Source organism: Macrotis lagotis, chromosome 1, assembly GCF_037893015.1.
Source record: "Macrotis lagotis isolate mMagLag1 chromosome 1, bilby.v1.9.chrom.fasta, whole genome shotgun sequence".
NCBI lineage: Eukaryota > Metazoa > Chordata > Mammalia > Peramelemorphia > Peramelidae > Macrotis > Macrotis lagotis.
The window spans coordinates 884,341,192-884,413,280 of record NC_133658.1 but is presented as its reverse complement, the minus strand read 5'-3'; the positions used below and the strand labels follow the sequence as shown (position 1 = coordinate 884,413,280).

General features: G+C 43.7%; 1 protein-coding gene and 1 pseudogene across 2 annotated transcripts; both read left to right on the top strand.

Moving 5' to 3' along the window:
- Window positions 1–19,394: 19,394 nt before the first annotated feature.
- On the top strand, window positions 19,395–45,058 carry SPSB1 (splA/ryanodine receptor domain and SOCS box containing 1). Of its 2 annotated transcripts, XM_074218516.1 has the most exons (3): window positions 19,395–20,024; window positions 26,034–26,875; window positions 42,885–45,058. In XM_074218516.1, the coding sequence occupies exons 2-3, from the start codon at window positions 26,182–26,184 to the stop codon at window positions 43,010–43,012; spliced, it is 822 nt and encodes a 273-aa protein (XP_074074617.1). In that variant the 5' UTR covers window positions 19,395–20,024; window positions 26,034–26,181; the 3' UTR covers window positions 43,013–45,058. The 2 variants fall into 2 exon arrangements, with proteins under 2 accessions (XP_074074617.1, XP_074074618.1); XM_074218517.1 differs by lacking the exon at window positions 19,395–20,024 and having other exon boundaries at window positions 20,037–26,875.
- A 23,912-nt stretch (window positions 45,059–68,970) lies between these two features.
- LOC141508381 (proline-rich protein PRCC pseudogene) lies at window positions 68,971–70,477 on the top strand (annotated as a pseudogene).
- The last annotated feature ends 1,612 nt before the right edge of the window (window positions 70,478–72,089 follow it).

The window sequence follows — 72,089 nt, the reverse complement described above, 5'->3', positions numbered from 1 at the left end:
AAAACACCACTCTGCTAGGGAAAACTTAAGTCATCATGTAAAGTCCTCAAGACCAGAAGCATCCCATGATACAAATAACCACAGATCCATGGGAGATAAGAAGGTGACGTTTGTTTTCCCTGCCTCCCTTTTAGATTGCAAACCCTCTGAGGCTGGAATTGGTCAGCTGCCTTTTGTCTACATAGTTAAACCTTTTTCCCCTTTTCAAAGAAAAATAGTCAAGCAACAAAATCCATATAAACAGTGAAGTCTGACAGTGTACACACCATTCCTCACCAGTAGTCCACCCATTTTTCTCCAGAACCAAAGAAAATATGCTTCCTCCTTTCTTCCCATGAATAGACATTACAGCTTCTCAGCAACTGGCTGCCCATCAGGGTCATTTTCATGAACACTCTTGTGTCTATATGTTCAGTCTTCTCCTGGGTCTGTCCTCTTATTTTTTTTTTTGCAAGGCAATAGGGTTAAGTGACTTGCCCAAAGTCACACAGCTAGGTAATTAAGTGCCTGAGGTCACATTTGAACTCAGGTCCTCCTGACTCCAGGGCCCATGCTCTATCCACGGGGCCGCCTAGCTGCCCCATGAGTCTGACCTCTTAAATCAGTCCCCATCTGTGTCTCCTCATCGTCCCACAATCCTTAATATTCTTTATTTCAAAAACCTTCATAAGATTGTTTCATTGTTACCCAGGGTTGTTGAAGATTAGATGAATTATTTATAAGGCATTTTGTGAACTTTTATAAAGTGCTCTATAAATTATAGTTGCTTTATTATTATTATTTTGTTTGCTTGTTTGTTTTTGCTACCAGAAGAAATGTTGTCATCCACATTTTAGTCTGACAGGAGCTACCCATTTTTGCCTCCTTTGGGATAAATGCTGGGTCTTGAGATTGTGGATCAAAGAGAACAAATGGTTTGTTTATCCACTTTTCTTTGGCATTTGCACATTTGTTGATTTCTTTTGACACTGTCTAACTCAAGGTCATTTATGATTATATGGAAAATTGAGGGGGGCTCTGCTTAGAAAAGGAGACATCATATAGGGGTGTTTAATACTACTCAGTTTCTCTCCTCTTCCTCCATGCCAAGGATTTGCCATCCTCCCATAGAGCAAGATGGTGGAAAGGGACTAATCCTGTTCATAGGCCTTGTCCTAATATACTCCGTAGTAGGTGGTGCAGTGGGTAGAGTGCTAGGACTAGAGTCAGAAGACCTTGAGTCCAAATTTGGCCTCAAACACTTAACTAGCTGTGTGACCCTGGGCAAGTCACTTCACCCTGTTGGCCTTAGTTTCCTTATCTTTAAAAATGGCAAGGCACTCCAGTATCTTTGCCAAGAAAACCCCCAGATGGGATTATACAGAGTCAGATACAACTCAACAACAGCAAAGACAGAATGACCTTGAACATTCTGTCATCTTTAAATCCTTAGTCCTGTGTTTGCTGGATTGCTGATGGAGGTTATCTGATCTGTACTTGAAGAAGCTATGATTTTACTAGACTGGTACTCCTATTAGGATAGAAAGCCACAAACTGGTCTTTGTTTTATTCTGAATGCCCTCCAAAGGAATTATATTATATTATATTATATTATATTATATTATATTATATTATATTATATTGTATTAGCTGAAAAAATGATAGCTATAGGTAGAATATGCCTTTAATATTTCCTCTGGATGTTCCCCATTCCTGGAATGCTCTCTTTCTTCATCTGGGCCATCCTTGACTTCCTTTATTGTTCACTTGTGTCTCTTTATGACCCCATTGGAGTTTTCTAGGCAAAGATACTGGAGTGGTTTGCCATTTCCTTCTCCAGCCCATTTTACAGATGAGAAAACAGGCAAACAGAGTTAAATAACTTGCCCAGGATCACACAGCTCATAAGTGTTTGAGGCTAGATTTGAACTCAGGTCTTCCTGACTCCAGGCCCAGCCCACAATCCATTGTGCTACCCTAGCTGTCCCCTTTAAGTCTCAATTAAAAACCCTTCTACAGGAAGCCTTCTTCTATCCCTTTGAATTCTAGTGTTTTTCTCTCTATTAATTATTTCCTATGACTCCTAAATAAGGCTTGCTTTATTTGAATGTTGTAGAGTCTATCTTTTTTTTCCCTTTTTCTGTATCCCTACCACTTAATATACATTATAGGTGCTAAATTAATATTTATTTATTGGCTGACTGTCTTAAAAACTACATAAATGGCAGGTAGATGGGGACCTATGGATATGAAATGCCACAGATATCATCAGATGTTAGTGACACAGTTGATGTGCTGAGATTCTTTTTTCCTTTTCACTTTACATCTTTCTTATAGGGGATGGCCTAGGGGAGGAGTTAATGTTTAGAAAATAGTGAAATCGTGTAATATATAATCACAATAAAAACAAAAGCTAGTAACAAAAATAAAACTAGGGAAAAAAAAAGAAGAAGAAATTGATGGAGGAGTGGGGGAGAATGGAATGAGGTTCTTAGTTCAGAAGTTTCTTTTATATCCCCCTGGAACCCCTTCCACTCCAGGGCCAACTTGCCCTAGTAGCCCAGTGAGTGACCCAGCCTGCTGACAATAACACAGGTGGGGTTCCCACCAGATCCTTCTTAATCAAAAGAGAAATCCTGGGGCATGTGGGGTATTGTCTCCTCCCAAGCCCCCAGAGCTTGGGATGGATGTCAAAGCTCCATCTTTGCAGCGTTAGGATTAAGAAGCATCATCGGACCAGAACTGAGGGTCATGAGGTTTTTTCCTTCTATCCCTTCTTCCCACCTTCATCTCCTGTCCTTTAGCATCACCCATAACCAGCTGCAACTGTCTTTTGTGGCCCTTCCCTTCTCTTTTTCTAAGCAACTACTATTTTTATTTATTTATTTTTAAAAAGACCACTCCAATACCTAATCTTCCTGGATCCCCTTATCTTCAGAAGAGAAGAGGGAGGGAAAGGCTGCTCCCCCTGGCTTGACCTGGAGGAACTTTTGCCCTTTGAGTCTTAATTCTGCCCCTCTCTGATAGACTGGAACATCTCATCCCTCTCCAGCCTGCTGAGTTCTTAGCGGGGAGGGAGTGGATGCTCTTTGGGGACCGTGACTCATGCCTTAGATCAGAAGAACACTTTCTAGGACACTTTCTAGGCTGCTTTGTCTTCTCCCACAGGTGCCTGCTAGGGGGACTGGGGCTCCCCCCAAAGCAGCCATCTGGAGCTTCCTGGGTATGAGGGGGTTAGAAGTGTTTCTCCCCCTCTTCATCTTTTCATCTACTTGGGGCTTGTTTAGGTAGAGATGGAGAGGAGGGGGGATAGGGTTAGGAAAGAGGAGGGAGGGTAATTTGAGACATTTCTGCTGGATAGCAAATTTATGGGAAGTCAAATGGACAGCTCAAGGTAAGAGGAAATTAGGTGGGCGGGCAGCTCTGGCCCCTGTAGCAGAGAGCTGAAGAGATTGACCTCCAAATAAATGAATAAATGAGAAACTAATTGAGTGGGTGACCCAGAAAAGATGGTAGGTACCAAACCTTCCTGTAGCAGGATGACTAGACCTCATTTAACCTCTTCATTCTCAGGAGATGTGTTTCCCTATCATCATTCCTTTTGTAAAAATTATTTTGGGGGGTGGGGAGCTGCTGATTGTCAGTTCAGATGTCAAAGGGAAGGAATGAATTCTTCCTCTGATCTTCTCTTCCCATTCTTGTCTATTGGGACCCAGTTGGATTTCAAGAAAACATGATGAAATAAGGCAATGGGTCTAGGTGGAATCATGATTCATCCACAAGTGACATGGGAGGCACCATCTTTCTCTGGCCATGTAGAGAGAGACCTTTGGGCCCTTGATGAATATAAGATTGTCCTTGGTGTATGTACCTCAGGAGTTGGGGTCCCCAAGATTTAAGCATGCAGCATGTCTCCTAGTGAGAAGTAGGGAGGGACTGATGAATCCATTGATGCTTGGATTTTGCAGGGAGAAGGGATAGCAATGGGAGAATTTAATAAACCCAACTTAGAGAATTAGTCTATTAGACTGTGAGCTCCTCAGGAGAGCTTTGGCTGCATTTGGCTCTCTTTGGATCCTCAGATGACTTACCTAGTGTCTGGTTTTCAGTAGATGTTTAATAAATGCTTATTGACTGATTGACTAACACAGAGTACTGTTTGCTGACTTCTTTTCTTTCCTTCTTGGCCTAGAGTTGTTCTGTAGTTTACAGGACTTGGCAACAGAAGGGGATTGAGGAACTCAGCTCTAGGTTCTCCCTACTGGCAACCAACCAGGCTGGTCATCCCAAAAATGTTTCATAATCGAAGTGACTTAATGAGTTTCCCTATGCTAATTTGCTTCCTGGGTAAGCTCCTGTTCCTTTCACAAAAATGAGAATTGCTGGGGGGAGAATCCCCTACTTCTGCAGGTGCCAAGGAAACTGAGGTTCCAGTTGAAAAAGTTAAGTCTTTCAGGAGTCAGAAATGTGCCCATCTGGACTGACCAGAAAGAAAGACTTCATGGTGTGCCACCCACCAGCATTCTTGTAAAGGAAGGAACATTTCTACTTTACTATTGATTCAGCGGCTAACAAACTTTATTAAAATGTCAATACTCCAATGTCTATTTGCTCTGGCTTCTTTTGGGGATTCTGAGACCGGCCTTTGAGTCTTATTTTAATGGGGTTGGAGTGTGGTTTCCCAAATACTGGGAGAGGAGGGGCATGGAAATAGGGGCCAGGACAGGCTGGGAAGGGTGGGATTTATAGAATGGGCTGCTCCTAGCAGGACATCAGTTCTGCAATCTCGACAATGTCGTAAGGCTTTATTTAAAAAAAAAAAAAGAAAAAAGAAAATTACCTTGTAATTGTTACCAGCAGCTAAGAGATGGCTGCACTCAGAGCTGGGACTTGTGTGTGTGTCTGTTTGTTTTTCTTTCTGTGGTAACTAAGGCCCCTTTTGCCTCGGTGACTGCAGGGTGCTTCAGGCAGAGGCCAGGGCTGATCCAAGGACAGAGCAGGCCCTTTCCGGGTCCAGTCCCCTTCCTGAGGAATTGAATTTCCTTGGGAAAATCCTTTTTCTTCCAGACCCCTATTCCCCCAATCTTTCTAGGCTGCCCTCTTTTTTTTCTTTTTCTTTTTAAATGTTAAAAAAAAGAAGCCCAAAGAGGTATTTGGTTAATCAACATTTTATTAAGTGACTACTTTGTACCAGGGACTGTCTAAGCAAATGCTTTTCTGGATCACACGGGGAAGATTTGCACCCAGCTCCTCTGACTCCGACTCTGATTGAAGCACTCTCTCTGCCATGACAGATTTGTTCTTCCTAGGGATTTACTTTGAGATTGGCACTACCTCCACAGTTCATCTAGTCAGCCCCCCACCCTCAATGAACAGATGACAAAACTGAATCACAGAGAGAGGAGGAGGTTGTCTTTGATATACTTCAAAGGGCACTCCCTCCAATAGTGCAGACTCTTCCAGCATCTCAGAGTTGGAATGGTTTTCAAAGACCATTGTAATGGAGCTGGGACTTTATTCAGGACAAGTTAAAAGTTGAGGGGTGGGGGGCAGGGCTTGGAGAGAATGAGATGGCTGGACTGAGAAGAGAGGAGGTTATGGTGAAGAGATACAGAGGTTTGGAGTTGAACTCTAGATAGGAAATGGGGACTCATTGAAGGTTCTCAAATAGTGACAAGGTGAAAAATGGTACTGGAGAAAGATGCTGAGGGATAATGGAGGTAGAGAGATGGCTGGCTGATGGATGGATGAATGGATAGGTGCATGGAGATATGAATAGAGATGATAATGATGATGGTGATGTTTGTCCTTCATTCTTGAAGAAGACCTTGAATTGAATCTCAGTAAGGGGTTTCTGCACTAAGTCACCAGTCTCACTTTCTTCTCCATCTGGGTCCAATGGCCAGACATGAAGCAGGGTGTCTGGAGATGGCCCTGGATATAAAACCATCAGGATTAAGTGACTTGCCCATATAGCTAGTAAGTAACAAGTGTCTGAGGCTAAATTTGAGCTATGAATAGAGAGATGGGTATAGATAGATGATGAAGGGATAGAGAATGAATGATGGATGGATGGTATAGTGGATGAGAGTATTGGACCTAGAGTCAGAAAGTTGTTCATGACCTTATTTGGAGTTTGCTTGCAGAGATGTTGGAGCGGTTTGCGATTTCCTTCTCCAGATCATTTTACAGATGAGGAAACTGAGGAAAACTGGGTGAAGTGACTTGCCCAGAGTCAAGAAAATAGTCTTGGAAATAAGGTCAGAGACTATAAATTCAAATCCTCATCGACCTAATAACTCTGGGACCTTTATCAATTGACTTCTCTGGTATCAGTTGCTTCATCAATGAAATGAAGTATTTGTACAAAGTATTGTCCCTTTTGACTCTCTATGATCCTGTCTCTTAACTTCTTTGGAAGCTGAGCTTCAAATCTGATTCTGTTTCAATACTTGATAATAATTATTTGTAATTAATAATCATCTACTCTCTCTTGAGTAGAAGCTTCCCCTCTCTCCTTGCTTCTTTTCTTCTTTCCTTCCTTCCTTCTAACTTTCTCCTTCTTTCTTCCTTTCTCCTTCCTTCTTCCTTCCTTCCTCCTTCTTCCCTCATTCTTCTTTCCTCCTTTCTTCTTTTATTCTTCCCTCTCTCCCTCCTTTCCTTCCTCCCTCCCTCCCTCTCTCCTTCCTTCCTTCCTTCCTTCCTCATCCCTCTATCCCCATCATTCCTCCAAGACTGGGTTGGGTTGGATGGAGAAAGAAGAGAGGGAAGACCGGGCCTGTGAAAGTCTTTCTCATAGGAGCCTTCCACCATCCACAGCTGCTGCTCCCATTAAACTCCAGTGAATCATTGTTATTAGCACATTTGGAGGGGAAAGGGTTTTCATTACTCCAAGCCTCAGTCCCCATGGTTTGGTTTGTTGGCAGATCTCTCTGCCTCAGCAGAAAAGTCACTTTTGATATGGGAACGGAAACTCTGGGCAGCCTCAGAAATACCCAGTGTACTCACTGATTGGAGAAATTCAGGGGAAGGGGTGAAGGGCCAGCTGGTGCCTTCCTTCAGCACATGGGTCTACCTTTGTTCTGGTCACTCGAGAGGCCCCCAGAAATGAAATCCACCTCTAGAGCTGCTTACAAAAATGTGGAAAGGGGAGGGGGTAACTGTTGAGAGCTTTCAACTGGGCTATATCTTTGTAGTCTGGGAGTGATCTAGGACCTGGGGCCAGGGCTTAGGGGACTAAGCTTGCCAGGGAATGGGCTATGGATTCAAATAGCCTGCGCTGCCTTTTTTTTTTTTTTTTTTTGACTGCAAAGGTAAACATTTGACTGTTTTTAATTTTATGGAAAGTTAAACTTGTGGAGGAAATACCTTTCTAAATGTGGCCCGTGTGATGTCACATACCAGCTATGCAGAGGCGTGTGCTGGATGGATGGAGATCACTAACCCTGATTTGTATCCGTGACCAGCATGACCCAGGTTGGCCCAAGATTTGGGTGCCTGCAGTGCTAGATACCAAGACACCATCCCTGTATCTCCTCCCATTTTTCCTTCCCGGTTACTTATCTTCCCTTTGGTCCCTCAGCTTGGACCTTGCTGAGATAAGTCCAGTTCTTCTTTGGACACAAGTTGGTCTAGATGGACCTTGGGCTCTCCTCTAACTTGAAGATCCTAAGAATTTTATTCCTAGGGACATGTCTCTAGATGTTGGGCCTGGTTTGGGGTGGTGGAGTCCACTCAATCTTAGAGGTACACTGGCTCTGTGCCTCTCATGGTCACAACTTGTGTGACCATGGGCCTCAGCTGATATCCTGTTCAACCCTAAATCTATAGTCTTAAGACGCTTAGCTCCTATAGGCCTCAGTTTTCTCACCTGTAAAATGGGAGGGGATGTGATTGTATGGCTGACTTGATGACCCTGTGACCTTCAACCTTGTAGCAGATTTGTGCAGCCCATGCCTCCTCCTTGTCCATCTCTAAGTCCAGAAAAACCATCACCAATAGCTGTCTGATTTGACCCGCTGGTATGACAGAGCCAGCCAAATAGAGATGATTATTCCCAGATGTAGCAGCCCCCTGCCCTCTCTGCCTCCTGGCTCAGTTCCCAGGGTCCATAAAAGTGAACAGCAGAGTGGGGACAGATTGTTGGGAAGGGGTTTTGGTCAGGAGGTCTGTCCTCTCCCTTGAGGTTAGCAAGCATTTATGTGCTCCGGGCTATATTAAATATACAAAGCATCCCTGCCTTCCTGGAGCTGATGCTGGCAGTGATGGAAGTCTCCCATTTTCCAAAGTACATGATATTTTCCAAAGCACTTGAGTTTCTTAGTGCACAGATTCATCAGAAGCCAATATTTCCATCACTTTGTCTCTTCCCTGTAAGTGCAGCCCATCCCACCTACCTTTCCTCAGCTACTCCAAGTCCATGTGCTCCCCTTGGGGTCATCCAAAAGGAGAATGCCCCTAATAAAAAAAATAAAATAGCTGCCACTTTTAGGACGGCAAAGTGACTTTTCTTATCCCCATATGTCTCATGGTATCTGCACAGTGGCCATGGAAGGGAGAATTATTATCATGTTCATTTTGCAGATGAGGAGACTGAGGTTTGGCAACATTAAGTTACTTTCCCAGGGCATGGGTCTGCAGTGGAATCAGGGCTTCTGGTTCCCAAGTCCAACATCATCTCTTCTGCTTTTGTCTCCTTTTCCTCCAAACACTACCTTCTTTCCAAAACCTTCCTACTCCCCACCTCTGTATTCACTAGTGAACCCCAACCTAAACCACCTTGGGTAGAGTTATCTTTCCTTAGTTCGAGTTTATTCTATGTCTGTTTATTCTATACATGTGGGTAAGAGCAGGAAGTGTCTCTTCCTTTTTGTTTCCCCAACATAGTGCCCAGATAGTGGACACTTCATAAAGTAACTTTTGGTTGATTAATTGATCATGGATTTCAGTCAAATGATCAACTATCCCTTATTTATTGTCAACTGAATGCCAGATAGACACCTTGCTGGGGATATCAAGAAAGGTGGGGTGGAGGAAACTATCTGGTGCCACTGGGTCATAGATCCCCTTTGGCAGTACGGAGAAACTGATGGGACCCCTTTTTACTAAAATTCCATCTTCTATAAGCTCAGGGGTGGGAGGTTCCTTTCTGCCAAGGACCATTTGGATAGTTATCATATCATTTTCATATCATATTAAATTATCAACTTAAAAATTAGCCTGCTATATTTAGTCAAACTTTAATTAATTCACCTTTAAAAAGCTCCTAGATTTATTGAATTTTGAGTCCTGCTTGCAGTTGCCATTGTGGGCATCATATAACCCTCATTCAACCCGCAGGCTGAACATTCCCCTGACCCTGTCCTATGGGAAGTCTTTCTCAATCCCTCTTAATTCTAGGGCCTTCCTTCTGCTGTTTTTCAGTGGTGTCCAACTTTTCATGACCCCATTTAGGGTTTTCTTGGCAAAGATCCTGGAATGGTTTGCCATATCCTTTTCCAGTTCATTTTACCGAGGAGGGAAGCTGAGGCAAACAGGGTGAAGTGACTTGCTTGGGGTCACACATCTGCCTGAGGCCAGAATTGATCTCAGGAAGATAACTGTCCACTGAGCCACCTAGCTACCCCTTGCCTCTGTTAATCATTCCTTAATTATCCTTTTTATATGTCCTGTAATTATCCTTAGCTATAATTATCTTATTTGTAAATATTTGTTTGTTGTCTCTTATATTAGACAAGTAAGCTCCTCTAGGACAGGGACTAGCCTTTATCTTCCTTTATATTTTCAAATTAATCCCTCTCATTTAGCTCAGTGGTACATAGTAGGTTCTTAATAAAAGTTTATTCATTGATGTTTCTAAATTCACAAAATAGAGCAGGTCAATTAGATTGAAAACCAGTAATCAAAATATATGTGTATATATATGAATATAGAAATATATAAAAATATGCATGCATATACATATAAGCACACATGTGTATTGTATAATACACATGTATTTCTATGTGCCACATACATATTTATATATATATATATATATATATGTATATGTGTGTGTGTGTGTGTGTATAAAGACAAACCTCTGTTCCCACTTTGGTTTTTTTCCCAGAGAAATGCATTGCTCTGCCCTTATTCACATCCTGGACAGGCTAAGCCTTAACCCTTTGTCTTCACCTCCTGGCTCCTTCCACACTGGCTTCCGGCATTGGAAGGACAGGCCACCCCAACTCCCTCAATTAGAAAGCTATACAGAATGGACTTTTGAAATGGCTTTTCCAAGGGAAGGGGCTAGGATGGGGAGGGGGGAGTGGGCCTGGTTAGTTGGGGGAGGCTTTTCCATTTCTTCAGCCCACCCTGCTGGGACACTAATCTCCCCTCCCGGAGAGCAGGTGACAGCTCTGAAGGTCTGAATGGATCTTTTGTGAGCTCTTTTGTGGCCTATCAAGCTGGGCACTGTCAGCGTCTTGCGCTGCCCGGCACAGCTGAACAGCTATTGTCCCCCTTGTGAGGGCTTCCCCAGGGGACTATGTTCTGTGTGTTTTCAGAGAAGTCGGCTCTAGCATAGTAAGGGACAGGGAGGTGACTTGGCTATGGTCACCCAGCTAGTAAATGCTGCTGAAGGCCACCGGATGGTGGTCACGTTGGGATTTTCCTAGAAAACCAATGGATGGTTTTCATCTAGGGATATTTTTGTCAAACTGTGTGTGAAACTATACAGTGAGTTCTTTTTCCTATTCACCTGTTTGTGGGGCTGTGAGTCATAGGATTGTAGACATAGAGACAAAAAAGATAACTATCATTTTACCAAGAGGGAGACCGAAGCCTAGGAAAGTCATAGTATCCTAGATCTAGCACTGGAAAGGACCCGAGAGGCCATCTAATCCAACCCTGTCATTTTACAAAGAAGGAAACTGAGGCTTAAGGGATGTCGAGTGACTTGCCAAAGGTAGTCTGTATCAAGAGGCAGGATTTGAACTCATGTCCTCTGACATGATTTTTTTTTTGCCATGATGGATATATTGAGGCAAGAAGTCAGAGTGTTCACATTTGCAATCTGTCCTCCCCAGCTGCCCTGTGGAAAAGAGAACCCTGCCATTTGGAATTGCTTTGGAATGTTGATTTTTTTTTTTAGTAGTGAGCCAGAGAATTGAGAAAGCGGTGAATGTCTCTGCTAATCCGGTCGCAGTTCCACAAGGATGGCATTCATGGGGATCAATCAAGGGTCCATTGTCCCACTGGCTCTTGCCATCTCCCCAATCTCTGGTCCTTGCTATTGGACTTTTGGCTTATTTCCTCCCCAGGTCCCTGGCAAGGGAATGGTAAGGGCTGTACCCCAGAGAAATTAGGGATCATTTAGTAGCTTATAGGTATTCTGGAGGTGGTTCTTCCTGCCAAACCCACAACACTGGACTTTTTTCTTCTCTTTTCTTTTGCTTGTGAATCTGACTCTAGAACACATCTAGAGCTCTAGGCTTTTAGGTTACCACATGGAAATGCCATTGACTAAGTACCTGTGTCATAACCAGGACTTCAAGGATGAGGGTGACGCCTGCAAGCTGCCTGCAGTCCTAATCCCACCCCTCTTCCATCCCTATGCCCTCGGGATCCCAACTCTGCTGGGCTAGGTTGTACTGCTGGTGGGCACTCATCCTGTTCCGACATGTGACACACTCCCCCCTCCAGCACCATGAAATTGAGACGCCTGGCCCTTGGGCATTCTTGGATGGAGAGCCGGGCTCCCCTTGTACTCGACTCTCAAGTTTGCAAGGGTTGACCTGAAATATGAGAGGTCTTGTGAAGTTCTTGGGCTGGGTTTACTCTTCAGCTTCCTTGGGAGGCATCTTAACCAGTGTCCAAGGGGAGGGCCCTCTGGGAAAACTATGGGCTGGTGTGACTTCTGAAGGCCATCAGAATCCACTTCATACTTGCTAAGGTATCAACCCCCAAACACTTGTTCCAATGGGCATCTTCTTATGCCCGAGCTTAGGCAGCAGTGCTTGGAAGTCAGAGGACCTGAATTCTAATTCTGACTCATACTTTCCTAACTGGCTTATTCTGGCCAACCCTCTTAATCTCTCATTGCCTCATCCATAATTTTCCCATCCATAAACAGGAGATAATATCGCCTACTTCATAGGATTGTTTTGCTTTGATTTTTAGAGCACTAGACAGACTATTGTTTATGGCCCCTTCCCCCACCTGTAGTACCTTCTTATTCCCTTTGGTGCCAGATGATCAGATTTATTTATTTTTTTTTGCAAGGCAATGGGGTTAAGTGACTTGCCCAAGGTCACACAGCTAAGTAAACATTAAGTGTCTGAGGCTGGAGTTGAGCTCGGGTCCTTCTGACTCCAGAAGGTCTGCAGTCCCAGATCTCTAATTAATGAATCACCTAGCTGGCAAAGTATCTTGGGGGGAACACCAACCACCATCAGCGGCAGCAGAAGGGCAGGAAAGACTAAGACTTAGGCAAGATCTCTAGCAGAGCTTTGGAGGCTGGCAGAGGGGAGGGGAAGAGGAGTGCCAGCGCATTCAGGAGACATATACTTATGACACCCAAAAAACAAATCTGGCTTTTGTATTCATTTAAGTTCCATGATAGCAAAGGTGAAAGCTCTTATCACACTGGGAGTGATGGTGCTTTAGAATGTGGAGTCTGGAGTCAGGAAGACTCATCTTCTTGAGTTCAGATCTGGTTGGTCGAAGACATTTCTTAGTTGGGTGACCCTGTTTGCCTCAGTTTCCTCATATGTAAAATGACCTAGAGCAAAAAATGGCAAACCACTCTAGAATCTTTGCCCCCCCCCAAAAAAAAACCCAAATAGGGTCATGAAGAGTTAGGCCCTACTGAAAGACAACAGCACAAGTTTTCAGATTAGGAAGGCTCTTGACCTTGGAAATCATGGGATCCAGTCCTCTTTCCTGACAGTTAAAGAATCCTGGTCTCCAGCAATGAAAAATGACCAGCCCAAGGTCATACTTCCTTAGACTGCAGAACCCAGATATGATGGGGGGGATGGCCTTTCCCATTGAACTATCAAAATTTATTTAAGTCCTCATGATTCAATAAAAGGATTTTGTGACCTCTTGTTTTCTTTTTAAAGAGGCACTGCTTTTCAGTTGGTATCCTTCTGAATGGCCATTACAGGGAAATTGTGGACCTTCATCCCCCTTCCCCCCCCCCCCCCACAAAAACATGCTCTAGATTGAGTTATCTCTAATCTTAAAATTCATTTGTCCACTGCCTTTCAGTCTGAGGAACAATGCTCTTGTGTGTGAATCTGCCTTTTCTGGGGGTGCCTGCCAGTTAGAAAATCCCCAATTAGAAAAGCTAAGTACTTAAGGAACTTGGGGGCAGGGTTGATGAAGCCCAATAGTAATCTGAGTTTAGTGGTGTTTGTGGGGACAGATGTGAGTCACCTGCACTTGAGCTTTGGGGCACTTCCAGGTGAAGTGGTAAATAGAAATGAGGAAGGACTTGATGGGTCATGGGGCCAAGATTGCATAGATAGTAAGGACCAAGCTAAGACTTATCTATCTATCAATGATCAGTGAGCATTAATTAACCAACTAACTAATTAAGGACCAGCTATGGACTAGGCCCTGAGAATACAAGTACAAAGAATGATACCTTTTCTGCCTGGGTACAAGTAACATTCTAATACGGGGAGATAGTAAGTACATCTGAAAAGACATACAGCATAAATCTAAAGTGAATATAGACCAAGTCATTAAACACATGGTATTTGGGGGAGGGTGGTCAAGGGGAGAGAAGTGGGCAAGATATCAGCGGTTGATTGGAGAATTGAAAGGGAGTCGGGATCACAAAAGGCCTTAAGCTGAAGATAATGCCTGAGATGCATGTTAAGGGTAGGGAAGGATTCAGTGAAGTATAGGCAAAGACAGAGTACAATCAAGGCTACTTGTATGAGAAACAGAAGGCCAGTTTTGTTGAATTGCAAGGTTTTGGTTAGAGGCTGGAAAGATAGACTGGGACCAGTTCATGAAGGGCTTACATTTTATTCTATAGGCAAATTGATTATGTAGGGAAGTGATTTGGTCAGGTCTGCATTTAAGGAAGTCACTTTGGTGTCATTGTGTGAAGGCTAAACTAGTATTAGACCAGTTAGGAAATTTTTACAATAATTGCCCTTGAACCCAGATGAACCCAGATGGCTAATCTAGTGCCTTCCTTTTCCTTTTTTTTTTTTTTTAAGGCAGTCAGGATTAAGTGACTTGCCCAGGGCCATATGGCTAATAAGTTTGTGAGGCCCAATTTGAACTCAGGTCCTCCTGATTTCAGGGTCAGTGCTCTATCCATTGATACCAGTAGCTACCCTAAGTTGAAAGTAGTGGCCTCTATATCTAATAGCTAGAAATACTTGTTGCTCAAAGGGCTGGTGCCATTGGGTGCTTTTCCTAGGCAAAGGTATAGTATTTCTGCTCTGGGGCTTTCAGGAAGGAAGAAGCAGGAAGCAGGACTGGGAGTGGACCCTGTGCCAGAGGCAGAATTTTGAGAGCTCCGTTATACTCTGAAAACACTCAGCCCAGCAGGTAAGGCTCATTGAAGAAGTCCTAGATTGAAAGCTGGAAAGGACCTTAGCCATCACCCAATTGAATCTCTTCATTTTCCTGAGGAGGAAGTTGAGGACCAGAGGGGTCACATAGCTCTCTCATCTTAACCAAAGGAAAACTGATATGGAGAGGTCAAATGACCTCATGGGATTTCAGGTAGAAGGACTGCAGGGGTTCTTCTGGTCCAAGGACCTCATTTTATGAATGAGAAAAACTGATACGGATAAAGTTGAAATTATTTGCACAAGGTTACACATAGGGTCAGAGGGAGAGCTAGGATTTGAACCCAGTACTTTTCCCATGATCTTCTGAAGTAGAACCCCATAGTGATATTCACTGGCTGACCAAGGTATTTAATCTTGTTTGTGAGATTATCAAGTTAATATCTGAGGATCTTTGAGATCTCTATCAACTCCCTATCCAGCATTTAGCATCATGTCTGGCACATAGTAGGTGCTTAATAAATTTTTATTGACCAACTGTCTACCCTCCTTAGACCTACTGTTTGAGAACTGGGCTTTCTCAAGGAGAGGAACATCTGGCAGCAAAGTCAGATTGATGTACCTGTAACCTTGATGATTGGTTCAGCCAGTAACTTTTTTATTTTTTCACTTTTAATTTTTTGTATCTAAATGAATACAGGCCTGATTTCCCAGGGGACAACAGCTTTAACTGATTGTGTGGTTTTCTGAGTGCTGTTGATGAGTCATTTGGGGCCTTCTGGAGGTGGGAGGCAGGTGTGTTTATACCCTTTAAGGTCAAAGGGGACAGTTTAGGAACTGTTGGTGCTTTTTCTCCCACCCACCCCCCAAACAAGCTTTCCAAATTTATTTCAGTAGATGATTAATTGAATTGAACTTCCTAAAGATCAGAGCAGAAAGAGCATTCTGTTGATTCATGAGTAGAAGGCATTCCCAAAGAACTGACCCATCTAAATGCAAAGGAACTTTATTAGATGGCTAAGACCTAGGAGGGTATCCATCTCTCCTTGGCATTTTTCATTTGAACACACATGTGTCTCCTATGTTCCAGGGACCAAAGATGCAAAGACAAAAGGAAAAACAACCCCTGCTCTTAAGGAGCTAAAATTGTACATATGACATTGTGGGGTGGAGGAGTTAAGAAACAGCCTACCTAGGGGTGGTTAGGAATGGCTTTTTGTAAAATGCAGCAAATGACTGTGCTAGGTGTCAGAGCCAAAAACCCAAAACTTATGGCTCTTTTAAGATTTGCAAAACACATTATTTCATTTGATTCAACAACCCTGGGAAGTTGTTGCTATTATCAGAGGTAAAGGGACTTGCCCAGGTCCTACAGTTGTAAATAATCTGAGGCTGGATTTGAATTCAGATCTTTCTGGCTGTAAACTCAGCCACCTGGCTGCTAGGATTCTAAGAGGCAGAAGTGAGGAAAAGGGGAGAGCTATAAGATATGGGGGAGAGACAGCTGTGTAATGCAGAGGCACAGAGGGAAGAGGTCTGGTAGCTAAGGGATTTAGAAAAAGGCTGGGAAGATAGGAGCCAGATTGAGGGGGCCACTTAAAATGCCAGACTTAGAAATTTGTATCTGTCTTTGTTGTTGTTGTATCTTAACCTAGAGGTGATAAAGAGCAGGAAAGGACCTGGTCACATGCCCAGCTTTGCCATTTTTACTGCCTGCCTGGATCTGGGGACAAGTCACCTTTATGGACCTCAGTTCCCTTTTGAGGGGATTGAACTGTGGAAATTTCCAGTTCTGAAACCCCTATTATGATACTTTAGGAAGCTTATTTTGACAGGCACATGGTTCAGAAGAGAGACAGAGAAAAAGATTTGGGGCAGGGGGAGAGAGGGGGGGAGAGAGAGAGAGAGAGAGAGAGAGAGAGAGAGAGACAGACAAGTGAATGCTTAGCCAGTTCCTGATCAGAAGTATTCTATCCTCAGTACCAATCCTAGCTAGCCCTGATTCTTCTCCTGTGTGACCCTGAGCAAGTTACCTCTCAGCCTCAGTTTCTTCATTTGTAAAAATAGAGGCAATAACATCTATTTCCCAGGGTTGTAGTAAAACTCCAGTAAGATAATATTTGTAACGCATTTCTTGTTGCTCAATATAAATGCGAACATTATGATTACTACTGTTATTCTGGGCATTCCTTTGGAAGAAAAGGTTTAACCAAAGGACTTGCAAGAGAGATCCCTCTAAACACTCCAATTTATCATTCTGTTGTTCTTGGGCAAATGTTCTCACCCAGGGTCTGTGAACCTATTTTTCAAAATGATTTTGGTAACTACTTCCACCTAATTGATTTCCTTTGTAATCTGCTACCTTTTACTTTATGAGTAAATCCAGATTCTGACAAGACTGCCAAAAGGGGTCCAGGGCATAACAAGGTTAAGAAGCCTCTCCCTGCTTTAGGAACTTGTATTTACCATCCATTTATCTCCAGGGTTTGAGAGCACCCTGATTCCTTGGGAGTAAGCAGAGACTGACCGGCTTCCTACCTCCCCCTCCTCCTTTAGGGGAGGGGGGAGCTGTAGTAATCAGAGAATGATACTGCCAAACTTCCCTTGGAAAATCCTGGGCGGCATCAGCCTACTTGGGGTGAGGGAGGAGCTCTGGGGCTAGGGGCTGAAAGCAGAGGAGGGGTGGGGGTGGGAGGATGTTATTTGATCTTCAGGTGAAAGGAGGTTTTATAAATAGGTCACCTTGTTCCTCATCTTGAATTTTATCCTTTCCCAGCCTTTGTGGGGCAAACAATAGCTTGACTGTTCTAGGGTCATTGCAAGTCCCTGGGAGGGGAGCTGGCGTGCAAGGTTGACTGGTCCTACCCCGAGTACCCCTGTGTGTGGGCACCACCCCTTCAGAGCACCTCCTTCCCTACCTTCCACCATTTACCAATAGTTACTTGGGAACCTGGGGGGGGGCGGAGAAGGGGGAGGAACATTAGGAGAATGCCTTGCCTATTTTTAATTATTTCAGCCCAAGGATAAGTGAGGTTTTTGTTTTGGTTTGGTTTATGGGTTTGTTTGTTTTTTTTTTTTAATTGCACTCTGGAAGTAGAAGTCTCTGAAGGTCACAGGTCTACGTGGTAGAATGAATGCTGCCTTTGGAGAAAAAAGGATCTGGGTTCAAATTTCACTTTCAGATGCTTACTAGCTGGGTGACCCCTGGGCAAATCAGGTCATCTCTGAGTCTGTGGCCTTGTCGGTGAAACCAGAGGTTTGGACTCAAAAGTCCCTTGTGACTTTGATCCTATGCATTCCAGAATTTCATCAGGTCTCATTGCCCTCTGTAAAATAAGGGTTGGTTGAGGCAACCTTCTGATTGAGTCAGTCCCCTGGTGAAGATATGATGTGGGATAAGCATCAAGCAAAGGTTTGATAATGAGGAACATGGTCGAATGGATAGAGAATTGGCCATGGAGTTGAAAAGATCCTGACACCCAATACACTTCCAGGCTGGGCAAAGTCCCTTCGCCTAAGAATGAGGATTTAGTGACTGAATTAGAGGTGGTTTCTGGGGAGCTCCCTGCCCTGAGAAGATTATAGTGATTATAGTCACATTCAAAACAGATGGTTCAAGGCCCTGCACAGAACTCTCTAGTCATTGGCCAGATCTCAGATTCAACCTTCGCAACCTCTTCTTTGTGCTCTTCTGATACTCAGGTAGCCACCCCCTTGGTTCAGGCCTATATCACCTTTGCTCAGACTAGTGCAGTGACCTGTCCTTGGTCTCCCTGCTCCATTCTGATGGCTCAGATGCCAGAGTGATCACGGTCTGGTCATTCCATTCCAGGGCTTCCCTTTCACCTTTAGGATCACTGATAAGACAACTTTCTAAAGCCTTTAACAACCTGATCCCTTCTTCCCTTTTCAGTCCCAGAAGGTATTCCCTTCTCACCTTGCTGTGTAGTAGGCCTTATTCATGATAATAAATAGCCCACAATATTATATATGATAATATAAAATTGTTTACATAGTGCTTACATGTAAATAATATAATCATATAAATCATATAAAATCATTAGCATTTACATAGTACTTTCTATGGAAATTATAATAATAAAAGTAATATAAAATTGTTACAGTTTACATAGTACTTCCATGTAAATAATAATAATTGGTAACATGTAAATAATAATGTAATATCAAATAATAATATACAAGAATATAAATCTGGTAACATATACATAGTTCTTACATGTAAATATAAATAAGAATATACAATAATATAAAATTGTTAACATTTACATAGTACTATGTAAATTATAGTAATATGCATTAATATAACATTGTTAACATTTACAAAGTAAATATAAAGAATAATGTAATAATGTAAATAATAACATACAATAATGTAAAATTGTAACATTTTACACAGTGATTACATGTAAATTATGTTAATAATATGCAAGCATACAAAATCATTAACATTTACATAGTACTTGCATGTAACTAATACTATAATAATATAAATAATATGCAAGACTATAAAATCATCAACATTTATATAGTGCTTACATGCAAATCATACCATAATAAAATTAATAATAGCATACAACAACAAAAAATTGGTGACATTACATAATCCTTGCTTGTAGAAAATAATGTAATATTATAATAAATAAAATGGAATAATATAAATAATAAAATAAAATAAATAACATAAAATTGTTAACATTTCCATAGTGATTACATGTATATAATATAATGGTATTAATAATATTATAAAATTGTCTATATATATAAATTATAATAAACAACAATATAAAATCCTTAACATTACATAGTGATTACTATGTAAATTATAATATATATATATACATATATATATATATATTACTATAAAATCATTAACATTTACATAGTGCTTACTATGGGCCTGACTCTAGATCCAGGGCCAAGCTGAAGTTTTCCTTTGAATAGAGAGGACAAAGCATTGGGGGAGGTAGTTCTTCTGACCTGGAGAGCCACCAGAATGGGTATGGAGTCAAGGTGCAGTGGACTCGTACACACTCTTCCAGGAGGAGCCAGGGCTCACAGAGATGACAGGATATTGGGGTCGATGGTTGTATTTGTTTGAGGAAGTATATATATATATTATATATCTATAGTTGGAATAGATTTTTGAAGTCCTTCCCAGGTTCTAAGAATGACTTCTTTCATTTGACCTTGATTCCCCAATGCCACTATGGTACTGCCATTTTATGGATAAAGAAATTGAGGCTGAGAGAGGTCAACATGATGTGCCAGGGTCACAGAACTGTCATATGTGAGGTCTCTCATAAAAGGGAAGCCTAGGGTTTTGAGGACAGGACTGCTATTTGGTGATCTACCTGGGCTTTAGTCAGTGATGCTTCAATCATCCCATGGAGCCCAATCTCATATTTGGCTTTTTCTTCATTCCCTCAAGGTTGTCCACATCTTGGTCAGAGCCTGCGACTGAGGGAACTGGTGCTGGATCCTGGAGTAGCCTGGGCTGGTGTTAGAACGGTAAGCTACTGGCCTTTCATTTCTGTTTCTTTTGAAGAGGGTGGGGGACCTTGCCCAGGGATGGGGGTAGTGGAAAACTTAAGACACAATTCAGGTATTCTTGGTATTCCTCAGTCTCCAGTGCCCCATTGTTATTGGGCAAATGAAAAATATCAATTGGAAATTTTAGAATTGGAATTGTGAAAAGGAAAAAAATTAAGAAAAGCAGTCAAACTCTTGAATCATTCCTGCAGTTTCTCCTGTCAAGAAATTCTGTTGAGGGGTAGCTAGGTAGCTTAATGGAAGGAGAACTGAGCCTGGAGTCAGGAGGACCTGAGTTCAAATCCAGACACCTAATAATTACCTAGCTGTGTGACTTTGAACAAATCACCAAAAAAAAAAAAAAAGTCTGCATAGCACAGCAGAAACAGTGCTTGGTGTGGCAGGTAGGATGGGTCTGGGTTCAAATCCTACCTTGGAAATTGACTAGCTTGCAAGATTCTGGGCAGGTCACTTAAATTCCCTTCCCATCATTTGGCTCATCTGCAAAGTGGGGATGATAGCAGCGCATCACTTCCCTGGTTCAGTTAGTCATTAAGCATTTCTGAAGCACCTACTGTGTGCCAATGTGTAAAGGCTTGGGATACCTAGGAAGATGAAAGATTGCCCTGGCTTTCTGTGGCACCATATGTCAAAGACTTTGCGTGAGCCATAGAAACAACAGCTGTTTGGAGTAAGGAGTTTTTGGGGGGCAGGGGGTACAGAGGAAGAGGTTAGAGCCAGGTTTACCTATATCAGAGAATGTCCCTAATGCCTGAGAATAAGAAACAAAAGAGAGCTGTTGTCCCTTTGAAGGGGGGAAGGGGTTTCAATATCTAGGCAGATGCTCAACGACCATCTACTGGCATCCCTTTGTTTTCAGATGAGAAAGGGAAGGCCCAGGTCGTCACTTGCCTAGGGTCTTTTGGTCTATAAGTATCAGAGGTCAGTCAATAAGCAGTTCTTTCATCATTTTACTGATAACTATGAATATACAAAGAAAAACAAAGAATGCTGGGATTTGAACTCAGACCTTCCTGATTGCAACTCTTGAAGCCAATCTGCTTAGCAGGGGACACTACTGACATCTGTCTCTGTTCTATGTCAGATGAGAAGGGCCGCGTGACAGTCCTGGGCAAGTTGACCCAGGCTGCTGAGGCCAAGCCCACAGTGGGTGATGTCTGGATTCCCCTTCCTTCCAGGGCACCCTGGGTCCAGGAAACCAAGGAGAATCAATATTCCAACTCCCCAGATTTCTCTTCTTCCTGCTATTGATGGGCAGTTTGGCCGACCTGGCTCTTCTGACCTCCTGGCAGGCACACTGTGTCCTGAATAATGTAGCCAGAGATGATTTCAAGGTGGAAAATCAGTAAACCAAATAAAGGAGGAAACACAGGCAAATGACTCTCCTCCACTCCTCTGCCCAACCCCCCCCCCCCCCATCTGCCTCCTGGAGTGAGGAGCAATCTCAGAGAGAAGCCCAGCCTCCTCATTTTACAGATGAGGAAACCAAGACAGAAAGAAACAAAACCACTTGTCCAAAGACATGCAAATAATATCTTCTTTTGTGGGGTAAGAGGCTGTCTAACCCAATTTACAGATGAAGAAACTGAGATCCAAAGAGTCAAATCCAGATCTTTGGCCTCCAGTTGGACCCACTGTACCAGCAACTGCCTTTTTCCTATCTCTTGTCAGATAAGCAGATTGAATTTGATTAAACTTTTATTAAGTGACAGCTAAGTCACAGACCTTATGCTAGGTTCAAAGAAATAGAAGGGGGAGGGAGGAAGGAGTCCCTACCTTTATGAAGCTCACCTTCTCCCTGGTGGGAGTGAGGATGTAATGTGGAGCAATTTAGGAAAGAGAAATTGCTAAGCACTTGGGGGAGATTGAGATAGGTCTCACCTGGGAGGTGGCAGCTGACTCAGGTTTTGAAGGGAGCCAGATACTCGACAAGGCCTAGGGGGTACCTGAGACTCCAGAGGGCCTTATTCATTTGGGACTGGCAATTTACTTTTTAAATAAGACCTGTTGCAGTGGATAGAGCACTGGCCCTGTAGTCAGGAAGACCTGAGTTCAAATGTGCCTCAGACACTTAATAATTACCTAGCTGGGTGACCTTGGGCAAGTCACTTAGCCTCATTGCCTTAAATAAAATTTTTAAAAAGTATATTATATTAAATAAGGTCTGTGATTTCATTGGATTTTTGGAACATTCCTGATGACCAACTCTCTTAGTTGACTAACAGAGAGGCAACTCTTAAATATGGTGTCTCAGGATCCCTCCCTCAAAGAGACTTTGTTTATATGGGTCCTAGTGTCAATATTTACCACCTTAGAAGTGAAAAAAGGTCTTAGTATTATTATGAAAATAGTTTTGATTTCGTGGTCATTCCAAGGGTGCCTGGATCTTACTCTGAGAACTAATCACTGTCTTAGAAGAGCTGGAAGCTAGTGCATTGTGTGGGGTAGAGTAGGTTCTTTACTTTTTTTAAATTTTATTTATTTAAAGCAATGGGGTTAAGTGACTTGCCCAAGGCCACACAGCTAGGTAACGTTTAAGTGTCTGAGGTCAAATTTGAACTCAGGTTCTCCTGACTCCAGGGTCAGTGCTCTATACACTGCATAGCCTAGCTGCCCCAACATAGTAGGTTCTTAATAAATGTTGATTGATCCATCAATTAATTGATTGAGGAAATGTTGATTAATTGATCAATCTATATTAAGAAATTATGCCTTGCTCAGGGACACTAGGCAGGACTCAAACCCATGCCTTTCTTGAGATCATCTCTCTACTTTTCCTAGATGCCTGGCCCCATCTCTGATCTTGGGCTTGGCACCCCACTCCCTCATCGAGAGCATCCCTGGCTCCATCTGTTAGCATTTTTCTCTTTCTGTCCCTAGAGTCTTGCACATATTAGCAGCTCCATAAATGTTTGTTGATGAATTGTCCCAAGGGATCAGAATAACTCATTATGCATGGATAATTCTGGAGGAGGAGGAGAAGAAATGGCTCCAATATTCAGTTCATTCTACTGTTTTTAGTGGTTCCAGCTTTCCTTCTCATCCCCACCTCCTCAACAGCCTTTGTGGTCTTTCCCTTTTCCTCATGAGTTAGATGGGGCTTCATTGACCACCAAGTTCAACCTTGTGACTGAAGAATCCCATTTACAATGTACCTAACAAGGGGGTCTTGTCAACCTTTGCTTAAAGATCTCTAATGAGGACTCCAGGATGACACAGAGGGTAGAATATCCAAGGCAGGATTTGAACTTGTGTCCAGGTTCAGTTCTATTCTGAAACTAGAAGCCTCCTAAATGTTGCTGGAACCAGACAGAACAAATGTTATCCCTCTTTTCCAGGAGATGCCTGGCAGGTACTTGTAGCACCTCTAGCTAAGCATCCCCAGTTCCTTCAACCACTTCCCCCCCAAAAAAAACATGAACTTGAGACTTCAAAGTGACACTAGTCATAGAACCGAATTTGAATGCATTTTGTCTCATCTGTAGACTTTCTGAGGATTCTGATGAGAAGCATGGTACTTGAAAGAGGTCTCAGGAGATGTTCAGATGACTCCTAAACAAAGGAGATGCTTGGATCTTAGCTCTCCAGCTGACCTCAGAGACCATCTGGTCCAACCCCCTCCATTTTCCAAATGAAGAAACTGAAAACTAAAGATGTGAGATGTAAATGTGATGTTAATGCATTGATTGGAAACCAAGATGATCCATTAGGGATCCGTCAGATAGAGTTAAAAAGAGCTGGCCTCAACAAAGATGTGGGTTCTAGGTCCCATAAGCAATAAGCCTCTAACAATGGAATTTCAACCCAGGGCCACTGACTTGTGAAAGGGGTGTTCCCTTAGTAAATTTGCCCAACTTCATAGAGATGGTGTCAGTGGCAATACAGGACTCAGAAAAGAAAGGGCAATGCCATAGCAAGCTTGCCAAATAATAAATATAAAGAAGAGGGAAAGAGCATTCAGGATTTGAACCTAGGGCCATTGATTTTAGAGCCAGTGATTGAAAGCTGTATGGTCAGTGGTTCCTCTGTGTTCTCTGTGAACTTGGGTAGCAAGCATTGGGGGATGACTAACTTGGGTGTTACTCCAACAGGAAGTATCATGACTGAGGAAGAGGAGGTGGTGGTGACACCCCCATGGGTGGGCAACCGATTGGAACATGTTGGCAACAATGCATGCATTGAGTTCCTCTCCTGCTTCCCGCTTCCTCTTCACAGCCAAGGAATCTATCTAAAGTATGGTTCTGGCCTCAACTATTCAGGCCAGCAAAGGGAACATTATTCACTTGGGGATAAAATTGTAATTCATATCTCCACTCACTGTGATGACTTACAGAGTGGTGACCATCTCTCTCCAAAGGCCCTGTTGGACTTGCTCTGTGGGAGGTGGAAAGAGACTATTCAGTGACTTTTTCAGTTTCAAAATCAATTAATTCATCATTTAACAGGTAATTATTAAGCCAAGACCTTAAAGACAAAAAAAAAAAAAAATAGAGAACTAAGCAGTCCCTACTCAAAAAAGCAAAGTCTGCCAACCATTTGTATAGTGCTTTTACTTAACCTGATATATTACTACTATTATTATCATTCTCATCACCGATTAGAGGAAGAGGTAAAGCTGGGATTATTAGACTAACATAACTACTGCCATTAAACTGATTTAAAAATTTGTACCAGCTTATCAGTCTGTGCGGAGGAGAAAAGGCCCTGGTAGGATGACCAGAGAGGGCCAGCTTTGCAGATAAGGAGGACAATAATACTAACTGACATGTATTCAGTGCTTTACAAATAAATTCGCATTTGATCCTCACAAAGCATTGGGAGGTAGGTGCTCTCATCATCCCTACTTTACAGATGAGGAAACAGACTGACAGAAGGGAAGTGACTTATCCAAGCTCACATTGTATGAGTCTGAATTTGAATTCAAATCATCCTGTCTCTAGGCCCAGTCTTTATGTACTGTGCCACTTAGGTAACCTAAGGACAAGTAGATCTGGTCCTTGGTCTGATTTCTGATACATATAGCTCTGTGGCCCTAGGCAAGTGGATCTCCCACCTACCCCTGAGCATCAAATATGCGTAAAGTGCTTAGTCTATACCTGTCTATATAGGATTTGACCTGTAGAAGGCATTATAAGAATACTAGCCAAGCTGAGAAGCAGCCTAGCTCAGTGTCTAGAACACTGGAGTTGGGAGTCAGGAAGACTTGAGTTTGACTCCTGACTCAGACCCTGTGGGACCTTGAGTAAGTCACTTAACTGCAGTCTGTCTCAGTGGCCTTGATTGTAAAATGAGGATAAGTGATAGCACCAACCTCCCAGGTTTGTTGAACCGTTTAAATGAGATAATACATGCAAATCACTTAGCACAGGGTCTGGCACACAATCAGTGCCTAATAAATACATATTTCCCTCCTTTCAATGGGACTCTGGGCCAGTCCCTTAACATTTGGGTCCCTTAAGCTCAATTAATTTATCAGTAAAATGGAATAATAAAATGTGAGGCTCAAATAAGACATGCAAATCTCTTTGCTTATCTATGTAAATACCTCACCTTCCCCACTGGGCTCTAAGCTTTCTGTCTCATTCATCTTCCCCTTTTCCTCCGCTAGCACTAGGCCCCTTAGACAGAAAGAATAGACCTTGAAAGCCTGGCATTCTGGCCTCCAGGAGTGCAGTCAGGCCCTTGGCCAGTAAGAGGGACACCTGCTGTTTCCTTGAACAAAGACCCATGACTGGGGTTTGGGGAGCAAGGGGGGGGGCACATATTTGGCTCCAGTCTGTGACCCAGCAGTTGTACTCCAAGACTTTTCTTCTGTGTTCTGCTAACAGGTGTGACATGAGCTTTGGTTTCTAAAAACAGCAGATGGGATGTGTTGTTCATTTATCCAGTTTCTATGACCCCTGTAGTAATATTTAACTTTCCCCCCTCCTCTTCCCCCCTTCATCTGTTTTTCTTTCCATCCTTTAGGCAATCTCGAATGCTGCACAAGTTGACTGGGTCTCCCAGCAACCTTCTTTAGGAATCTTGCCGGTATTTGATTGGAAAACAGGACAGAAGGCCTGCAATTGATGAGTTTGCCTTGGGAGGACGTAGGAAGGTGAAGTCAGACGTTAGCATGGGTCAGAAGGTCACTGGGGGGATAAAGACTGTGGACATGAGGGACCCGACATATAGGCCCCTGAAACAAGAGCTCCAGGGCCTGGATTACTGTAAGCCCACAAGATTGGACTTGCTGCTGGACATGCCCCCCGTGTCCTACGATGTCCAGCTGCTCCACTCCTGGAATAACGATGATCGCTCGCTCAACGTGTTCGTGAAGGAGGACGACAAACTTATCTTTCACCGGCATCCGGTGGCCCAGAGCACAGACGCCATCAGGGGGAAAGTGGGGTACACGCGTGGGCTCCACGTGTGGCAGATCACATGGGCCATGCGCCAGCGTGGCACACATGCAGTCGTGGGGGTGGCCACAGCAGATGCCCCCTTGCACTCGGTCGGGTACACAACCCTCGTGGGGAACAACCATGAGTCCTGGGGCTGGGACCTGGGGCGGAATAGACTCTATCATGATGGGAAGAACCAGCCAAGTAAAACTTACCCTGCCTTTCTCGAACCAGATGAGACTTTCATTGTGCCAGATTCTTTCCTGGTGGCCCTAGACATGGACGATGGGACACTGAGCTTCATTGTCGATGGGCAGTACATGGGCGTGGCCTTTCGAGGACTCAAGGGCAAAAAACTTTACCCAGTAGTAAGCGCTGTCTGGGGCCACTGTGAAATACGAATGCGTTACTTGAATGGACTTGATCGTAAGTATTGACTTGGCCCTTGGAGATCTGTCTGCCATCTTTCTGCTTGTGGGGGGAACTCTTATCATGGGGGGACTCTTCTCTTTGGGAGGGCTAAATCCATGGAAGCTGGTACTCAAGAGCCCAGCAGAAAACAATTCCATATTTCGCTAATGACCGCTTACTATGACCACTTGTGTGTCCAGTGAGAGTCACTTCACTGGGCCTCTATTTGTTATCAGGCCTCTCTAAAATAAGGTGACTGGGCTGACTGACTTCTGAAGTCCCTTTGGGCTCCAGACCTCGATTTTTAATCAGTAACTTGTAAAATGAGGGGATTGACTAGGTGGCTTCTGGCATCCCTTTCGACTTAGTGAGATTTATGAACCTATACATAGAGAAGCCAGATCATAGTGAGTATGTGTGAAGGGAGGGAGGAACTCTTCCTTTGTTTTCCTTGAAACTAGAAACACCCACTGGAGCCCCCTAGACTATTTTGCAAGTAGATAGTGATGAATCAAATTTTTATTAGCTGGCTGATCCCAAGAAAGTCGCTTGATTTCTATGCCTCAGTTTCCTTATCTGTAAAATGATGAAGTTAAACAGGATGGTCTCAAGTCTGTGATTGATAGTTCCTCTGTATCCCTCTTCTCCCCAGAATTCTAGAAATTCCAAAATAAAATGACGGGTATAAAAAACATGAGTAAAAGGAGAAACAAAATTAGCCATATCTACAAATGGATATGGTGGTTTAACTTTAAAAACTCCAGAGAATTGGCAGAAAACTAAGACCATTTTTATCTTCAGCAAAAGAAGCAGGATACAAAAAGAATGCACAAAATCATCGGCTTTTCTCTACATTGCTAACAAAAAAGGCAAGGAAACCAAGAAATTCCATGAGGAATAATTACAAAATGCACAAAATATCTGGGAGTCAACCTACCAAGGCACACGTGGGATTTATTTCCATGTAACTACAAAACTTTCTTTAACAAAATAAAAGGAGGGGCAATAGTGAGTCAGAGGGCCAATTTAGAGACAAGAAGACCTGTGTTCATGTCATTTTATGAACCTGGGCAAACAACTTACTACCTCAGGTAACTTTCTTTAATGTTTGATCAATCAATTAATGATCATTTATTAAGTGTCTGCTATGTGTCAGGGACTTAGGTTGCAGAAAAGAGGGTTCCGCAACTAGTAGGCATCTGTGCTGGCGATGATGGAATTTCTTCCCTGCTCCCACTGAAGTGTTCCCTGTATCAAAAAAAAAATTGCAGAAAAGAAAGATTTAAGTAACTGTGGAGAACACAATATTGTTCATGGTTGGGCAGAGCTGTTATTTTCAACCCATGGGTCAATTTTTTCCTTGTCCTTTGTAGCTCCAGACTGTCAGAAGATAAGGTTGCATCTGTGTCTCACCTAATAACCCAGTGTTGATTGGCATCCCTTTTATGATGCATGTCCCTTACAGTTCCTCCTTAACTCATAGCTTGTGTGGTTCTCACTGAGGTGTAGACAAGTTAGTCATTAGGGTGGAACCATCTGAGAGGTTTTCCTCCTCCTTGCTAAGCATCTTCCATCCATGTTGGATAGAGAAGTAGACAAGAGAGACCGCATGGGCTAGAAATTGACAGCAGACGCTCTGTGAAGCGAAGAGAACTCTCTCGGGAAAGATGTGTGGCTATTTGTAGTCTACTTGTCTTTGAAAGGCTCTCTGCCCCATGGGAGAGGGACTAGGTTAGCTTCTAATTCCCCTCATTTAAATTATGAAATATCTTTGGGCAAATAATCTTTTTAAAATGGACAAACACTTCCTACCTTAAATAGCCCCGATACAGGCAAGAGTACCAGGAAATCATTTCTTCCCATACAAGTAACTATTTTCTCTGCATCCTATATGGAGCTGCCTAGACCTTTGAGAGGTCAAGTGACTCCCCGTGGGTCATGCAGCCACTAATGTGGCCCTGGCGGGACTGCCCTTAGATCTTCCTAACTTCAGAGCCAATTCAAGCTTCCCTCATGTTGATGTGACATTGGGAAAGTGCTTTATCTACATTATCTCATTTGTGGAGGTAAGCAACTCTTTGTAAGACATCATGGCAGCCCTGCATGTCATAGTTTAGGTGAGAGCCTTGGATTCAGGAGGACAGGAGTTCGAATCCTTCCTCAGACACTTGCCACTTATTAGCTGTGTGACCCTGGGCAAGTCACTTCACCCTGATTGCCCCTCATCCAGGGCCATCTCCAGTTGTCCTAATTCATATCTGGCCACTGGACCCAGATGGCTCTGGAAGAGAAAGTGAAGCTTGCCAATTTGCACGTTTATCATGGCATCACCTCCTTGATGTTTTGGTCTTCTTCAAAAGTGAAGGACAAAAACCATTATAAAAAAAACAAGTTTAGGTGATAGTCTAAACTGCCTGCTGCCTTTCTAAAGACAGAGACATAGGTTTGATGAATTGATGGGCATCTTCGCTGCTTCCCTTCTGGCTAGATGGTGGTAAATGAGGGCTATTTTGATCACCTCCCCCTCCCTCAGCCTCATGCTCGTCCCACCGAAGTATGGATGATGGCCAGCAGCTTAGACCTTCCTATGCCTCTGACCTTGGTGGGCCATGAAGCAGGTCTGGGCTGGCGCCTCAGAGTTCTAGCCTTGCTCTTCAGGGCAGACACGGCGGTGCATGCGGTCTCCCCAAGCCCGGTCAGAGTTTGGGAAGCTGAATGCAAATATTTGCCCTTGTCTTGGGTGTCTCAGCTCCCTTATCATCATGTTCCGCTCCTTCCCTCCCCTCCCATCCCCAAACTACAGCCTTGGAGAGGCGACGAGGGGGGGAAACAACCACATGACTGGACGTGGGTTAAACGTGTTGTTGTTGTTGTTGTTTTAATTTTACTGTGGAACCTTCTCTCTGCCCCGTCACCCCCACCCTGCCTTAGCTTTGGCTGGGGTAATGAAAACAAGTTCAACGGCCGTGTCTGCGGCTTCCAGAGCAGCTCAGTCTTGACCTGAAACAGCCCCAATACCCCCAAGTCATGAGACTCTCTTCTGGGCAGAGGCGGCCGGTTGGGTTTCCAACAACCACCCGCTGGGGAACCAACCTGGCTTAGGGAAACCAGGGAGGCAAGTCCTGGGAGTCTGTCTCCAGATGCCAAATCAATGGGCTGGAGCTAGGGCATATTTCACACCCCAGGCCCTGCTGTTCTTGGGAGGAAGGGGGGGGGTGTAAGAGAGGCGAGGAGATGTGTTCAAATCTCAGCAACTTGCCTTGTATGATGAAACTGTACTAGGTGACCTCAGTGGACCCTTTTGGCCCTGAATCTCTGCTCCTCTGACCTATGGAGGACGGTGACGGTACAAGGGGTGCTAGATATGAAGCTGGGAAGAATGGATTCAAATCCTTAAGTGGCTTTAGGCAAATTACCCTAGTAAATCCTGATAAATCTAGTAAATAATAAATCCTAGTAAACCTACCAAATCCTCCTGAAAAATGAAGGCACTGGAGTAGAGATGGTCTGTAAGATCCTCATCTACCCAAAATCTGTGATTTATTTTTCTTCTTTGTGTCTTTGCATTGGAGAAAGTAAAAAAAAAAATTCACAAGTCTTTCAATACTGAATATCTCCTGCCCTATTTCCTAGGTGACTTCAGGCAAATCACATCTTCTATAAAATGAAAGGGTTGGACTAGACTGACCCTTCCCTGACTGAACCTCTGATCCTACATTTCCAGGCAGATGAATTTTAGGATAGAAGAAGGTTTAACTAATCCTGAAAACCCCCAGGAAACTGGAGTTTTTAGATTTGAAGACCATGGCGGATTGCCTGAGGTCAGTCTCTTGGATCAGCTCAGGAGATGAGAAATTCCTGCTCACCGTAGCATTGGCACAGCAGCTAGCACTGGTGTGCGGGTTCACTCCATTTCATTATTTATGCTCTGCTAGGTAGGAGATGCAGAGTTTAAGAGCAGGACCCAGATTGAGTCATGATGAGCATCCATATCAGAGTCCTGGAGGGAAACATCTCCTGGGGCTGTCGATGACCACTTGTGTTTCTGCTGCTGCGTAGTTGATGAATAGCATCATCGCCAGCTTGGACTTGTGCACAGATGGGCATTTTCTTAGCTTAATGACACCTTCCATAAAGGGGTAAATGTCTCTTGGGTGGAGGTGTGGTGGCCCCACATCTGACTGGAACAGTGGAACACAAAGGGAAAAGGATTGGGAGTCCGAGCATCTGGATTCTGCTCTGTCGCTTTTCTCTGGGCTTCCATTTCATCATCTACAAAATAAGGTCTGGATTAAATGACCCTCAGGTCTCTTCCAGCTTTCAATCTTAGTTCAATTCAGTAAGCATTTATTAAGCACCTACTGTAAGCCAGGCACTATAAGTGACCATGACCCCAATGCAGTTCCTAGTCTTAGCCTAAATAATGGGTTCAAATCCCAACCTAGACACCTGATAGCTGTGCAGCCCTAGGCAAATCATGTTATCTTTCTCTGCCTCAGTTTCCTCATCTTTAAGATGAGGGTGCTAGTTATTATCATCATTATATCTTGCCTCTGACACTCACTAGTTGGGTGATCCTAGGTAATGTCATTTCCCTCAGTTCCCTTATTCATAAAATGGGAATAGTTTTTGAAGAAAGGCAAACTTGAAAAACTACCCAAATAGTCCTCTTGTCATCTGACCCTGCTTTCAAGGAGCTTGACCCCCTCGGAGAGAGAAAAGACTTCATGCATATATGATCTGGGCTCAGAGGCCCTGAGATTCGAATCCTGATGCTGTTGGGTTTTACTCCCTTTGTGACTGTGGACAAGTCACACTCTCTAGGCCTTAGTGCCTGGACTGAGGTGACCTGAGGTCTGTATTCCTCTGGACAGGCAAGGATAGTTTACGACCCTCATCAAACAGCTAGGTGGATGGACCCAGAGTCAGGAAGATGTGAATTCATATCCAGCCTCAGAGAATCTTTTAACTGGGTGACCCTGGGCAAATCCCTTCCATAAAATGGAGAAGATAGTAAGATTTCCCAGGGTACTTGTAAGTATCAAAAGAGAGAACATCAGGGACAAGCCAGATTTGGGTTGTAAAATGAGGGGTTGGATCAGATGCTTTCTAAGGGCCTTTGGTGGTAGAGTGTATTGTGGACTTGAGATTGGGAAGACCTGAGTTCTTATTCTGCCTCAGACATTTATAGCATGGAGAGAATCTGATGATCCAGTAGGATAATTGTAAAGTGCTTTGCAAACCATAAAGTGTGACATAAATTCTGGCTATTGTTTTTGTTGTTATGATTATTATGATCTTAATTTTAAATCTATGGTCTTCAGGCCCCCCCCCATCATGACATCACAGAAAAATCAAGTTGGAAGGAATCTCTCAACCCAGGTAGTTGAGGAATTCCTTCTTTAATAGCCCTAACATATCTTCACTGGAAGACCTCTTTTGCTGGGGAGCTCTCTACCTCCCATCAAAGCTCATTTCACTTGGGGTAAGCTCAAATTCTTATAAAGGCTTTCTTTTTCCTTAAATAATATTTTATTTTTCCCAATTACATGTCAAAACAATTTTAATATTCATTTTAAAATTTATATTTTATTTTTCCAGTTACATGTTATGAAAGTGTTTCAACATTCGTCCACATGCACATGCATATTTTTAAGTTACATAATTTCCTTTCACCCTCCTTTCCCACCTCCCTCCCCTCAGCAGCAAACAGGTGAATTTTGTATATACACATTTGTGTTTAACATATTTACAGATTAGTCATTTTCAGTATGAGGAATTAGAATTGAGGGAAAAGAAAGAAAATCATGAGACAGGAAAGAAATACATCAGAGAAACTTTAAAAAGTGAATGTTGTGTTCATTCAGATTCTGTAGGATTTTTTTTTTTTGTTTTTGTTTTCGTTTGGTATTTCTTCCTGTGGATGAGGATAGCATTGTCCATAGCTGGCCTCCTAGGGTTGGCCTAGCTCTCTGAACTGCTGAGAGGAGTTGCCTCTATCCTGATTAATCATCTCACAGTTAACATTCATTTTTTAAAAATTTGAGTTTTAAATTCTCACTCCTTCCTTTCTCTCCCCCCCCCCCCCCGCCTGAGATGGTAAGTGTTTTGATGTTGCATGTATAGTCATGCAAAACATTTCCACATTGGTCATATTATGAAAGAAAACACTGACCAAAAAAAAAATCTTCATGAAAAATGTTTCAATCTGCATTCAGACTATCAATTCTTTTTCTGGAAGTGGATAGATAGCATTTTTTATCACGAGTCCTTTGGAATTGGGTCTTTTTTGTACTGCAGAGAATAACTAAGTCATTAATAGTTCTTGATGATTCAGTATTGCTGTTACTAAGTACGATGTTCTCCTGGTTCTTTTCACTTCACTTTGTATCAGTTCATATAAATCTTCTCAGATTTTTCTAAAACCATCCTTAAAGCAAAATAAATATTCCAACATAATCATATACCATCATTCCCTAGTTGTTGGGTATTGCTTCAATTTCCACTTCTTTGCCACTTCAAAAAGAACTGCTAAGAATATTTTTGTGCAGGTGGGACCTTTCTCTTTCTGTTTTTTACTTCAAGTAGTGGAATTATTCAGTCAAAGGGTATGCACAAATGAAGTATTTCTTTTTATTAAGACTCAGGTTGCCTCTCTACAACCTTAGAATTAGGGTTAAGTTTCTGGGACCTAACAATCAAAGTCTATCTCTTACTCTTCCCTGGGATAGCTCTAGCTACTTCAAAGTAACTTTCGTGTACCCTTTAAAATATCTTTCTTCATTTAATAGCTGAGGAAACCGAGGCTCCCAGAGGTTCACTGATCTCACCAAGGTCACACAGCAATTTTGGATGAGAGTCAGTACTTGAACTCATGTGTCCTGATTTCTTAGTCTTGTGTTCCCTCCATTTATATATAGGGACCGGACTAACAGCAGACCTACCCCCCCTAACCAAGGCCACACTTGTTGCCAAGATTTGAAGTGGATCCAGTAGCAGCTCTCCCTATTCTCACCAGTTTCTGGGTCTTCTGTCTACCCACCTGTGTCAGAACTGCCACTGCTGGAACCTGGATAAGAAGTAGTCTCCCTTCCAGGCTAGCTCTGGCAAGCACCAGAGATGACCGCTGATTTTTTTTGGAAATATATCGGCCTAATCCTTGTTCCCCAGGGGTGGAGGGAGAACTTGGATGGCCATCCCGTGCCGGATTCATCTGCTGTTCTGGGAAGCTGACCGGAGGATGAGCCAGCTCTGGACAGAAGAGGCGGCTGTTATGACTAATTGGTGATTGTCCTTATGCCTTGGCCTCAGGCATGGGGGGGGAGGCTGTTTGGAGGAGAGGTCTGTCCCTGTGCTACTCATGCCCTGGAAGCTCCATTGGCTCTGGCCTCTTTGGCCACCGAAGCTGGAGAGCCTGGGGGAACTGGACCATGGACCATGTGCTTCCCCAGTGAGGAGGTTGAGAAAGCTTTTGGCAGTTCCTGGGTTAGCCAGTGCCCTCCCTAGAAACGTAGAAAGAAAAAATTGATGTGTAAACATGGGCAGAGCTGCCAAAACTTTCCAGAGGGAGACTCCCAGAATTCTCAGATTTTTCACACACACGCACACACTCACTCACTGTGACATACACGCACACACACACATACATTCTTTCTCACACACAGACACACACACAGACACACACACACACACACAGACACACACACACACACACACACACACAGTCTCCCTCTAAGGAGACATGTGTTTGTTCTGAGATTTTTTTCCTACTTTCTCAGAGAAATATTTGAAAATAATCTTCGACTTTTCCAGAACTCTTTAAAGTTAGCAAAATACTTTTGAGTATGTTATCTCATTTGATCAATCCTCACAGTTAACCCCATGGGGACTTTGGTACTGCTGGTGGAAACTGTAGCCATTTTGTAGATCCATCTCACAAGGTTGTGAGAATAAAATTAAATTATTTAGGTAAAACATTTTGCAAATCTCCAAGTGATATAGATATATATATATATATATATATACATATCAGATATATAGATTTGCATATGCATATATATATGTAACTAGGTATATGGTGGCAGTGATATTGATGATAATATTAATGCATAAAAATCACATTATAGAAAAATAGAATGGTAACCAGTTTCTGAAAGGTTTTAAGTCCTAAATGGGAATGTATATTTTATTATGGAAGCAACAGGAAATTACTGACCCTTAGAAAAACCAGTAAATGTCAGAGATAGTATTTGAACCCACATCTCTCTGATTCTTAAATCCAACATTCTACTTTCCCACAAACTCCTTCTTCATTACTCCCCTTCCATCTTCCACCTCTGTGCCTTTGCCTAGGCTATGTCCTGGAATGTCTTCCTTTCTTATCCCTTTCCTCTTACAGTCTATCTGATGCCATCTCCTAGGTGGGGTCTTTCTTGAACCACTGGTGACTAGTACTGATCTCCACCCCCCAAAAAACAGCCCCAAACTTAAAGTTTGGTCTTCTTTTTGTGTGTGTATTTTATACCCCAGGTGAATGTAAGTGCCTTGAGAATAGGGGACTGTTTGATTTTTGCCCTTCTATCCAGTGGCCTGCACATAGTAGGTGTTCAGTGGATGCTTCCTGACCAGTTACTTGGTCAGCACCTTATGTCTGCTGGCTTGATTGTAAGCGACTTGTCCAGAAATCATCTCTCAGTCCAGTGATCTTACCACTATCCCTGCATGCTTATGTTTCATTTCTCTTTGGTTTATAGTTGGTCACAGAGGAACAGGAGAGACAGATCTCTCATAAAGATCATTTGGGGGATTTTTAAAAATAGGTCACCAGGTAACTTTTTTACTGAAATGAGGAAGTCTCTATTCATGCTCTCTTCCTGTTCCCTAAATAAATAGCGGCCAAATGGTTCATTTCCTAGTTTCTCGGCATCCTCTTCTAGCTGGCTTCCTAACCACCCCCTTCCTACACCATCCTCTCCCCTGGAGACGTTACTCTTCTGTCATCCATGTAAATCATGGTGCCTAGAATATATGACAAATTCATGTTGGTAGATCCCATTAAATGAATGGGAGCCTTCACTTCCTGGACATTGGCTCTGCAGCCAATTCTGTTACTCCAAATTAAGATTTATTGGTGACCTTCTATTGTCACCTAGTCCATGAGGGGAGCCCTAGGGCCACCCCATTTGACTGATACTATTCAACCTCCCATAATTGGCCTTGAGGTCAGCCATGGAGACCCATTTTCATAGGGTCCAGAATTCCAATCATTTCAGATTCAAGTTTCTAATCTGTTTCTTGTCATGGAGCTCTTTGGCAAACTGGTGAAGCCCTTTCTCAGAATCATTTTTTTAACTAATTGAAGGAAATGGTCAATTTGAGCTAGAGGTAGGGAAACAAAGATGGAATTTTTATTTCCCATTCAAGTTCACAGATGCCCCCCCCCAGGTTAAAAATTCCAATCTATATTTAAAAGGAATCCCCTTTTATAGATTCCCCCAACCACTGCTTCCCATGAAGGGAAGCCTGTCTCATACAGAACAGGTCTAAGGGTTAGGAAGCCTGACTTCGCCTTTTTGCAACTTTACTCCATCTTGGAAGAGAAGGAATAAGCATTTATATAGAGCCTATGGTATGCTAAACACTTAATAAACTCATTTGAACTAACATGGCACCTTGTTCTGCCCTCTAGGGCCAAACAGAGCAAATTTAGTCCTTCTTCCATATAATAGCCTTTCAGATATGTGAACACCCCCCCCCCCAAACTTCTCTATTCTAGTCTAAACACACCCATGTCTTTAATTAATCTTCATATATCATGGACTCAATTCAGCTTATCCTTAGATATCTTTCTGGTTCCTGACTCTACCATCCCTTACCATTTTTACATCTAGAATTTGATAAACTTGTCTTTAATACATCCACACATATATAAATATATGTGTGTATTTATATAGACATCTAGATATAGCTATATCTATATAGTTAAAGCACAGGACCAGTTGCAAATCCTTGGAACACCCTCCTAGAGATTTCATGTCATGGTGACATGGAACCATTAATGACTATTCTTTGTATTTGGTCATTTAAACCAGTTCTGAATTTATCCAAGCATACTGTCAAATAGGTCGAGGCAGAACAAGAAGAAGCAGTTAGACAGATTTGACTCAGGATCCGTAGTTTGCCGAGCTCCGATCATTCCATCTCATCCATAAGAATAGTGGGAGAGATTGTTCCAAATGACTAATGATGTCAGTATAACATTGTATTGTATTGTATTGTGTGTATTTTTGTATGTATTTCTATTATGTATTTATATATAAATGCATACATATATAAATGTATATATCTTTGCTGCATCAATATACCAGTAAAAATCATGTCAGATAAAGGATGAGATTAGTATGGCAAGATCTGTTCATGGAATTTCCATCATACTTAATGATCAGCTCTTTTTCTAACTGTTCTCTCCCTTTGTTTAATTTGCTATAAATTTGGGGAGGTTTTGGGGTTTTTTAGAGAACTGTCACAAAAGAGAGCATGCCAGGAAGGGATATACTTAAAAAAAAGAATATGGTGTGTGAAAAACAAAAGATATGATTAAAAAGACTATGTGATTAAAGTAGCAATAATGTATTAGAGAATTTTAGTCAGAAATCAGAGCTAAGGTCATTGAACTTACAGATCTTTATAAAGGGATGGAAACTGGGGATTCAAACTTGGAATGTCCCAGTTAGGCTTTCTTTGTGTTGTATCCTCTCTCAACTTATTTTAAATAGCCTATCTTCAAAATATGCAGGGAACCCATGATAATGGGCCTTGAGTTTGCTTTCTATAAAAATCAGTTGAAAGAACTGGGGCTGTTTAGTCTAGAGAAGACAAGGGAGGAGGGAGGAGGGAGGAGGTGGGTAATGACAGCTGCCTTCAAGTATGAGAAGACCTGTTCTGTAGTTATTGGTCCGGATCTCTTTATTACCAGCAGGTTGTAAAGAGACAGATTTAGGCTTGATGTCCTGAAAAATTCCTCCCAAATTAGAGAGCCCACAGGTGGAACAGATTATCTCAGAAGGGAGTCAATGGAGGATGCTCCCTTGTGGTCCTGAAGGCTCTTTGAGACAGTGGTCTTCGATTGACTTACTCTGATCATCCTCCTTCAGTCCATAGGGAAATAAGCAGGGGGGCACCTTGTATGTTAGAAATTGATGAGTCAGCCACAACTCAGCAAGCTTTTTGTTTGTTTTTGCACGGCAATGGGATTAAGTGACTTGCCCAAGGTCACTTAAGTGTCTAAGGCCGGATTTGAACTCATATCCTTCTGACTTCAGAGCCGGTGCTCAATTCACTGCATCACCTAGCTGCCCCCTCAGCAAGCTTTTATTAAGCTCCTGTTGTATGCCCAGTACCATACTGAGCCTTCGGGATCCACAGAAAGACAAACAGTTCCTGCCTTCATAAAACTCCCAGTCTAAGGGAGACAAGATGCAAACAAGAAAGAAAGGGATTCTTAGCAGATATCTAAGGAAAGTCTCAAGATGGGACAGTCACTTCCAGTTTGAATGGTATTGGACATGTATCATTACTTAGTATTTAAGTTTTTATCAGATGAGGTATTTGTAAAGTGCTTGGCACAGTGTCTGATGCAGTAGGCACTTAATGAAGACACATTCCCTTCCTGTCAGGGTACAGTTGACATTTTTCCTTCCCTGCCCCCTCTCACACAGCTCCCCCAGCCTCAAATTAGGAGCTGTGGGTAAAAGGCAAAAGGAGGCAAATTGAAGTTGGACCCAAGGGAAATCTTCCTTCCCATGAGAATTGTCCATAGGTGGAATGGGCAGCCACAAGAAGTAGTGAGTTCCCCATCACTGAAGGTCTTTAAGCCCAGACAACCACTTATTGTGGATGTTACAGAGTGGATTCTTATTCACAAAGGATTTTGACTATTTGGTATCTGTCCCTTCCCACCCTTGAGATTCAGCAAGATGGCCCTAAGGGAAAGGAGAGTTTTTAACCTCCTCCATAATGACACCCAGATTGTTCAGCCCTATCCTGTGGGTGGTGAAGCCTTGACAAGCCACACCTTAGCCTCACTTTTGCTTTGTTAAACCTGGGGGTGTTGGAAGAGGTCATAGATCCCTGGCCACTATGTGACCCCAAACCCAAGGACTGTGCCATGAGTGTGAGTTCTTTCCTAGTAATGGAATCTTGTTTTGACTCCTTAATACGTGAACTCTTGGCAAGGGCTTAAATCTCCTTAAACCCTGTTCTAGTGATATTTGCCCTCATTGAATAACCCAAAATGAATGGCGTCCAGTTTTTTAGAGCACTTGAGAGTTTGCCAGAAAAAAAAAAAAAAAAAAAACATTGGTCATCCTTTCCTCAGAGTGGGGAGGGAGCCTCGAAGATCCATCCAAACCCCTTGTTTTGCAGATTAGGAAACTGGGACCTAGTAACTTGTCTAAGATCACGCACTGTGCAGATTGACAAACATTAATTAAATGTGAAAGGCATTGGGAATACACCCATGAAACAGAAAGTCCCTGCCTTGCTTAACTCTACCTATGAATTTGGGCTCTTAATAAATGTTTGTTGACTGTATTGTATTTCAGACTGAGTTCCAGAGGGCAAGACCTGTCTTTTGTCTTCTTGGTATCCCTAGGGCCTGGCACACAGTAGGTGTTTAATAAATGCTTGTCATCTATTATTGCATTTTAGTCTATGAATTCCAGAGGGCAAGGCCTGTCTTTGCCTTCTTGGTACCCCTAGGGCCCGGCACACAGTAGGTGTTTAATAAGTATTTGCCATCTTTATTGCATGTTAGTCTGTGAGTTCCAGAGCGCAAGGCATGTTTTTTGCTTTCTTAATATCCCTAGGACCTGGCACACAGTAGGTGTTTAATAAATGCTTGTCCTCTATTGCATTTTAGACTGAGTTCTAGAGAGCAAGGTCTGTCTTTTGCCTTCTTGGTATCCCTAGGGCCTGGCACACAGTAGATGTTTCATAAATGCTTGTCCTCTATTGCATTTTAGACTGAGTTCTAGAGAGCAAGGTCTGTCTTTTGTCTTCTTGGTATCCCTAGGGCCTGGCACATAGTAGACATTTAATAAATGCTTGCTGCTGGCTGACAGTTCATCCTCTTTGTTGCACAGGGAGTTCTTTCTTGTTTTGGGTGTAGGTTGGAGGAGTTGCCTTGGCAGCACTTGTAACTGAAATTCTTGCCCAAGCTGTTTTAGCCCCCAAGCCCCTGGCCATCAAGTGATGGCTTCCATCCACACTGAAGCCGAGACATCGTCCTTGTGAGGTCATTGGTCTTCTTCAAGCACAAAGGACGGACCACAAGATTCAGGATAATCAGCACAGATAATAATACCAGCCAGCATTTATATAATGCTTGCTTGTGTGCTGGCAAAGCTTTTATCATTAATATCTCATTTGAGATTGAGCCTCATTGATTAACAACTCATTGAGCCTCACACCAACCCTGGGAGGTAGGCTCCATTAATTAGCCCTCTTTTACAGAGGAGGAAACTGAGGCAGGCAGTGGTTAAATGACTTGGTCAAGATATCTCTCTCTCACACACATACACACACACACATATACACATCTTCTACTGAGTCATATGGGGTTCCCTTAAGGTCACACACAGGGATTAAGTGATGGGGTGGGATTTGAAGCCAGATCCCCAACCCCTAATCCATCAGGACTTCTACCACACCAGCCTCCAGCTCCCAGTCCTTGATGCAGACAGCTGTGGAGTCATTCAGGCCCATCCTCTGTTGTTCTCTGCTCCTGCCCCTGGCTACCTCCCGGATTGGAAAGGAAACATCTGTGGATTCAGCTACTGGGAGGATTCAGGACAGGGTGTTCCTTGATGGGAGAGCCACCCCATGTTAGTGAGAACTAGCCTCAGGAACACCAGCTGGGTGTCCCCAAACAACAACAGTACACACACACACACACACACACCCCATGAGAATTGGCAGAAATCCTTGAGGGTCACATTGTTTCATGCATGTCTGTGCTGAGTGTCTCCTGGTCCATGACCCAGAGCAGGCTGACCCCACGGGTGCTTGGCTAGGACCTGAGCCAAGCCCAGCAGGGTGGGAAGGCCGAGGCTAGAACAGGTTGTCTGCCGTCCTCAGGGCTTCTGTGCTGGCCTCAAGCCTCCAGGGTTGGATGGCCCCCTGGGAAAGTGGGGAGAGACTGAAACTCTTGGAGGACAGGAAATGTTCCATTTCTCTCCTTGTATCCTTAGCCCTTTACACCATCCTCAGCTGGTGCTAGATAAATGCTGATTGATTGATTGAAGGACCCTGAAAGGGATGGTCAGTTCTGGAATTGAGATTCCATTGAGTCTAGCCAACCAGACAGAGAATCGCAGGTCCTAAGAAGGAGTAAATCTCTGTTGGCGTCTACATCCATGCCAGTTCCCCTCAGAAGAATCCCTCTACAATGTTCCCCACCAGAGGATAGGCCAGTCACACAAAAGGCACTTAATAAATGTGGATTCATTGATTGAAGGGGTCTTCCAGACTTGGGGAACCCACTTCCTCCCAGTGCAGTCCCTTCAAGCCTTAGGAGGTGTTTCTAAGTGTTAACATCAAGCCTCAATGGGTCTCTCTGGCTTCCCCCCAAATCATTCCTCTTTGTGGCCAAGCACTCAAACAGAAGCCCCTTCCAGCATGGTGGCTCCATAATCTCTCCAGGATGAACCCTATTTGTTTAGCTGTTGAGAAGAGGACCCACAGAATATCAGTGGGCAGAGGTGAGTCTTTGTCAGGTTACGTTTGGGACCCTTCAACACAGGTCCAGCTAAGTGGTACAGAGAACAGAGTGACGGGCCTGGAGTCAGGAAGGCCTGAGTCAAATCCAGCCTCAGACATTTACTAGCCATGTGACCCTGAGCAAGTCTCTTCATCTCTGCCTCAGTTTCCTCAATTGTAAAATGGAGATAGATAACTACCTATCTCACAGAGTTGTGAAAATCAAATGAAATTATTGCAAAGTTACTATTATTATTATCATTATCTAGAGTATTGATCTTAGATCAAATCTGACCTCAGTCATTTACTATCTGAGACCCTGGGCAAGTCACTTAATGCTCTACCTCGGTTTTTGCACCTGTAAAATGAAGATAATATCAGCACCTACCTCTTAGGATTGTTGTGAGGATTCAATGAAATACTATTTTTAAAGCTGTTAGCATAGTGTCTGCTATACAGTAGGCACTTAATAAATGCTCATCTCTATCCACTATGCCAGCTAGGGGCATCTCCTTTTTATTCAAGTAAGCTAGAAAGGGACCTCAGGGTTCATCCTAAACTAACCTAATGAGCTCCTCTTCACACTCAGGACTGTTGTGTTATAAGACAGAATCTCAGTTGGAAAGGATCTGAGTTTATCAAGACCAGAAGTTCATAAGCTGAGGTCTGTGGTTAGATTTCAGAAAAGAATCTGAATTTAAGTAAGGAAAAAATACATCTTTATTTTGATATATATGGTTTCTTTTATAACTTTATATATTTTAATTTATGGATTTAAAAACAGGAATCTGAGAAAGGGGTTCATAGACCTCACCAGACTGTCTGGGCTGACCTGCACCAGGTTGTCTGGCACCAGGGTGAGAGAAGAGCCTGGTGCCTCCCTGGCAGGGCAGCTCCTTGGCTTCCTTCTCCTGCATGTCCTACAGTCTGAAAGCCAGTGTCTATTAAAAGGACTCTCTAGGGATCCACCTTCTCCGTAGGACTATCTTAAGGTTAAGCTTTAGAAGGATTTTTTAAATAAAGCTGACAATAACAAAAACTCATTAAAAAAGATAAAGAAAATGGGATCCTGAAAAAGGGCTAGGAAGCAATTAGTGTTCTTCCCTAAGATGTTGTCTCATTCTGTACTCCGTATTTATTCTTTCACTAACAAAAAAGCAATTTTTTTTATTACGCATAGAAAAAACATATTGTAGACCCTTGGAATTGGAGAGTCAATTATTGTAAAGTAACCAAGTGTGTTTTCTCTCTCTCTCTCTCTCTCCAGCTGAACCACTGCCTCTGATGGATCTCTGCCGCCGCTCCGTTCGCCTCGCCCTAGGGAAAGAGCGTCTGAGTGAGATCCATGCCCTGCCCCTGCCAGCATCCCTTAAGGGCTATCTTCTCTACCAGTGATGCACCAGCTCAAGGCCCGCTGCCATCTGGGACTGGGAATCAGGAAATCCAACTGTGTGAACCCACTGAGCCGCCACTGGGGTCCACAGCCCCCTTCTTCCCCACCCTGCCCAACTCCCCTCTTCCTCCATCTGGCTGTTTCGACCTCACGAGCCAAGATTCCCTCCTCCTTTCTCGCACCCCAGTCTTCCACCAGATAAAGACAGACCCTAACAGCAGGCTCATCTAGTCTTCATCCCTTGGAAATGGCCTCTCAGAGTGTGGGCAGACGAGTGTCCTCTGTGGATTTGGATTTTATTTTCCCTTCTTAAAAAAAGAGAGACTTTATTTCTACAGAAGTAATAAAGTGTGTCCTGGTCAGTCCACGAGTGGGAGTACGGAGCCCTCAGCTTCTGCCCAAGCGGGACAAGGCACCGTCTCTGGAAGGTTCCAGGGCCAATTGGGGGAAAGTCACCATTACTGGCAATAAGGAGGCCAGGAAGCATCGAGGGTGCTTGGAACTGACCGATGACTTCCCTTGGGTGACAAACGTGGAACCTCTTGGGTTACTCCTGCCCAGGAAATGCTGCCATTTTAATAAAGCTGACAATGCCAAAAACTCATTCTGGACCCTTAAAGAAAATAAAAAGAAAATGGGACCCTTGAAAAAGGCCGGAAAGCAACTAGTGTCATTCCCTAAGATGTTGTCTCACCCTGTACTCTATATTTATTCTTTCACCAACAAAAACCAATTTATTTATTCCACATAAAAAGAAAACATCCCTTTCTCTCCAATGTGTGTCTTGCTCTCCCACCCCTCTCTACTCTCCACCTGCTGTATCACTTGCCCTTGGCCAAGAGGTGTATGCATAGGTATGGGAGCTTCTTTTTGTTAGCTTGGCCTGTAGGGAAATTTCAGGCTAGACCAGAAGCTTGGCAGAGCAGGTCCTTCCTCAGACTACAGGCTTCACGTGCAATAGTGTGGCCTCCGTGGTCCTCTGAAGCAACTCTAACATCCTGCCACCCTCTTTTTTCATCACCTCTTTATCTCTTGACTGGACATCCTTGCCCAGGATAGTTAGACACACAGTTGTGATCGTTTTTTCATCCTCAGGTTGTTCATCTCAGCCAAGCTGAGGATTCATCCTCCTCCCTGGTTTAGTCATCTAAGAGTACAATTTTAGTATTTTATCCACTGCAAAAATGAGAGAGAATGAGGTTGGGGGGACAGTAGTCGAATTCTTTGCCATTGTCCCCCAAGCCAGAATTCAGTCTGGGCAATTGGTCCTGTCTCTGAAAGCAGGTCCCCTGTTCAAATGCAGCTCCCCTGGTTGCTTCTTCTGGGGCTGAGGAAAAATGCCTCAAGAGCCACCTTCCTGGCAATTCCTCCAAGGTGCAGGCCAAGATGCAGGCCCCCATCCCCCACCCCTTTATTTTGCACATTTTGTTAACTTTGAAATCATTTTTCGAATCCAACTTTTGGTTCAATTCTGTACAGGTACAATAGATGACTTTATTTGTTTAAAATGTTTAATATATATATTTGTCTATGTAAGAGATGTTTTGAACAGCTGCTGTTGGATACCTTTTTTAAAAAAAAAAATCTACTTGGAGAGTATATTTTTAAAAGTGTAGAATTGGTGCCAAGCCCTCGCGGGGAGTCAAAGTTGCCTCCCCCCAAACCGTTCCTGTTTGTTGCTGTTATTTTTCTAAGGAAAACACACTCACGCACCCACCTACACACACCTTGTCAGATGACAGGTCTTTTCCTCATTTTTGTTACAGGGTAGGACACACACTCTTACTGTTGCACAAGAGAGAGTTTCCCATATAGAGTTCATCATTCAATTGCCTGGCCCCTCCTCACCCCATCGTCTTCCACCGATGCTGAAAATGTTGCCGTGTCACCTGCCCCCCCCCCCGCCTCTCCTCTTGTTTCAGGTTCAACCCCCTCCCTCTGTATTGCCATCCCAGTACATAATTGCTTTGTTTGGTTTTAAACTCCTTTCTATTTTATGACTGTAGAGAATACTCAGTAACCTAATAAAAAAGTTTATTAAATTTGAATTCACTTGGTTAGTTTCTCTTTGGGCCTTGGGACCGAAAGAGGGGGCTTCTCAGACTTGACCCTTGACCCTCCCTAAATCATCCCTTGATCTTTGGGAGAGGAGAGGTGAGCCCCTTGGGATGAGGCAGGTCTCATTACAGCCTTGCCCCACTCCTTTCCTTTGTAGACTCCACTGCCAAAGTGATTTTCCTGTAACATCTGACCCCATTGTTTCCTTATTTTAAAAAAGTCTTCCTTTGGAGGTTTCCATATTGTCTCCAGGACAAGAGCTAACTTTGTCAGAAAGCCTCCCACCCACCCAATCGGAGTCCATGTAAAATTCATTCATTCTCTCTCCCTCTCCCCCTCCCCTCTCTTCTCTCCCCATCTCTGTCTGTGTTGTGTCTCATGGCTGTTAGAATCATCATCATCATCATCATCATCATCATCATCAGTAGTAGTAGTATTATCCCCTCTCATTCTACCTTCTGTTCTCCCCTTCATACACTCAGTCTTGATCAAAGCAGAGGGGCTCCTTTCAACTGGGCTGCTTGTACTGATGAGACATGATTTCTCTCCTCCTGCCCTTGCCCACTTCTATGCCCTTGCCCCTGGCACGTTCACCCACCATTCTTCCCAAAGCACAGCCCCTGGGCTGTCTTCTACTCTTTCCTGCACTCCCCAGAGGTTTGGGTGCAACTGGACCTAGAATCAGAAAGACCCCAGTTCGAATGCAGCCTCAAACATGGATGGAGTGTGTGATCCTGGGCAAGTCACTTGATCTGCTTCAATTTCTCTGACTGTAAAAAGGGGGAATGCAGACATACTAAGTAATGGAAGGGGGCGGGGGGGGGAAGCTGGGTTGGTAGAGTAGACTGCAGACTGGACCTGGAGTCAGGAAGACCCAAGTTCAAATGCAGCCTCAGACATGGATGAGCTGTGTGACCCTGGGCAAGTTATTTAACTTTTCTCTTGCCTCAGTTTCCTCCCCTGTAAAATGGGGATAATAGCAACACCTACTTCACAGGGTTGTGAGGATGGAATAAAGCTTTCCTAAAGGACTTGGCAGAGTCCCTAGCTCAGAGTAGGCACCTAATACCTTCCTCCTTCCCTTCCCTGGAATTAGCGTCTCTGAGAGCTGGGGCCGGCCTTCTGCTTTGTTTATCTTCACATCAACCAGTGACCAGTCCAGCACCAGGCACACAGTAGGAGCTTAATAAGTGGTGGTTGACTTGCTGCTGGCTGCTCCTGAATGCAAAAGGCTCCGAGGCCCAGCGAGATGGGGAAGGTGGGGCCAGGGGAGGAGGGCAGAGTTCTGCCTGGGAGGCCAAAAAGTCCAATATTGCCTGCTCCAGACATTTCAGGGGAGGGAGCGGGGAGGAGGGTGGGCTCGAATTATTTTTAGGTTGGAGTTCATGTCTGGGTTGTGAACAGGAGCTCGTTTGAAAGGAGAAGGAAAGGGAGGGGGTGGGGCGGGGGGGCGCTGGCATAAAGGAAAAGAAGGGGTTTTGTTCAGCTGGGAGGCTTCTGATGGAGGAGCAGGTCTCTGGCCTTGAAAGGAGCTGTGTTCCTAAAACCGTCCCAGCAGGCTGGGGGCCTGGCCTTGGAGGCAACACTCCCCACACCGCCAGGCTGCCGCCGCCTCCTCCTCTTCTTCCTCTTTCCTCTTCCTCCTCGTTCTCTTCCTCCTTTCTCTTCCTTTCTCCTCCTTATCTTCTTCTTCCTCCTTTCTTCCTCTGTGACACCGTGATGCAGATGGTGACCCCTTGGTCTGCCCAGAGATAGGGAACAGTCATGTCTCCTGTCCAGCTTGCCTGTTCACATATTCTGCACCCACCTCTTCCCTCTTTTCTCCGTCTCTCTGTCTCTCTCCGTCTCTCTGTCTGTCTCTCACTCTGTTTCTGTCTCTGCCTCAAACCCTCTCTCTGTTTTTCTCTCCTCTCTGTCTCTCTTTCTCCTCTCTTTCCCTCTCTATCTCAGTCTTTCTATCTCTGTCTCTCAGTCTCTCTGTCTCTCTGTGTCTCTGTCTCTCAGTCTGTCTCTGTCTTTGTTTCTCTCTCTGTCTCTCTCTCCCCCCTCTCCCTATCTCTCTCTCTGTCTCTCTTTCTCTGTGTCTCTCTCTTTATCTCTGTCTCTCTCCCTTTCTCTGTCTCTCTCTGTCTCTGTCTCTCTGTCTCTCTCTGTTTCTCTCTGTCTCTCTGTCTCTCTCTCTGTGTCTGTCTGTCTCTCTGCCTCTCTCCCTTTCTCTGTCTCTGTCTCTCTCTCCCTTTCTCTGTCTCTGTCTCTCTGTCTCTCTCTGTTTCTCTCTATCTCTCTCTCTGTCTCTCTGCCTCTCTCTCCCTATCTCTGTCTCTGTCTCTCTGTCTCTCTCTGTCTCTTTCTCCCTTTCTCTGTCTCTGTCTCTCTGTCTCTCTCTGTTTCTCTCTATCTCTCTCTCTGTCTCTCTGCCTCTCTCTCCCTATCTCTGTCTCTGTCTCTCTGTCTCTCTCTCTGTTTCTCTCTGTCTCTCTCTCTCTGTCTCTCTGCCTCTCTCTCCCTTTCTCTGTCTCTGTCTCTGTCTCTCTCTCTCTGTCTCTCTGTCTCTCTCTCTGTGTCTCTCTGTCTCTCTCTGTCTTTCTCTGTTTCTCTCTGTCTCTCTCTCTCCCTATCTCTGTCTCTGTCTCTCTGTCTCTCTCTGTTTCTCTGTCTCTGTCTCTGTCTCTCTCTCTCTCTCTCTCTCTCTCTCTCTCTCTCTCTCTCTCTCTGCCTCTCTCTCCCTTTCTCTGTGTCTCTTCTGTCTCTCTCTCTGTCTCTCTCTCTCTGCCTGTCTCTCTTTTCCTTGAGATGTGGACTGTGGACTTGACTGAACCCTGAACTCTTCTGGGGAGGGGGCCGAAGACAGGGCCCAGACACCCAAACATGGTTGGATTCTAGCTGCAGGGAATATTTGAAATAAATGACCTGCCGAGGGGGCCCAGAGTTGTTCTGTGTTTTATGGATGGCACCATGGCAACCAGAGAGGAAATCATGAGATGGGGATTGGGCCGGAGAATCAACAAATGATGTCCTGCCTTGCCCAAGCCTAATGAATCAGCTCCCTCTCTCTTCCTGGGGCTTTCTCATGGCCTCAGCTGCTTGGCAGGCAGACCCCAAGCTGTCACCCCCCGCCCCGAGCTGTCGGGGCCCCCTGAGCTGGTGGGGCCTCGGCGGCGGTCCCTCTCCTCCCGGCCTCTTAGCATTTCCCTGCCTCAGAGATTTCTGACTGTACCTAGTTTTTTCCTTATAAAGGACTAGGGGAGATGAGACTTTGCACATTTAGCTAGAAACTGTCTTCCTTCTTTAGGGAGCTTGGCCGAGCCAGGTTCCTGCTTGGCTTGCTGCGATGATTTTCTGGTGGAGAGGAAATGTTCTTGGGGGGTTGGGATTAGGCGTGGGGAGCTCTAGACAGGGTTGGTGAGCCTTCCCCATCTCCAGCCTTCTCCTGCAGTGTGGCCAGGGGAAGGGGAGAAGCTACTGCCTCCTCATCTATAAAATAGAGAGGTTGGACTTACCGACTGTCGAATGATGGAGATAGAGTCAGAAGAGTCAGACTGAGAGTCAGAAGCCCTGGATTCGAATCTTGATTACTTCTTGAAAGATCTTAGACAAGGGCCTGGATCTCAGTTTCTCCACCTGTAAAACAGACTTGAAATAGATAACCTCTTTGGGGTACCTTGTGCCTCATTTTCTTCACCTGTAAAACAGACTTGAAATAGTTACCCCTTTGGGGTACCTTGTGCCTCAGTTTCTTCATCTGTAAAACAGATTTGGAATAGATACTCTCTGCCTACTCTTCCAGCTCTCTACCTTTGAGCCTAGGAGCAGCCCATCTAGAATTCCTCCCAACCCCTTGCCCCATGATCTCCATCAGACAAGGTGCAGCAGCTCTCCAGAAGGACCAACAAAACCGTCCTCTGGATGATTCAGTAAGGGAGATCAGTCCAGAAAGTTAGACTCTCAGTTCTCCTCCCCTTGGCTTATTGTGGTGCAAGGAAAGGCAGGCTGGCTTTGGAATCAGAAGCCCAGAGGTGTGACCTCCCAGTAACTCGACCAACCTTTTAGAAAAGGGTTACCATCCCTATGGGATAATACTTGCCTCAAGGGCCAAAGGAGATGACAAGAAAGTCCTTTGCAACTTGAAGCTCTGTGTACATGTGGATTTAAAAAAAGGAATTGACTGGGTCTCCGTTTGCTCATCTGTAAAAATAAGGGGGGGATTAGACTAGTTTGACCTTTGCAGTCCATTCCAACTCTAACCCATTCTCGGCTTTCTTAGGAGGAAGGGACATCGCTCTGAGCCTTCCCAGAGGTTTTGTGACCAAGGATTCTGTAAGCTGATCTCAGAAGAAAATGATGGGTGCACCTGGAAAAGAACGGGAGGAAATATTGACCCGGGGTGACTGTCCTGCTGCCTCGAGCTCAACCTGTCTCGGACTGAACTAGTTCCTGGATCAAATGAGGGGACCGTAGAAATCATCTGCTCAACCCTTCATTCTACAACTAGGAAAACTGAGGCTTAGAGTGGAGAAGTGACTTGCCCCACGACTCCTAGGTGCACAATGGCAATATTTGAACTCAAGTCAGGAGATGACCTTAAGAGCCGCTCGTAGACTCCTTGAGGGTAAGACCTGTCATTTGTCTTCTTTGCAGCCCCGGTGCTAAGCATGGGACCTGTCTCCAGCTGCTACTTCCTGCTAGCTCCCAGAAACTGGATGGGGCTCCCCCCAGCCCTGGAGAAGTAGGGCTAGGGGGGCTGCCTTGCAGAAAGCTGCTCCTGCACATGCTGTTTCACTAATCGACTGCAGGCCCGTCCAGCCTCCAGACAGAGAAGTATTTGAAACAGCTGCCAGATGTTGTGTCTGAATTCTCTTTTACAACTTGCTTACTGTTTAGCAACGTTCTTCCTGCCAGAGTTCAGCTCGCCCCAGTAGGTTCAGGCCTTTGCAGCTCATGCCTCGGATCAGCTGCCTTCCCAATCCCTCCTGCTCCCTCCCGAGGAGCCTGCCCTCCCCCAGACCCCGCGGCTTGTGGCCTCAGACTCAGTGGTCCGAGCATTCTCTCATTTCCCCTTCCCCTGGCCCTGGGAAGCTCTGCTGCCCACATTGGTGGGCCGCCCCGCTGTGAGGGAGAAGGTCCTCTCGGGCGTAAATGTGGCTCCATCTGGATCTCGGGAAAGATGGCTAGAATTTAAATGGTAAACCTCCCTGCCATGATGATCCTTTCATTGAATGCAGAAAACACTCATTAAGCACCAACTGTATACCAACCATTTCTGTGCCTGCAAACACTCATTAAGGGCCAACTATCTACAAACCATTTTATGTGCCTACAAACACTCATTAAATACCAACTGTATACAAACCATTTATGTGTCTACAGTACTCATTAAGTACCAACTGCATGCAATCCATTTATGTGCCTACAGACCCTCCTTAAGAGTCAACTGTCTACAAATCATTTATGTGCCTATGAGCACTCATTAAGCACCAACAGTCTACAAACCATTTATGCGCCTACACACCCTCATTAAAAGTTAACTGTCAGGGTGGCTAGGTGGCACAGTGGATAGAGCACTGGCCCTGGAGTCAGGAGTACCTGAGTCCAAATCCAGCCTCAGACACAATAATTACCTAGCTGTGTGGCCTTGGGCAAGCCACTTAACCCCATTGCCTTGCAAAAACTTTTAAAAAAGTCAACTGTCTACAAACCATTTATGTGCCTATGAGCACTCATTAAGTACCAACTGTCTACAAACTATTGCCTAAAGATGCTCATTAAGAGTTAATTGCATGCAACCATTAATGTGCCTACACTCATAGAAGTGACAACTATATACAAACCATTTATGTACCTAAAACATTTGTTATGTGCTAACTGTATATAAAGCATGTATGTGCCTGAAAACACAATATATAAACCATTTATGGTTTGTGCCTATGAACAATAAGTTTATACTACATGTATACAAGACACAATCAATGTTCAATCCCTACTATATGTAAAATACCTTCCCTAAGTGTCTACTAAATACAAGGCATATAAATGTTAACTATATGTAAAACACATCATATATATATATATATATATATATATATATATTGCATACAAAGCACTTTTCTTCTGTGTCTATTGTATACAAAGCACATTTTTCTGTTTTTATTATATCATTGTTGTTGAGTCATTTCAGTCATATCTGACTCTTCTCATGACCCCATTTGGGGTTTTCTTGGCAAAGATACTAAAGTGGTTTGTCATTTCCTTCTCCAGCTCATTGTGCAGTTGAAAGAACTGAGGCAAATAGGGTGAAATGACTTGCCCAAGATCACACAGCTAATAAGTATCTGAGACTGGATTTGAACTCAGGTTTTTCTGACTCCAAATCCAGTGCTCTATCTACTGTGTCACCTAGCCATCCTTATGCCCTCATGTCTATTGTATACAGAACACATTGCTTCCCAGTCTCTTGTATGCAAAGCATTTTTTGTTATGTGTCTATTGTATACAAAACACATTTGTTATGTGTCTATTGTATACAAAGCACATTTTCTGTGTATATTCTATATAAAGCATATTTATTATCTTCTACTGTAGGCACATTTCTGTACCTGTTGTATTTTACACATCATCACCACCACCCCCATATAACACACACACCCCATGATGTACTCTGAAATCTTCCTTTGGGAACTCTAAGGATGTCTTTGAAAGTTCCTTGGAGTGCAACATCAGGAAATGTTAGAACTAGAAAGGAATTCTGGAAACATCTAATGCAAACCCCATTATCTGATATTAGATGGGGGCTCAGAGTGGTTCAGTCATTCACTTGGAGGAAGGGCTACATCTCCTCCAGTCAGTCAATCAATAAACATTGATAAAGTGCCTGCTATGTCCCAGGCTCTGTGCTAAGCTAGAGGTATTAAAAAAAATGCCAAAAGACAGTCCCTGCCCTCAAAGAGCTGATCTAAGGGGGGGGGGGGGGGGGGGGGGTAGGGGGAGACAGCATGCAAACAAAAATAATCAAAGCAAGTTCTTTACAGGATAAATAGGAAATAATGAACAGAGAGAAAGCAATAGAATTCAGAGGTTCGGGAAGGCTTTCTGTAGACTTTAAGAGTTTAGCTGGGACTTGAAGGAAACCAGGGAGGTCAGTTGTAGGAGCAGAGGAGGGAGAGCATTCCAGGCCTGGGGGATGGCCAGAGAAAATGCCCAGAGTCAGAAGATAGAGGGTCTTGTGTTGGGAAAAGTCAAGAGGTCAGTGTCCCTGGATCAGAGAATGCCTGTTGAGAAACAAAGGATAAGAAGACCGGAAAGGTAGGAGGGAGCTAGGTTAGAAAAGATTTTGATTGGCCAGCAGAACAGTCAGTATTTGATCCTTCTGTGAAATATTGTATTCTTTTCTTTTAATTAATTGGTCTGATTTGATGAATTGTTTTTAATATCTAAAATCTGTCTCCTCCTGTATTCAGGGTCCAGCCCTAAACTGAGGAAGGGGTCTAATCCCAATTTGTTGGACAATTGGCATGCATTGCTTTAATAAATCGATATGGTTGGAATATCAAATTTCCTTTGTTTCCTCAACCATTTCATCTTTCACCCAATGCATTTCAGAGGTAATGGGGAACTACTGGAGTTTATTGGAAGTGGAAGAGTTGGCATGATCAGGTCTGAATTTTAGGAAAATTACTTCTGTAGCTGAAAGGAGGAGGATGGATTGAATTGGGGAGGCAGATGAACCAGCAGCTACTACAAGGCTGGCATGATGATGACAGTCTGTGCTAGAGTGGGGTCAGGGATAGAGAAGAGATGGGGGGAATATTTTTAAGTAAAACCTTTCCTTATTTCCTGTGTTGTGTGTGTGTGTGTGTGTGTGATTCTGTTATGATTATGTTGTAATCATCTGTGATTGTGTATGCAGTTGTGCATGCAGTTGTGTTGCCATATGGGATTAGGTATATAATTAGGTATGTGCTTATGTTTAATTGTGTGGGATTGTAGAATTGTGATAGTGGTGTGTGTAGTGGTGTGTATAATCATATATGTGATTTGTGTGGTTGTATGTAAATGGATGTGATTGTGTGCATGATTGCATATGTGGTTTTGTGTAATTGTGTTAAAATTATGTGTTTAATTGTGGGTGTGGCAGTATTGTTGTGACTATTTGTATAATTGCACCTGTGGTTGCGTGTGTGATTGTGTGATTGTATGTATTGCTAAGTATGTGATTGTGTGTGGTTCTGTAGCTGTGCATAGTTAAGTGTGTTATCATGTATGGTTGTGTGTATAATTATGTACAGGGTTGTGTATAATTGTATATAAATGTTTGGGTTTGGAGTGTAGTGCATGTGACTTGCAAAAGTGTGTGATTGTGTGTATAATCATGTAGGTTATTACATGTGGCTTTATAATTGTGTGTAGTTGTATATAATTGTGTGTGGGGTTGTGTGTATTGTGTGTACAAATGTTTGTAACTGTGTGTGGTTCTGTAATTGTGTATAGTTTTGTGTGGTTTGTGGTTGTGTATAATAAATGTGTATGGGATTGTTTGTAACTAGGCATGTGGTACATCTGATTGTGACTGTGTGTGTGGTGCATGTGATTGTGTAAGTGTGTTGTTGTATGTGTTTCGGTAAGTATGTGGAGCTGTGTGTGTATGGTTGTGTATAATAATTGTGTATGGGGTTGTTTGTGGTTAGGTATGTAGTACACCTTATTGTGATTGTGGGGGGGTGTTGTTGTATGTGTGTGATTGTGTGCACAATTATATATGTGAGTATGTGTAGTTGTATGTAACTATATAGTTATGTGAATATTTGTGTATGTGGTTTTGTGTGATTATGTTAAAATTATGTATGTAATTATGGGTGTGGTTGTATTGATATGTGTGATTATTGTGTAATCGTGCATGTGATTACATGTGCAATTGTGAGTTATCGTATATATATAATTATGTCTGTGATTTATGCTATTCTGCAGTTGTGTGTAGTTATCATGGGTGGTTGTATGCATAATTATGTATGGGACTGTATAATTGTGAACATGAATGTTTGGGACTGGACTATGGTGCATTTGGTTGTATAAATATGTGTGATTACAGGTGGTTCTGTAATTGTATGTCGCTGTGTGCAATCAGTGCGATTGTGTATGTTTTTGTGTTGGGTCATGTGTGATTGTGTGAATAAATGGTATTGGATCATGATGCATATGATTGTGTAAGTGTGTTGTTGTGTGTGGTTCTGTGAGTATGTGTAGTTGTGTGTGGTTGTGTATAATAATTGTGTTTGGGATTGTGTGTAAATGTAATTAAGCATGTGGTACATCTGATTGTGTGTGTGGTGCATGTGATTGTATAAGTGTTTTGTGTGTGGTTCTGTGAGTGTGTGTAGTTGTGTGTGGTTGTGTATAATAATTGTGTTTGGGATTGTGTGTAAATGTGATTAAGTATGTGGTATATTTAATTGTGATTGTGTGTGATTGTGTAAGTGTGTTGTTGTGTGTGGTTCTGTGAGTGTGTATAGTTATGTGTATGTGGTTATTTGTAATTAATAATTGTGTTTGGGATTGTGTGTAAATGTGATTAATCATGTACATCTGATTGTGATTGTGTGTGGTGCATGATTGTGTAAGTGTGTGACTATATAGGTGATTGTCTATGGGGTATAATTGTGATTGTGTATGGTTTGTGGAATGATTGTCTATAGGGTGATGTGCAAGTGTGTGTATACAAGTTTGTGATTGTGTGTGGCTCTGTAATTGTGTGTAGTGGTGTGTGTAATCATATATGATTGTGTTCTAATGGTCTATGAGGTTGTGTGCATACACGTTTGTGATTGGGTTGTGGTTATGTAATTGTGGGTCTGTGTGGGATTGTGTGTGTGTGTGTGTGTGTGTGTGTGTGTGTGTGTGTGTGTGTGTGTTTCGCAATCCCACTATGGGGGGAGGTCCCCGCTGGGGCTGGGTCGTGTTCTTCTTCCTGGCTCCTCTTGGAAGTGAGTGGCTCCTCCAAGTTCTCGGGGGCTGCCCAGGGGAGCGGGCCGAGCGGGCCGGGTGGGGCCGGGGAGCCCAGAAGGAGCTTGTGTAATGAATCTTGTTGCATGTGAAAGCAGCCTTGGGCCGGGCCAGGAATCCCGGCGGCCACTGCCAAAGTGGACAGAGTGTTCAGTCCCCTCCGCAGAGTGCCAGAATGTTTTGTCCGCTCGGAAAGGAACGCATCCTTTCCCTGGGCCCTGGAATCTGACTCGGCCGGGCCTGAGAACACCTCCGGCTGCCGCTTCCCCGGGAGCCAGGATGCTGAGGCCTGCTGGCCTCTTGGGGGGGGGGAGGAACCTGCCTCCCCAGGAGGTCACAGGTCTTGGGATGCTGAGGGCTTTCCCGTGTGACCAGCAGATACGGAACCCCAGGACTCTAACTGCTCCCTGCCAATCCAGTCCTCTTTAGCTTCCAAGCCTCCGAGGTCCAAGGATGTGAGTTCAAATCCTTCCTCTGACATCACTCTCCTCTATGGCATTAGCCAGACCCCTCCACTTCCCTGGCTTCAGTCCCCTCAGCTATAAATGGAGAGGAAGGCACTGCCCGCCCCCCCCCCCCCCAATCCATCTAGGGTTCCTGTGCTCCTGTCCAAGTCTTCTAGCTTTAAGATCACCAGGTCCTGGATGAGAGAGTTGGAAAGAAACCTCAGGGGTCGGCTAGTCAGAGTCCCGGAACTCCAGAGTTAGATCTCCAAGAGACCACCGAATGCAAACCCCTTATTTTACAGCCTAGGAAACTGAGGTTCAGAATCTGGGACAGTTGAGTTTTTCCCTCCTCCAGCCCTTACATTTTTCTGAAAGGGATGGATACAAGGAAGGAGTCTAGAGATCAGAGGAAGATCTTGGGACTAGGAGGGACTTCAGTCCTTTCGTTTTGCAAATGGGGAAACTGAGGCCAGGGTGGGGACATGATTTGCCCAGAGCCACAGAGGGAATAACTAGCAGCAACTAAACCAGACCTGGAACCCTTTCTACTGTACCAAGGGGCTCCTCTCCCAAGTCTGTTTTATTACCTAGAAATGTTTGGGAAATTCAGTCTCATTGCCACCTTACAATCAGAAGCATTCACTAGCCAGGAGATTTGAGGAGACACTTTAACATGTCAAAATAGAAACTGGCATTAATTCCCAGCCCTTCTACTTACTATACTGACTATCTTAGGAAAGCTGATTTACTGCCTTGTGCCTCAGTTTCCTCCTGAGGAAAATAAGTGGGTAGACACTAATGGGGAATGTCTGCTTCCTGGACTGTAGCCTCATCTCTCCAGGAGGAAGAACCTCCCCTGTGGTTTCTCTTTCTGGGTCTATTCCAGATGTCCTGGGAAACTGTGGAACCTCTTTATTTATTTTCCCCTGAGTCCTTAGCAAGACTGTGGTTGAGGGGAAATGTCTCCCTTGAGGGTCTGGAAGGCTGACACCCCACCCCTTGTTCTGGGGAATGGGTCTTTTGTGTCTCCATCCCCTCCCAGCCCCTGGGAAAAAGACTCTGCTTTTGAGGCTATCTCAGAAGCTGAATCTAACTTTGTCTCAGGGACCAGAGAGGAAAAAGTAGGATGTGGGCCCCACCTCATCTCTCATCTTAGCTGCCTCTGGAATAGTAATGAGTTCCCCATTCCGGAGAGGTCTTCAAGCAGAGATCAGAAGATTCCTAATTGTAACAGAATGTCCCAAAGGTAACAGGATGTGGTGCTCAGATAGATACCAGCAGGACCAATGGCTGCTAAGACCCTTTTGAGCTCAAAGAGCAGAGGTTCTCTTAACTTTAGGATAAGACCAAAAAGAACCAAGATGTCCCAGGCTTGGGAGGTGGGGGGGGGGGGGGGGGAAAGAGTGCTTCTGGATCCAATCCCCATGTAGCCAGATCCCAGCCAAAATGGGAATCAGAATGGTACCCATCTTCTTTCACAGAGCTGTTTGCAAGTTATCTCCCCCTATTAGACAGTAGGACAGGGACCTTTTGATACCGTGACTGGTATACAGTGGGTGCTTAATAAATGTGTGTTGACAGTGACAGTCCCTGACTCGAAAGGGGTCCAGATCTGGTTCAGATTAAATCATGGTAACTGATCTTTCTATCTTGTTTTCTGTATTGTGACCCTGAGAATTCAACAGTGTAGACATTCTCGGGCTCCCTCAATAGGATGGAAGCCCGTTGAGGGCAGGGCTTGATGTTTTAACATTTATTGAATTTCTCCGACTTAACAACTGGAGGACTGAACTTAACTGAATCCCCACTGGGACACAAGATGTTCACTAGATCCCTCCAGATAGCATGTGTCACAGACAGGCAGCGTATTTATCCAGAGATCATCTGGAGTGATGCCACCTGGTGTCCCCAAGGCCAGTTTAGAGCCATGTCTTCCGAGGCTGGCGGTGCGGCTCTGACAGTCCTTGGACACTGTGGCTTCCTTGTTGTTCTTGGAGCGGCCCTGCTGGTGTATTTGGTTCACTCTGATGAGGGGGGCCATTCCAAGGAAACTGCTGGGAGCGCCCGGGGGAAGTCAGGGCCTGCTTTCCCAGGGCCCTCTCCCACGCCTGTTTGGTTAAGCTATTCTGCAATAACAATCTCGATAAGAACAACAACAGACAGTTCAGAAGCCCATTACAGACGTTATCTCATTCCAGCCTCTCAACAACTCCGGGAGCAAAACCTGGCTGGTATTATTAGCTCCATTTTACAGATGAGCAAAGGTGAAAGATCATGGGATCATATTGCTAATAAGTCTTTGACGAGGGATTTGAACCCAGGCCTTTCTGATTTAGAGCTGAAAGGTACCCTTAGAGGTTACCTAGTCCCATCTCCGCATTTTACAGATGAGGCAACTGAGCCTTGTTCAAGGTCTCACAGGTTGCAGGTAACCAAGGCGCCATTTGAACCCAAACTCAAGTCTAGCTCTCTGTCAACTAGACCATTCATCTTCATCAGTCAAAGCAAGCAGTAAACTGTTATGAAACCCCCATTACCTGCCAGACGTAAGTCCAAGGACAACTCCAGCTCCAGTCCCTTGGGTCTTCCCCTTAAGATTGCTTCCCATCAAACTCGATTGTGTCTTAAAAGCATCAATTGTAGATGCGATGTCTTCCCATTTAGAATACTGAAGATGCATGCTACATTGTAGAATGTAGATCTAAAGCTACTTATCTTCTAAGGGAGCGCAGGGACTGGTTTTTGCTTCTTTTTGTTGTCCCGAGGCCTGGCTTTTAGTCATCAATCAGTAAACAAAAGAGGCAAAAGATAGTTCCTGCCCTCATGGAGCTCACAATGGAATGGATATATTTAATAAATATTCATTAGTATCAAAGAAGTATTAGATATTTAGCAAGACAGGTAATATATTGCTATTCTGGAGAGATCCTAGCTCTAGAGATGATAGAGACCAGACAACCCCTCTAGTCACGATCCTTTATTTTATAGAGAAGGAAACCGAGGCAAACAGAGGTGAAGTGATTTGTCCAGTAGAGCTGGGAACTTTGAGTCCTGTGGGACACAAGATGGCACAGTGGATAGAGAACCAGACCTGGAGTCACAAAGACCAGCCTCAGACACTTCCTAGCTGTATAACCCTAGGCAAGTCACTTCACCTCTGTTTGCCTCAGTTTCCTCAATTGCAAAATGGGGATAATGTTCCTTTCAGGTTTGGCAGGAAAAGGTGTTTTAATCTAAGAAATCATCAGGGCAGTAAATGGTGTTGAGATGCTTCTTGAATTAAAGTGCTTGGAGAGATCCATCTGAGTCTCAGTTTTCTCATCTAAAATGGGAACAATAATCCCTTCAGCAGCTCCCTCACAGGGTGGTTGTGAGGTTCCAATGAAACATTGTTTTTTGAACATTTCATATATGTAAAAGCTGTCTATAAAGCCCAGGGGTTAATATTTTTACAGTCCCATCCTCCCTTGGTCCTGAAGATGTGGGATGTAGGATGGGAAAAATTGAAGAAACAGGAAGCAATATGAAAGGACCTTTCTGTGAAACTACATCCCCACAATGAGGAAACCAGACTGTAGTCAATAGCCAGCCACTGTCTGGCTCCTCCTTTGCTGCCTTGCTCACCATTTCTATATCAAGCTGATGCAATGGGTAGAGAGAGTGCACTTCAGCTTAGAGTTAAAGAGCTGAGTTCAAATCCGGAAGATGCCATCTAGCTTTGTGACCCTGAGAAAGTCACCTAAAGGGAAAAAATTCATTTGCTTCAACCTGTAAAATGAGGATAACAACAGCAACTATCTCCCAGAGTTGTGAGAATTAAATGAGATGATTGTAAAGCATGTGCTCTCTCTATATATGTATACGTATATATGTATATGTATACGTATATATATATATATATATATATATATATATATATGTTTTTGAAATTCTTATGCTAGCTCTCTTAGTAGTTAGCATCTAGTTAGTGGTTTAGGACTTGCAAACATCTCATTTGATCCTCACAATAATCTTTCGAGGTATGTGTTGCTATCCCCATTTTAGTGATGAGGGAACTGAGGCAGAGGGCAGTGAAATGCTTTGCCCAGGGTCACACAGCTAAGCATCCAAGTCTAGATTTGAACTGAAAGCTTCCTGACATCAGGTTCAGCATTCTGTTCTCTGCACCCCCTAGCCGAGAGGGAAATGCTATGTCAGACTGGTTTTGAAGCGAATGCACTTACTACTTATAGGGAAATAAGGGCCTGAGAGTTCAAAGGGATCTTAGAGGCAGAGGGATAACTAGGGCAGGGCAAATGGGACATAGTCTCAGGGCGCTGAAATTAGGAGGTTACATAATCACTTGTTCACTTGGCAGCCTGTGGGCTTTCATCAACCTGCTCAATATGACCTCACTCCTTTTCGCCTTAGGCCTCCACCCTTAGAATTCCACTGCCATGATAACTCTCTTTCAGGTCTTCCTCTCCCACCCTTCTCCTTGAGGGGTGCAGGCCAGACCATCTGAGGAATGGATCATTTCCATCTCCTGACCTCCCACCAATTATTTTTGCCCACGGCTTACGAAATCTTATGGCTTTAGCTTAGCTTAAAGGTCATCTAATCTGACTCCTGTATTAAACAGAAGAACCTACAAGTGGTCCAGGGAAGGGAACTGACCTGGAGCAATTACCCCATAGGGCAACTAGCTGGTGCAAAGGATAGAGAACCCAGACTAGAGTCAGGAAGGCTCATTTTCCTGAGTTCAAACCTGGCCTCAGACACCTACTGTGTGACCCTGGGCAAATCACTTTCTCCTGTTTGCCTCAATTTTCTTGTCTGTAATATGAGATGGAGAAGGAAATGGCAAACCACTCTGGCCAAGGAAAAAAATGGCCAAGAAAAACCCAAATGGAGTCATGAAGAGTCACACATGATTGAAAATACTGAGCAACAACTAGTCCCTAGATATGGTTCTAGAAGGGTTCTCAAAAGTTATCTAGTCCAACCTCCTTATTTTACAGATGGGGGAAATGGAGTCCTAGGGAGATGAAATCATTTACTCAAAGTCACAAAGGTTGTAGCTTATCAGGTATGAGATTTGAACCCATACCCTCTTCTTCTTCTGCTGCACCACATTGGCTTCGTAAGAAGGGGCCATATATTTTCTGTTTCCTAGACTTGAACGCATTCATGGTCTTGCTAACTGCCTCATCTCCCCCTCGCCTCCAATATGAAATGAGTCATCAAGCCCAGCCATATTCGACTTGCTGTATCCCCCAGGGTTGTATCTTCCTGTCCAGAGCATGCCACCCTCTCTTTTTAATGGTTTGGACTTTCTGCTTAAAGGTAAACCTAGTCTCAAGAGGAAAGGAGAAGAGGAGGGGGAGTGTATGTCTTGGAATTGATCTAATTAAGGTGGCAATATGGTAAAGTGGTCAGTCAGCAAGTATTTATTAAGCACCTACTGTATTCTAAATGCTGAATATCTGAGGATACAGAGAAAGGCAAAAGCCAGTCCCTGCCCTCAAGAAGCTCACAGTCTAACAGGGAACCCAAATGCAGATGATTATGCACAAACAAGCTATATTTAGGATAAAAGGGAGTTAGTCTCAGAGGGAAGTTACTAAGATTAAGGAAGACTGGGAAAAGGTTTCTGTAGAAAGTAAGATTTTTAGCAGGTTAGCACCCTAGATTTGGAGTCAGGAAGATTTGAGTTCAAATCTTGTTCATTAGCTATGTGAGCACAGGCATGTCATATCACCTCCTTGTGCCTCAGTTTCCTCATTTGTACAATTAGGTCCTTGGACTAAAATGACCTCTAAAGTCCCTCCCAGCTATGATCCTTGATGCTCTCCAAGGTCCTGTCCAGCTCTAGGGTCATTATCCTACAGTCCTAAATTGCTTCTCTTTGACCTTCTATTTCCTCCTTTCTAAATGAAGGCACTTGTATGGGGTGGGGGTGGGATTAATAAAACAAAATAAAATAAAAGGATGAGATCACCTTTAAGGTTTCTCTTCTCTTTATCATGAGAGTGTGGCCATCCTCTCTAAACATCACAGGGGTAGTTCTTGTCTCTGCTTGGAAAAAGGACTGATATAGGGAACACAGGTTAAGATCAGAGACATCATCTTGTCCCATTTGTACAAATGAGTCAACTGAGGCCCAGAGCGATGCTATCACAATGGTAAGAATTTACATAGCTAGGCCATGCACCACCACTCCACCCTGTGACTGGATCTAGGAAAGTTTGTCCATGCATGTGCAGAGGGAGTGACTCCCAGACTTGCTGCCCATGTCAAGCCAAGGCAGCCCCAGTGAACTTTCCCAGGCCTGGGATCATGGGACCCTGCCAGGGAGCACCACTCCCAGTGGGGATGACTCCTCTTTTGTCCTTTCCGCCTTCCCTGCCTGGTTAAGCATCTCCTCTAAGGCCCCATTGTGTAAGATTCTGCTCTACCCAGACCAAGGGTGGAGGTGGGGAAGGCCCTCTCTCGCTCCCTGAAGTCAAATCAGTCTTTGTTTTCTATGAAAACAACTCTGCAGTCCAACACCAGTGAGGACGGCTGACCTCCACACTGTTACCTTGCTCTCCCCAGGCTCCAGTGTCAGCTTCCATCTTGTTTTTATGAGCTGTGTAATCTCTGAGCCTGGACTTCTCCCGAAATAAACCACTCTTTCAAATTCCAGGACGGCTTCGAATGATAATACCAGCTGTCTAGACGGAGGCCGGCCCACTGACACTATCATAAATAAAAATAGCTTGCTGTTTCTAGGCTCCTGCCAGAGCCCTAGGATAGGAGAGACCAAGAAGGAGAAGGGCCTGATTGAATGGGGAGTATTTGAGGCCTCTCCTAAAGATAGGAGGCTTGGGTAGAACCACTAAAAACAGAAGAAAGAAGAGGATCCTGTGTTTTCCAAGAAAATGAGGCGGCTAATTAGATGACATCCCCCTTGTTCATTTCCAGGGTATCTGAGCCAGATTTTCCCTTCTGAATAGAGATGTAACTTAGTGAGGCAACTGGGACTCTGTCCCAGGGAACCAGCATCTGGTGGGCACAATTGTGTTCTGCAATGGTCCTTCAGCTGGGCCTTGATCAAATGGGATATGTATGTAAACCACTCTGAAGATCTTCAAATCTCAATAATAATAATAATTATTGTTGTTAATAATAATTGTGGTTAGAATTAAGATTATCAGAGGAGTGGGGTGGCTAGATGGCGCAGTGGATAGAGCACTGGCCTTGGAGTCAGGAGTACCTGAGTTCAAATCCGGCCTCAGACAATAATTGCCTAGCCATGCGGCCTTGGGCAAGCCACTTAACCCCATTGCCTTGCAAAAAAAAAATAAAAATAAAAAAAGATTATCAGAGGAGAGGATAGAATTCTAGGTAAGAAGAAGACTGGTATTAATTTCATCAGAATGACTTACTCCCAGTCTTGAGTGTTCTTAATCCTTTATTATTTATTGTAAAAACCCCTCACTCTATAGACCTCTGTCCCTTGACTATCAATACTGGGTGTGAGTCTGTGGCAGTGCATATGAGAAGATGGTCAATGTACCTAACATAAAGTGTCATGGGATGTAGCCACACTAGGATGGAAGTGATATATATATATATATATATATATATATATATATATATATATATATATATATATATGGAATATATATGGAAGTGATATATATATGTATATATATATATACATATATATATGTATATATATATACATATATATAAAATGCAAACCACTATGAAAATTAGAGAAGGAACAAGGGTAGAACAGGTGGGCCCATTTCCTCATGGCCAGCAGACAGAACCGAAAGATTGATCAATTGTGTCTATGAAGACCTATATCCCCCATACTTACTGGTATTGAAGAAAAACATTCATTTCAGGAGCTGACAATGACTTCGAAGTCCCAGGGAATGAGGACCAGGGCTAATGCTATTTCCTCCATTGTGAAGCAAGGGAGGGTAGGTAGGGATCTTGAACTGCCTACAATAACTAGTTAGTTGATGTCCCCAAGTTAGTTACAATTTACTGGTTAGTTAAATTTCATTAAATCACTAGTTACTAGTTAGTTACAATAGCTAGTTAGTCTTTTCAAACTCCAGTATTTGGAGTTTTGCTTATAAACCTAATAGTTTGGGGCTTCCTGAATTTGAGAGGACCATGGCAGTTGGTTTACTATAAATGGGTCTTTTTTTTCTCCCTCTTTGCTCCTGTGATTGTAAGGAGTCATGTACAATGATGATATTCTATGTGGCCAACTCCATTATACCATTCTCATATGATTGAATTCTGACACTCGGAAACAGGAACAGGAATGCACAGTCTCCCGTTGTCTGGGGGCCTGAGCCGTAAGAATAGAATTGGATATATAGTCCCGTAAACCACACTTCTAGAATAATGAATAACATTGCCACTGACAAAGGAGCAGGTTCAGAGGTGTGGGGTGGCCAACTCCCTGAGAATTATAGAGACCTCAAAATAGGTCTCTATAATATAATAGAGATTCCAAAGTATCATCAAGTGAAGCAAATCACTCTCAAGGGGATCACTTACCTGCCAGCCTCTTCTCAATGAACAGGATCAGGAGTTTGATTGGTAGTGCCCCCTAGTTAGTTAAAGTCAAAGTTAGTTAAATTTCAACTAGTTACTCATTAGCTACAATAGCCTAGTTAGTCATAATTTACTGGTTAGCTAAATTTTATCAAGTTATTAGTTAGTTACAATGACTGGTTAGCACCCCTAGTTACAATTTACTGGCTAGTTAAATTCTATCTAGTTACTAGTTAGTTCTAATAGCTAGTTAGTGCCCTAGTTAGTTACAATTTACTAGTTAAATTGCACCAATGTTTGAAGGTTCTTAATTTTTCTTGTGCCAGGGTCCCTTTGGCAATCTGATAAAGCTTATGGACCCTTCACAGAATGTTTTTAATATAAAATCAAATACATTGGATTACAGTGGAAAGAAATTCTCTTGAAATACAGTTATTGGCATATTTTTAAAGCAATAAAAATTCCATGAATGGAATCCTAAATAAAGAATCCTTGGAGGTTGTTCTATGCTCTCAGATTGGAATTACATGAATTATCAACATTTTAGGATCTTAGATTTAGACAGTCCAACTCCTCTATTTGACAGAGGAAAAAACTGAGACCCAGAGAAGTGAAATGATTTTTTGAGTCGGAATTTGAACCCAAGTCTCTTGATTTCAACACTCTTTCCTTTACTCTATCCTACTTTTTGATTCCCTTGATTTCTCCCTAACTTCACCCCAGTGCAGCCTGGGAGAAAGCCAAAGGGGGAGGTTTCTTCTACTTTATATTTCCTTGTACTAAAAAATCTAGGCATGTCTCAGCATCTCAGACCCTTCTGGGGTAGGAACCCCGGGGAGATCAGAGACAAAGGTTTTGCCTCCCCCATGAAAACTCAGCCAGGTCATGCCCATTATCACACCTGCTTCTACCTAACCCCTCCCATTCCCAAGTTTGTTTCTCTGTATGTATGTTTATATCTGTGCTTGCAACCCCACTGCTCTCAAGAGAGAGCACAAAACTAAACAACCCCAGATCCAAGATGGCACAGGGAATTCCCTTACCACATGCATAGAATTCCTCCTGCACTGTCTTCCCAGGCTGCCCCAGAGGCTCTGGGGGAGCAAGTTTTGTTGGGTTGCTCCAGGGGGACTGAAGCCAGCTTCCTGTAGCCCAAGTTCTCAGGATGTGAGAACTCAGTGTTGATAGTCAACAGGAGGGCCGCCAGGAGCCAAGAGCTGGATCTGGCACGAGGCAAGCCCAGTGAAGAACATGTTATATAAATGTTATCCCAGCATGGCTCTCTGTCCAGGAGCAGCTCTCCATCGAGGGTTCCAGAGATGTTCAAAACAACAGTTTTGAAAAGTGAAGGCCAGAGGGAAAGAGAAAGAAAAAAAGAGGGGCAAGAAAGGAGAGAGGAAGGAAAGGGGGAAAGGAGAAGGAAAATCTTTCACTCCAGAAGTGATAGCCTACTCCCAGAATTATAGAATCACAGAATTGAAGAATCAGAAGAAACCTCACTGCCCATCAAGTTCAATACATACACCAACCCCCCCCCCAAATTAGCACTCCAGCCTGCCCAATAAATAGTCATATAGCCTCTGCTTGATGAACTCCAAGAATGGGGAGCTCAGCACCTCTCCAAACAGTCCATTCCATTTGAGGTCAACTCTTAATTGATAAGAAGCTTTTCCTGACCTCAACTCTAAATGAACCTCTTCTGGTTCCAAGCAGGGAAAGTCTAACCCCCTTCTCCACAGGACAGCCTTTTAAATACTTAAACACAGATCTAAATCTTCTCCAGGATATAAACATTCCCAGTTCCCTTAACCATCTAACATTGACCATCATCTTGATTGCCATCCTTTGGCTACTCTTGAGCTTATCAAACACAATAGTCCATACAGGGTCTTGCTATTCTAGACATCTCTCCATATTCCTGAATATCAAGCTTTTCTTGCTAGCCCAAGGTCACATTGACTTGGTTTAGCTGTCATGTCATACTGTTAACTTATATTGAGAATCTCTGGCTGCTCCCAAGAAGGGGGAAATCCCCTGGACTCTTGTGGTAGATGAGACCTGACTTGGGCTGGGTTCAGTAATACATGTTTGGGATGCAAACAAAATGAAACATATGTGACCAGTCCATCAGATAATTAACTAAAGGACGTTTGTGAAGGCATAGCATGGAAAGCAAGGCAACCAGCATTTATTAAGTGCCTTCTGTGTGCCAGATACTAAGCTAAGAAAGTCAAAAACAGTCCCTGCTCTCAATGAGTTCAACATCTAATACCTCCTGGTATTGGAGGCCAGCTAGATGTGGGGTGAATAAAGCACAGATCAGGAGCCAGGAAGCCTGAGTTCAAATCCTGTCTCAAATGCTCACTAGCTGCTAGACCTTAGGCAAACTACTTCACCTGTTCACTTCAGTTTTCTCACCTGTAAAATGGGGTTAATCATCACCACATCTCACAATGTTACTGTAAGAATCAAATAAGATATTTGTAAAAAGTACCTGGGGTACATAATAGGCACTATATAGTAGTTAATGTTTTATTTTTTTAGCTGACTCACACAGCTTCCCTTCCCATCTCCACGCAGAAATGAATCTGATCAGCAGTCTTTGTGGCCTTCTTATGCCCCAGGTGAGTAGAAAATGGAATCACTGGTTCATGAACCAATCAAGTGTTAGGGACAGCTCTTTTGACTTTCAGGGGAAAACTAACCCTTCCCACATGCTCTTGCCTTCCAAGAATTAATCGATCCGACCCAGAGCCCACCACCATCTTAAATCCCCAGACAACCCACCAAAAGGAATTTCTGACTTCCCCTTATGAGAACAATAGCTAAGCATCTATAGAGGACTTTGAGCATTTTCTATGTGTAATTTCATTCATGAAATCTCTACTCGGAATGGAGAGAACCCATGCCCTTTGGAGGAAGCCATCTAGGTAAGTGTGTCTGCATGGATGGTGAATTCAGAATAAGGGAAGACTGCCAGGAAGACTCGAGGCAAGATATCTAACCTCTCTAGGCTTCAGTTTCCTCATTTGTCAAGCAAGGAGATAGATCTGGTTGGACTTGCAGAACTACTCATGGTCCTATGCCCCTATGATGATGGAAGAGTAAGAAGCCAAAGAGGAAATTCATTCCTCCAAACCCCTCACCCAGAGCAACAAAAATACCCCAAATTTTCATCAGTAGGAGAAATGTTTAAAAACAAGTGGGCATTAGGAAATACATACAGATGGAAATAAATAAACATAATAAAAATTCCAATATATTAGGGGAAAATCCATGTATTAACAACAGTGGCAGACGAATGTTATAAATACATTGATGCTTTACAAATATCTCATTTGATCTTCACAAAAAAAAGCCTAAAATAGAGATGCCAGTTTTACAGTTGGGAAAACAGACACAGTAAGAGGTGAAGGCATTTTCTCAAGGTCACACAACTAGTAAGTGTCTGAAGACAGAGTTGGACTGAGTAATTAAAGAAGGAAATAAAATTAGCCATTTTTTCACAAAGTGATTAAATAAGGAAGGAGAAAATTCAGGACAAAGATCTTGGAAACATGTGGAAAATGTAAACAGAATAGCTCAATGACAAACAAATTAAAAATCACTGGAGTGAGACACATAGCATTTCCTGGGAGCACCCCTGTCTGCCAAGCCCCTTATCTGTATTAAGAAGTGGTATAACCCTGTCTCTAAGAACAACAAATGAGTCTATGTGATTGACTGTGAATTGAATTTCTCCACTTAGAGAATCATAGAACTTTCAAACTGAGAGGAGACTGGGAGGTCATCTAGTCCAATTCCCACATTTTACAGAAGAGGAAACTGAGGCACAATATTACCTAACTTGCCCAAGGTTGCAAGCCAGTTAATGGCAGAGCCAAGATTAGAATTCAGATTTCGGCCACAGTCTCCTCTGACCATGGCCCAACCAATGCTGCTTGGCTGTTCTTTTCTCTCTCTCTCTCTCTCTCTCTCTCTCTCTCTCTCTCTCTCCCTAGCCCTTCCTATGTAACCTTTTTAAATAAATTTTTGTTTTATTTCCACCCATGTTTTCCTGAGTATGAATAATGATTCCTCATAGGCAGAACTAAACTCAAGTAGCCAGTGGCTACATATATGTCAAGCAAGCTAGGAGACTTTGCCCAGACTGGGAAACTGGATTGAGCTCCATAGGTGAGAAGCAACACCCCCTTTTTTAAGAGCCTAGATTTTTAGAAAAGTAGGAAAAATATTGGATCTCTAGTCCTCCTTCTGGTTTGTGGGGAGTCGGCAAAGCTGAGCCCACATGATGTTTGGCAATAACCCTGGTGTGGGCCTGCCCTGTTCAGACTGATGGGAGGATTGGCAGTTCTGAGATGTGTTTGGTTTATACCCCCACTATGAGTGAGGGTTGTTAAGGAAGGACATTGGGTGTATATCCAATTGACATACCTATAAATTGATGAGAATTAAAATATGGGGGGAAATCCAGTACCAATTCTCCTCCAGCTGTGTTGCTTGCTCCTTGGAAGGAATTAGATTTGACAAAAACAAAACATCTCCTAGAAATGATTCTGGGGTGGTACTCCTGTTCTCTCTTTCTCTCTCTGAAATGCTTTCTCATTCTCTTCCACCCCCACCTCTGTAGAGGGAGGGGGGAGGGAGAAGGGGAATCTTCCAGAACTTTGAAACTCAAACCTTTATCTCAGATGGAATGCATGCTTCATTGTAAGAAGGGTAAGAACCCCCCCCCCAAAAAAATCTTGTTTTAGAAAACAGGGGACCCCATGCCTTCTTCCTGGTTTGGCAAGGTGGGGTGGGCAATGACCACATTACTTTTAGGCTATAGGTCTTTATCAATTCCAAGCCCCATTTAGCTAGGCTCAGAAAGCTCCACCCTTAGGAGGGGGAAGGGGAAATGGGCTACTTCAGGATGCATGGGTGACTCTGCAACCATTACCTGTGTGGAGCTGCCCGGACTGGGACCCCAAACTACAAGTGAGGCTTCCATGGGCTCCCTCAGAGGTAGGCTTTCCTGACTCCTAGGGCCACTAGGCCTCTGTGGGCTCCAGCCTCATGAGTCTGCTCCTTCAGTGAGGGAGCCCCAGAGGTGGAGGGAAAGCACAGGGAGCGAGTTGGATGAGGCTGCTGTCCTGGCCAGAGCTGGACCCAGTCTGGGGGGCCTCTTTGCCCCTCTTCCTCCTCCCAAGGGTCCTCCCCTGCTGCCTCCAGCTGCAATCGCCTCCCCTGCTGCCCTTGGGCCTAGGTGGCTTCCCCCCACCCCTGGGTCTCAGTCTGGCCAAGGCTGCAGGGGTGGGTGAGGGACTGGGGCTGGGGCCTCCCCTGCCCTCTCTGGCGGTGTCAGGCCCCCTCTGGGATTCCCCAAACCAAAGAAGAGGACTAGGGAGCCTGAACCTGGGAGCTTCAGATTCTGAGAAAGATGAACCTACAAAGAAAGAAACTGTTCTTCAGGGATTTGGTGAAGGGCCAGGTTTATCAGCTTTGCTTCCCCAACTCAAAAACCTGACCACAAAAGAGACTCACCAATTGCTCCTGCCCTATGCTTTCTCGTGAAAACCTACTGATGGCTCTGCCCATGGCAAGCTCTCCAAATCAATCCCAAGACCAAATCTGCTTCTTCTATTTCCTCCTTTGTCCCTACTGTGGGTGCCACTACCACTGCCCCATCACCCTCAGCCATCAAAGCAGCTGCCAAGATGCTGCCCTAAAGGTGACAAAACAGATCACACAAGAAGATGACAGTGATGGGGAAGTAGCTCCTGAGAACTCCCTCCCAGACAAGGCTGAGCCTCCTGGAGCTGAGCCATACCCTTACCCCGTCCCTGCTGCTTCTGAAGAGCCACCCCCAGGCACAGAACCAGATCCCACCTTCCAAGACAATGTGGCCAATGCTCCCCTTGAATTCAAGATGGTGGCTGGCTCAAGAGGGGCTCTTTGGGTGCCTAAGCCTGGGGATGTCTACAGCAGTCAGCCCTACAACCAGTTTCCCTACATATGGTGACACTAACACCACCGGCATTTACTATCAGGATTAGTACAGTAATGGCTACCACCCCGAGTCTGATCCAGCCTTTGCTCCCCCTGCCAGGAGATTCCTGCAGATGCCGCCTTCATTGATGATGAAGCGTTCAAGTGGCTTCAGGGCAGGAGGAAAGGGGACAGGAGGAGATTAACTTTGTGGAGATCAAACTAGATGACCAGCTCAGCAGGGTCCAGCAGTGGATGACCAAGTCCTTTACAGAAGAAAAAACCATCAAGTCATTTAGCAAGAAGAAAGGTGAGCAGCCAACAGGCCAGCACAGGTGAAAACACCAAATCACTTACTTGATTCACCAGGTTAAAGAGCGAGAGTTGGAGCTGAAGAACCCCTGGTCAGAAAATAAACTCCGCCGTTGGCAGGCCCAAGCCCAATATGGATTCTAGCCTTCTGGAACTGATTTCCTCAAGGATCCCATCTTTTCCTTTACCCAGTACCAGATGGCCTGGCCTTGCCCTTCCCAGCTAACACCTTTGGGAGCCCCAGTGGCTCCAAGTCCAGGACCTTCTTCCCCAGGGCCCCAGCCATCACTTCCCTTAAGAAGGAACACTTTGGATTTCATTTTCTGACTTAGAAAATGCAGCTTCCATATCTCTTGGGCCAACAAAGACTCCTAAGTAACTCTTCTAGAAACAACTGTTGAATTCTAGGTTGGGAACTTGGCTCCCTAATAGGACAAGATGACTGAATTCTGAATTTTGTTTTTTTGTTTTTGATTCCTTTGCTTTTGTTTTTTAAACAAAATAAAATGTCTTGAAATAAAACATCCATCCTGACAGGGAAAAAAAAGGAATTCAGATATCTAGATTCCTATTTTGGTCTGTCTTACACGAATAATCACTAACACTTATGTGGTGTTTTAAGATCTTACAAGGAACTTTAACAAATAGCTCATTTGATCCCTCAACAACTTTGGGAGGTAGATATTATTATTATTATTATTATAATACCCATTTTATGGATGAAAAATCTGAAGCTGCCAGAGGTTCAGTGATTTGTCCACAGCTAGTAAATATCTCAGATCAGATTTGAACTCAGGTGTTTGTGACTCCAGGTTGGTCATTATGTTTCATATTATGTTTCTCTCAACTAAGGCCCTCTGCTTTTTAAATTTAGAAGTCCCAGAGTTAGGTTCTTTCTGTAATAGCTCTGTAGCTCTCCTAGTCTTTTCCTTCCCCATCTCAGCGATAGGGCCCTTGGGAGGAAGGCCAGAGGAAATGGGGCAGATTCAAATTGCTCAAGAATTTCTCAAACAATCTCACTCCCATTATACGTCTGGGGTCTTTATGAAATTCAGAGCATAGAGAATCTGTCTTACAAAGTAGGACCAAGGAATTACATTTTCCCCTTGGACATCACTGACTCATTCAATTTAACCAGTGACTTTGTGTCTGACTGCTCGATGACAATCTCTAAGAACCTGGCAAGAAGCATCTTATTGAGGGTCAAAAGCAAACCCAAGGATTAAGAGGATATGGGGGAACCCTCACTCCAGGAGCATCTTTCCATCTCCTTGGGCTATTGGTGGGGAGGAAGGGGAAGGATGTGTTCCTTAAAACCACTATCAGAAAAACCAACCCAGGAAAAAAAATGTTTCTGGGAATATGGAAAAATAAGAAAAAAATAGTAGAAATTGGTAGAATGGTAGAAAATGGTAGAATTTGGAAATCAAAATATGAGGGAGAAAAAAGAAAAGTGTGAAGAGGAAAGGATGCTATTGATTTATGTTGGGAGGTTGGAAGATTAAAAAAAATCCCTCAAAGAGGAGGGAATAATCTCTGACACTAAGAGAGAAATGGATGTTCTAGGGAAAAATTAGGTGCTTCTCCTCTTAGCAATGATATAAATCCACAGGTGAGAAGGTCATCTAACCATAGTCAAAAGAAGAAGGGGCTCATGGGATCCTGGATATGGAACTGAAAGGATCTCAGAAGTCATCTATCTCAACTCCCTCACTTTACAGATAAAGAAACTGAGGCCCAAAGAGTTTACGGTTAC

Bases quoted from the DNA above. Each gene is read 5' to 3' on its own strand.
- SPSB1 (XM_074218516.1), top strand. From the start codon at position 26,182: ATGGGTCAGAAGGTCACTGGGGGGATAAAGACTGTGGACATGAGGGAC. The intron at 26,876-42,884 runs GTAAGTATTGAC...CTCTCTCTCCAG, and splicing joins TTACTTGAATGGACTTGATC to CTGAACCACTGCCTCTGATG.